Source organism: Primulina eburnea, chromosome 5, assembly GCF_022965805.1.
Source record: "Primulina eburnea isolate SZY01 chromosome 5, ASM2296580v1, whole genome shotgun sequence".
NCBI lineage: Eukaryota > Viridiplantae > Streptophyta > Magnoliopsida > Lamiales > Gesneriaceae > Primulina > Primulina eburnea.
Window position 1 is genome coordinate 7,199,518 of NC_133105.1, and position 72,089 is coordinate 7,271,606.

The window sequence follows — 72,089 nt, forward strand, 5'->3', positions numbered from 1 at the left end:
CAGACAGACAGCCCTTTCAAACAAGTGCAAGTGCAGTTGAGGCTAGATATTACAATGGGGATTTCGGGCCCATCAAAATCCGTAGCAATAGCAAGAAAGAAAATCCACTGTACATGCAAACACCAACTCCAAGCTCGGTGTTGGAAAGAATCCTCAAACCTACTGTTATCGTGCCGTCTAGGCCGATAATTCAGCCGCTGATTGAGGAGATTGATGATTGACTTGAACCAAAAAGAAAAGAAGGTAGCTGCAACCTCTATATGGAAAGCGCATGTGCAGCAAGTACTGGACAAATTAGGGGAAGAGGAAGCGTGGGACACCTATGGAACTGAGGTTGTCCAAGAAGAAAAATACGAAGAGGATGAACTCCAAGTTGATGAATTGTTGATGACACCATCTCAAATGGAAGATGGCCAACACGAAGTGCAAGACCCGTTGGAAGAGATCAACTAAGGAGAATTTGATGATTCTAAGCTGGTGGTATATGTGAGCACATTGTTGGAAGAAGGAATTAAGCAAGATTTGATCAGCTTGTTAAGGGAGTGAGTAAGAAAACAGAAAGGCTAATATCCAGCGGGGAATTCGCCTTTGAGGCCACTTTGGCATTAGCTTGAATAATGAAGATTTGAGTTCATAGTAGCTTCCGGGCAATTTGAAAGGAAATCACATAGGTCACTGAGACATGGCTGGAAAGAGTTCCAGAGAACGGGGAGTTAAAGCTCACCAAACCAGACTACAACGCAGAATGGAGAGATAGCATAGCAGAATGAGAACACTGTGCGAACTACAGAAGGGCGTGGAAGTTTGGTTTTGATATAAGAGTAAGCTTACTGGCCACTTTTGTATATGTTTAATTCTTTATTTTGAGACTTCATGTGATGTAGGCCTTAGGGTCACCGATATAAATATCAGTTGTTTATGGTCCAATAATGAGACTGATCAAATGAAGTGGGCCAATAGGCCACTTTCATCATTTTGGAGGTATCTTGTTTCATTAGGGAGTCAGATGAGGAAATAAAAGCAAGTAGAGAGGCTGATATCCAGCGGGGAGTTCACCTCTGGGGACACTTTGGTGTTGGCTTGAATAATGAAAATCTGAATCCATAATATCCTTCGAGCAACTCGAAAGGAAGCTACATGGGATGTGATTTTAGGCCACCGAGACATGGGTGGAAAAAGTTCAAAATGCATGGAAGTTTGGTTTTGATATTGGAGTTGGCCTTATGGCCATTTTAACATATGTTTCATTTTGGATATCCTTGCTTGAGTACTGAGAAATATGGTAGCGAAAGTGGCCTCCACAGCCACTTTGGTGAGTTAATTTATGGTTTGAATAGTACCATGTCGAGAGCTGGTTTTTTTCACTTCTTGAAAGAGATTTTGAACGTGGGGAGTTGATCAGGTAGCCATTTGTGCATACTTTTTGATTGATATTCTTGTTGAATGTTATGAGAAATCATGGATAAAGTGGGCTACAAAGCCACTTTTACAAATTTGTATCGATTAAAGGAATGATAAGGTGTGGGGAGTTGGGCAAGCCGGCTTATGTTACAAGCAATGTGAGAAGGAAGTTGATTGGATTAACTCAGAATAAACTCCCCAACAACATCCAACATCACATTCAACTCATCTCCACTCCCCTACAACATCCAACACCACATTCAACCCATCCCCAATCACCAACAACATCCAACAATCAGGAGGACAAATCAACAGTCAACAATTAGTGAGCGGAGCCACCACATGCAAGAACAATAAGTAGACGTGTATGCGGAAAAGAAGTCCAACTGAAGTGCAATGCATGCAAATGGCTGCTTGGGTAAGGGGAATGTGACCCAAGTGATAGTGCAACACACAAAGAAAATATTAGAATTACCTCTTGGCTGCCAGTTCATGGTCATATGCACGTTCATTGAACAAGGGAGCTAGTGATCTAGCGGGGAGTTATGCCAACACATGGCTTGAATCAGTTGTTTGTCGGTGGGGTACACAAAACCACCCAACTCCCCACACAAAATCGATAATAACAAAGAAACAAATGGCAGTGGTGAACCGGGGAACCACGACAGTTGGGGAGTCGGTCTAGCGAAAAATGACAACGACAAAATTTTAATGTATTCTGGTTTAGGCAAAGTCACAAACACCATGAAGGCACAATGGTGATCAAAATAACATGGGTTGGCACGACCGACGTAGTAGAAGAAACAAGGGACGAAGGTGAAGATAAGATGGTGACTTTCGTAGAAAATGCACCCGTGGACTTCGAACCAGGGTGCGTGCGATGAAGAAGTGCCTGCAGCTGTGATGTGGTCTAGAAAAAAAGAAACCGGTGAAGAGGGATGGTTGCCAGATTTTCAAACTTAGAAACTGAATGAAGAAAGTGATGGTGTAAGATTGTGTGAGATTATGCAAGATAAACAATGAGCAGTAGATGAACGTGGTGAAAGGGAGAAAGAAAGGAAGAATGAAAGGAGCTGGAAAGTCTGAGTTTTCATAGAAGAGGGAATTGCAAGGGCTGAAGCGCAAAGTTTAGCAGTGAATTGGGCTTGATTGGGCTTGAGTGTTTAACCCAATACTACGGGCTAAATTCAAGGGATAAATGCTTGTGGGCCGCTCAAGGTAAACAAGTTGGAACTTTTATATACAAGCATTTTGGCCCAATGGGCCAATGCTTGCGGGAGACATTTGTTTGTACCAAAAATTAAATTGGGCCCAATTCATTGTCTAAGCCCAAAAATTTAAATTAATAGAGAAAAACAAGAGGCTCATTAGTGTATTTAAATAAGAAGATAACGTCCAAGCAAGGAGATCGTGGAAAGAGAAGGAAATCTTGGGAGAAAATGGGAGAAGATCGTGGGTCATGGGGGAGTGGAGAGAACTTCTCACATTCAGAAAAAAATGATCGGCAAAGAACTCTAAACACACACAACTCAACTCTACAGATAAATCTGCAAATACTCTCTGCAAAAAAATTCAATCTTCAAGTTTTAGTTTTTCAAGCGTTTCAATATATTTCTAGCATTTTACGTCTTCTCATTCTAGATTTCAGCAAGAATTTATTATATTTTTTATGTCTTTGATGAATTCCTACAGTTTTGTAAATTCAAAATCATGTCAGGGGTTTATTTGCATCAATTTCCAATAGTTTTCTTTATTTTTGGCATTGCATTTGTTTTAGGAGACTATAACTGACGGTCGAATTTAGAATTCACGTCGTTTGAATTTTTAGAAGTTAGATTTTTTTTTTCATTTTCACACATCGGTGCATTTTCGCACCTGGCACGCCCGCAACACCAAATATTGTGCAAACACGATCACATGCAATTATTTTTAATACTATTCGAATAATCGAATATTTGTCGTTTTAAAAAATATTATAAACGACGATAATAATATATCTTAAATCCGATCTAATAAAGCAGATCCGTCGGGTCGTGGACGTTGGGATTAGTTGGTGGTTGCACTTTTTGTTGGGTTTGTTGCACACACCATCATCATAGAACCGTAATATGTAATCGATATTTGTGCCTTTTTCCTTTGAAAAAAATTTTCGTCTTAATAAATGTTGCCAAAAATTATATTAAAGTTAATAATTTTGAAGATGCATTTTGTTTTATAATCTTTGGTTCCTTTTTAAAATTGTGAATTATTTAATTATTTGATATATATATATATATATATATATATATATATATATATATATATTGTCCACTCATCACACCAACAAATGATGTGTAACTCACCTATTAGATGTACAGATGAACGACATTTCATTGGTAGGTATGGAGGTGAGCACGATGGGTGGTCAATATATCAAAACTGTATATTTATATATACGGAGATTGTTATTTGCATTCTGAAAAATATGAATCCCTTTTTTTAAAAAAATATATATAATTTATCTTTGTAAGTTTTACACAAAACATTATATCTTACATAAACTACAAGATACTTTTATATACAATAAATACATAAAAAATATGAGAAATTGGCCTTCAGTCCTCAGCCGTCGTTTTTTTTTTTGTGTTCAGTCTTTGGGTACTTTTTTAGTACCACATTTCCACATGAAGTGTACCATATTTTGTATGACATAGTACCACAATTTTGTGGGTAGGGAATGAATCCAAAAAAATGTTTTGATTGGGGGTTTTCACCAACTTCCCCTAAAAAATAATCAATTTTTAAAAGTAAAACTAATTTTCTAATTAGAAAACCTTTTATCTCAATCGTTTTAAAATATAATAATTGTAATAGTTTTTAAAAATTTATTTTTACAAAATTTTATGATGTTATATCAATTTATATAACTATATGTCTTAACAACCGAACTAATAGTTTAAAGATATTCTACTATTTTCAATTTTCAAAAGTGTAGTAATACTATATTATATTAATATTTGATTATTAATTTGATTTAATCAAAGCTTCTATACACTTCCCGTAAATTCGAGACATAGAAAAAATATTAAAGTTGTCGACTTAAAAGTTAAAATTTCATATTATATAATTTATTCGAAGCAATTTTTTTTTTAATATAATTTGATTACAGGTAAAACTAAAATTTTAAAATCTTTTTAATTTAATACTTCTGATAGTTATAGTTAATACAGAAAAGTAAAAGTTTAGCAATCAATTTCTTTTGTTTTGAAAATTATTCAATCAAAATTGTACATATAAAGAAGTAAAGAACGTTATAGTTACTAATATTATTTCGGAATATAAATAATATTATATATATAGATATATATATTAATTTTTATCTATTCTTCATCAATCATGTATACCTATCATTCTGTCATATAATAACACTCATCTACTGAATATAATGATATATCAAATTATATAATTATTAAATAAATGTCATTTCAATTGATGACACAGTTTTGAGTAACATAACAAAATTTATATATATATATATTAAAATAATCCATAAAATCCTCGGTAGACCGGAAGGAAGGTTGGCACTCCAATTTTCACCTACAGGGCTCCACTTGCCGGCCCTCATGCCTCAAAGTTGCCGATCAAGCTCCGGCCGATTTACGAAATCTCCTTCGCTCAATATAACCATCTTTCCCCTTGTTACATGTCAGAATTTGTCATTTCATTCATATTTTACTGTGCCGGAACGTTCCTTGCCATCACTGCTCCTGCATGGATGATTCTGTATTCCAATAGAAAGAAAAAAATAATCAAACCCATGAATAATCAGTTGATTCTAGAGTCTGGGGTCATCGGAGATTTGCCGGAGAGGCTGAGTTTGGTTGACATGTCCAAAGACGGTGAATGTTTTATCATTTTTCCTATTTCTTTTGATGAGTATGTGTTGCTATCTGCCGTTCTTTAGAGTAGAATGGATAATGCTCTTTGGCAGCTCTGTAATTGACTGAATTGTGAATCCTTTGCATGTTTTTTTGTTTTGTTTTCTTACTGCATGGTTGTCTGATATTCACATTTTGGTCCCTGAGTTTTCGTTTAAAATATGGGGATGATATTTTCGGCTGTTTCCAACTCTGGTTGAGTTAAAATTTGTCTTGTAAGTGTATTGATGTGCTAGTGGGATGTGAATTTACACGATGGATGAAGCATCCAGGCAGAAGATGAAGATGAGAATTCAATATTTTGTATTTAGGATCAAGCTCCAGCTGCGCTTGCGGGCAGCCATGACTGGTGATGACGTTGCTACTTGCTACTCGATTTTGTTTGAATATATAGTGAGCCAAGAGCTAAGTTTCAATTGCGGCCCATCTGGGTCGATTATTACTTATTTATTCGGTGTTTGTTGGATTAAAAGATATCAGGTCATCTTAGGTTTGCTTTCAGATTGATTCCAACCGACTAGGATTTTAAATCCATTGTTATAATTGACTCTTAAGCTCAATATTGTAATGGATGGATTTGAAATCAACATAAACACATGAATTTTTCTAAGCAATTCATTGAAATCATGGATTTGTAATACAAGCACACTCCTATGACGAACTTACAACTTTGAGTCAGTACCAGATTTGAGGTTGGGGTTAAGTATGGAAGATTCATATGTTGATGCTATATCACCCTGTTTGAGTGGGATATTGGGGAAGAAAAATTGATGTTGTAGAAAATGATTACTTAGGATCACCTGAAAGAAAAAAGATAAATCCGATGAGTGGCCGAAGCTACGTATTTTCTGTACTTTCTTGACTCGAGCAAGTCATCAGATAAACTTTCAAAGTGTATGTTGCCAATTTTTCTCGTTAGTGAAGTGTTTTGCTGGTGATTTGGAAAGATTAAGGACATATTGTATTGTGAACTATTGTGTTAGTGCAAGGATTGGGTAGATTTGCCTAGTAATCTCGTTTGCCATTGCTGTCATTCTTGCTTGCTTGGCTTAAGTGAGTTATATTCAGAAAATATAATCCAACACAATTTTGATCAAACGTGAGAGGGTGATAGGCTTGAGTGTGCAATTCTACCCGCACGAGGGTTGAAAAAGTTAGCAATAATCTGCTGCGTTGCTTAACCCCTTTTCATGATTCCATCATTGATAGATGCATAAGAGTCACTTGAATCCATTTTTATTATTCAGTCTTATTTTAGAAACATTCATCAGAGCCAGGTTCCATATTCTTGATTATGCTTTAGCACAACACTGATAAATGAGAGCTTCCCTGTATCCTGTTTTAGATTTTTATGCGTACTTAATTTTCTTAGAAGGAAACCATAAGCCTGTAACTGTCCCTGTATTGTGCAGGCTCGTCAAATATCACCTCGGCTAACAAACTGATATCTTTTTCTCACTGTTGTTACGAAATTTCTATTTGCAGTATGCTCTCAAATAATCAAAAGTAGCAGAATCACCACTGCAGATGCAGAATATGCAGAAGAATTGCAGTTTCACGAAGCATTATTGGTTTCTCTTGTCACAGCTGCCCCACCAAATGATGCATCTTCATCAGTGCAAGAACCTATTCCCAACCCTGAAATGCTAAATTATGAACAATTGCTCGAGGATTCACCTCTAAGCTTCTGTGAAATTTGTTTAGAGAACAAAGAAAGCTGGCAGATGTTCGAGAACGACAAATGCTCGCACTCCTTTTGTTATGAATGCACATCCAACCATATCATCTCCAAGATTCGAGAAAATCTGAAAATCATCCCTTGCCCTGCTTTATACTGCAAGACCATACTAAATTTTGAAGCTTGCCAGATGATGGTCCCGGATGACATACTCGTAAAATGGCACGAGTTGCTATGTCTATCGCTGATTCCCGACTCCCAGAAGCTATATTGCCCTTTTCTTGACTGTTCAGCCTTGCTCGTAAATGATTCAGGGGTAGTTTTGAAGAAGATAGAATGTATTTCGTGCAAGAGATCGTTTTGTGCGGAATGTCATGTCCCGTGGCATTCTGAGTTCACCTGCAAGGAATTCCAGAAGCTTTATGCAAGAAAGGGACGGGGGAAAGACGAGAAGATAGTGAAGAAACTTGCTGAGAAGAAGAACTGGATGAAATGCCCCAAATGCAAGATGTATATCGAAAAGGCCGAGGGGTGCGTGCATATGACTTGCAGGTGTGAGCATGAATTCTGCTACAGATGTGGATCAAAGTGGACTGAGAATCATGGTGGCTGCAAACAGAAGCGGTAGAGCCAGCAAGAAACGTATGTTGATTAAAACAGGGTTGGATTCTACTTCTTTTGAATGTGTTCACAAAAAAATGTTTCAGTTCAAAGAAACAAAAGTCTTTGTTTTTTAAAAAAAAATTGTTCCAGGTATTAGATTAATTGTAAATAAAAATATATTTTTTTATTATTATTAACTTGAAATATTTTAGGAAAAAGAACTTAAAGCAGTAAGTTGGATTGATCAGTATATGTACATAGAAGAGTTATACGTATAATTATAGATATATGATTATTTGTATGAATATAGATTATCTTGCAAATCTATATTGATATAGATTCATATTATATTACTTGACTTTATTTGTAAATAAAACTCGACCACATGGACCATAAGTCATCCTCTACGTCTATTTTCACATCAAACGTCAACTTAAAATATTGTATCAAACACAATCTCAAAATTGGATTTTAATATTTTCTCAAAGTAAATTGAACTGAATGCATCATAACTCAACATTTGAGTTTCCTCCCCTCAAAAATAATTCACTTAAGTTGGTTAAATCTCGACCTTAATCAACTGTTACTTTTTCTAAATATTTGAGTTTGAGAAGATTTACAAACCGGATTTAAGAGTAGTTAACTGTGAAAGTCATTTTCTCGACTGGACAGATGCGACTGGACCACTTAAAAATAATTTTCAAAGCACAGAAAGGTCCGGCAAGATCTAGGTAATGATATAATCAAAAGACTGTGTTTTTAACAAAGTAAACCGGAGAAATGGGGTAAAGAAAGTAACACAACGAATTTTTATGGAAGTTTGTAGATTTAATTCTTTTACTACTCATCTTCTTCCTCTGGTCATGGTGCATGGGTCGTTAGGATGATCTAGCATGAGCCGTAGTCCATGCTCATACACCGTCACTCATAGAATATCTCACCCCTATATAGTAAGTAGCTTCTTTCGTCCTTCCTCAATACTTAAACCCAGGAATCTAGGTACTTAAGCTTGGAGGTCCTGGATTCAAGTGTTAGGCAAGGCGAAAGAAATCATTTTCCAAGGGTGAGATATTTTATGAGTGACGGTGTATGGCTTGGGCTACGGCACATGCTGGATCATCCTAACGACTCATGACCATTGTTGTGCATGAGTGCTAAGGCTCATGTTGGTTCAACCTAATAGCTCATGATCGTTAGACAACCAATTCGATTGAACCGACGGTCGGACTTGCGCTTCAACTGTATCAACTGTACTTAAACTATTAGATAATCATAGTCGACGCTAACGTCACTGCTCATGTCTCTATTACATAACCGTATATGAGATTTTCACTTCGCTCCTCATAGGTCACAAATAAGGACCGAAAAGTTATTATATAAAATAACAGTAATATAATACAATAGATAATATATTTTAAATATCTTAAATGTGTATTTATAAATAATAATAAAATATTTATGCAAGTTTAAAATCTAACAATATAAATATAATCAAATATATATTTTTAAAAAACTAATTAATAAATCAAAATAAGGTCTAATATTTCTAAATAATATTTTTAATAAAGTTCACAATCAAAATAACAATATATAACAAATAAATAATAAATTTTAAATATAAAAATAATTTTTTTTGTATAAAAATAAAAATGATTTTTAAAAAAAATTAAAATTTTTGAACATTAGACTTATTCTTGATTGGTTTTGATCGGTTGTGACCGGTCCAACCGGTTCTTATCAGTCTGACATGTCTAATGGTTTTTCAGTATTTTCTGGACCGAATCCGTGACCGATTTATGATACAACTAATCGAACGAAAAGTGCGATCCGATTTTAAAAACACTAATTATACGTCCATGCATGAAAAGGTACGATTATTGTTTTAGGATAACTTATCTGGATTATTCTAAAGCTTTAAATAAAGGCTACGTCGTCTTTATGTCACATAAACCAAAAGCATCTTATTTTATTTTTTAAAAAGATAAATAAATTTTTACAGTCATGCACCAATATGCCGTGGGCATGCCATTTAAGTCAAGGGAAAATTAGTTTTTTTAAAAAAAAAAATTATTTTGACTTTTAATTTTTAAATATTCTTAATTCAATTGTTGATGTTGTAGAACTAAAAATGGTAATATGATGTCAAAAATTGCTGATTTGTCAGATGTATATAAAATTGAACCAAAATAGCCGAAAATATAAAATTAGTGATAAAATTAGTGTCAAAACTAAACTTGGAAAATTTAATGAACCAAAACCCAAAATTAAACAAGATAATAGACAAATAAAATCATTTTCCTTTAATTCAATTTTTTTAAGTTTAATTAAAGAATCGGGAAAAAATGGTTTATATTAAATACAACCTCGATATTTTATTAAGTTTCATCTAAAAAAACATATTGTTTAGATGTCGTTTGCCAAGTGATTATTTGGTGGAACATCAATATATGAATAGAGTTGGTTTTCCATAAGACAGTGTTATGAGACAATATTAATGAGATGATCGAGTCGATCAAATATATATTAAGAGTAAAATTAATATTTTTTGTATAAAAAATAATATCTCTCATTAATCTGATTAGGTAGAAATATGTCTTACAAGATTAATATGTGAGATAGTCTTTGATGTAAAAATGACGACTTATACAAGAAAAACTGAAAGAGAAATTTTATTTATTAATTAAATAGAGATTTTTTTTCCATTCGATAACTTTTTCCACCTCAACTAGAGAGGAAGATGATTAGGAAAATTAAGACATATAATTAGGGATGTAAACGAACCAAACTGTTTGTGAGCATTCGAAACTCGATTCGATAAAAGCTCGTTTGAGCTCTTTTAAGGAGGCTCGTTAAGATAAACAAACCAAACTCAAGCTTTACAGTATTCGGCCCGTTAGCTCGTGAACATGTTCGTGTAGTTCATGAGTAATCTTTTAGATGAAAAAATAATAGTTTTGATATTTGATTTATTGATTTTGCATATTATTGAAATATATAGAAAAATATATTAAATTTATTTATTATAATAAATTTACGATTTTTAATAAGAATAATATATTTTTCTTTAAATATATAATTTAATTTTTAATTAATTTAATGAAAATTTAAATGTATAATTCATATTTATTAAGCTTGTTTAGGCTCGATAAAGTCTTGAATAAGCTCATGAGCCATGCATATATTCGTTAAATAAAGCCCGAGCTCCGCTCGATTATAAACGAACAAAGCTCAAACATTCCAGAATTCGGCTCGGCTCGACTCGACTCGATTACATCCCTACATATAATTGTCGTTGAAGCATTTAGACTGCACGGGAGTGATTTTTTAATTTATTTTTTCATTTTGTGACCTTCATGGGTCAACTATAAATATTATATTATCCGATCGATTATGTATATAATTTGTTTTATTTTTCTTCAATTTAAAGACAATTAATTTTGGTATAATTATAAATTTCACCATCAAATTATAAGATGGATGGCTCTCCTTTTGGGTCCACCATTAAATAATAATAAGATGGATGGCTATGTGAAAACAAGTATAAAAATTAGGCTGTACAGAAATAGACCAAATTTGGTATACATAAATGTTTGAAATAATATTTATGTGAATTTCTCCTAAGTTGGTTAATGCAATACAAATAGAAATCTACTATTTGTTTGATATATACTAATATAATAATTATACACACTCACTTTGTGTGTGTTTCTATTCTATGAGTGAGTCTTATGTGAGACCGTCTCACGGGTCATAATCCGTGAGACGGGTCAACCCTACCCATATTCACAATAAAAAGTAATACTCTTAGCATAAAAAGTAATACTTTTTCATGGGTGACCCAAATAAGAGATCCGTCTCACAAATACGACCCGTGAGACCGTCTCACACAAATTTTTGCCCTATTCTATATATACAAAAAATAAATGTTGACCTGTAATAGATTAAACAATTTAATGTCATGATATATGTAGGTGATTTAGGCATGCTAAACGGTTTCGGGGTTCCGCTTTTGACGGATTCCAGATTCACCGGCGCCAGAACTGGTTCCAGATCCAAGCAATCCGACCCACTACCCAAACCGGTAGTTGATGGACCAGTTCTAGGTCTGTTCCAACTGATATTGAGTGGACTACTTGAAGGCAATTTTTTTTTCTTCTTTTAATTTTTTTTAACTTGTTTCTGTTTTGGATCGGATCCGGACTTACCGGTTCCATAATGATTAAACTCCCCTGATCCTTTCACTAATGGATTCGGGGCACTTTCCGAACCAGTTACGTCGAACCGGTTTCAGTTTTGGGTTGATCGACATGTTAAAATATCATAATTTTACTTGTCTATCCATGCTATGCCATATATATTTTTAAATTTCTTATTATATTTAATTTTTAAATATTCAGCTTATAAATTTTCACACTTTTTAAAACAATTTTATTTTTTAAATATATTATAAATTAAATTTTTATATGCACGTGTACACGAAAACATTAGTTACAATAAATGATGAGTATGGAGTGACTATATTAATATCATAGTGTGTTCATGAATGACCATATTATTTCTAATAGAAAAAAAAAATCAATAAATTATTATAAACTACAATAAATTTTAGAAGTAACGAAAAAAATTAGCCAACTTAAATAATTAAGTCATTCATTATCAAATAAGAAACACCAACTTATGCACACAAAACATGTATTTTCAAAACCGTACCGACCGGGAATCGATCGTGACTCCGGTCCAAAAAGTGCTACAAAACCATTTGATCGATCAAATCGGTTAAGAATCGGTCCGATAGATTCGCACATTTTAATTTTAAAAAAAATCAAATTTTTTTATTTTTATTTTCAAATAATTATTTTTTATATTTAAAATTTAATTTTTAGTTATATATAATTATTTTGATTTTGAACTTTACTAAAAATAGTATTTTAGTAATATTAGACTTTATTTTGATTTATTTATTTTTAAATATATATATATATATAATTATATGTATATTGTTATTTTTAACTTGCATAAAAAAAATTATTTATATATACTTATTTAACATATTTAGAATTTAAATATCATTTACTATATTAATTATTATTGTACAAATTATAACTGTTTTGGGTCCAACCAATAAGACTCGTTGAACTATTTTTTAAGATAAATCGGTCAATCATCGGTCCGATTGAAAACATTGCATAGAATTACTAACGCAGATTTAAATATTTTGGGAACAAAATTACCGAATATACCAAGATGTGGACACAATGAGGACTCGTAACTCTAAATTTTACCAATTAAGAAAGCAAGTGTAAATGAATCGAAACGGAATTATCGAATTTGAGTCGAACTTGAATATGTTCAAACTTTTTTTAACCGAACTCGAGCTCAAATTTTTTTGTTCATAGTTTGCAAACGTTGGGCGAGCTTTAATATTTTATTAATATAATATAGCTATATATTTCGAACATTTATTTCAAGCAGGTCCCGAACATGTTCAGAATATAACTAATTTGAGCCTAAAAATTTTTCTTCTCTCAATTCGGTTCATTTCACCACAAAATGAGACTGCTTCCCGCGCTGACCATATGATAGCATTGAGTAGTCTTGATAACCAACAAGCTCACAAGCCAAATCTCACCCTCAAGTGTTATCAGACTTTTAATTTTCCCCATCTCTTATGTTTTGTGGTTGGGTAAGAACGAATGATGAGACATTAATTGATTAAAGTCGCGAAAATATACGTCTTTCCATGATCTTAGCCCTGAGTTCCAACGAGCTAGGTGACTCTGGTACCTTTAAGGCCTTGCCAAGGTGACAAAGAACACGCTATATGTATAGTAAACAAGATACAAGATGCACACAGAATCGAATGATTCAGAAATAAGTGGCCATGATCAACGTCCTCCGTGCGAAAATATCGAACAAACTGCGAGCTAGCAAACATCTATTTGATATAAAGCTATCGATCATGCTTGATGTTATTATTCTGTAGTGGGAGAGTATAGGCATAAAGCTTCTTTATGCAAATATATGCGCCTCTTTAAATTTATCTCAATCAATACAACAATGCAAGAACCTCCTTTTTCTTCTTTTCTTTAGATTTTTTTGATCTTATTGCTTTATATGTCTCTTGTCTTCCTCTCCTCATCCTTTGCAGCAACAAAAATAGCTAAAACTTGGGCCTCGATCATGTGTAGTATGGTTTTGGCACGTTCATTTTTCCTTTTTCTGATCGTGTTCCCGTCTTTTCGTTCTTGCCTTGCTACCATTGAGATTCAGTCTCGGTTCTTTGATATTGCAAAGAGTACACTCTTGGGGAATTATTCAGCCAAATGGGACGACGGCGGTTATTGCAACTATACCGGGATATCTTGTGATGATCAAGAAAATGTTGTGCAGATTGATATCTCTGGATGGTCTCTGTCTGGGAAATTTCCTGTTGATCAAGTCTGCTCCTTTCTTCCGAAACTACGGGTTCTTCGTGCAGGAAACAACAACTTTAATGAAACCTTCCCTCGTGGCATCGTGGCGTGTATTTTGTTGGAAGAACTAAACATGAGTTCTACACGTTCCACAGGTTCATTACCAGATTTCTCTCCCTTGAAAGCTTTAAAGATTCTTGATCTTTCTTACAACCGTTTTTCTGGTGACTTCCCTTTATCAATCGTAAATCTCACAAATCTTGAGGTGCTGAATTTTAACGAAAACGAAGGGTTCAGCTTGTGGAAACTGCCACACAACATATCAAGTTTGATCAAACTTCAGTCCATGGTGCTGACAACTTGTATGTTGTTTGGCGAAATCCCGGGCACTATAGGAGACATGAGTTCCTTGATTGATCTTGAATTGAGTGGCAATTATCTGACGGGACGAATTCCTAAAGAACTTGGAAAGCTAGAGAATTTGAAGCAGCTGGAACTTTACTACAACCAACTCGATGGGGAAATACCTGAGGAGCTTGGAAATCTGACAGAACTAGAAGACTTAGACATGTCTGTAAACAAATTCAGTGGCAGTATACCAGAATCCATATGTCGGCTCCCAAATCTGAAAGTTTTTCAACTTTACAACAATAGTCTGACAGGGGAAATCCCAGCTATTATTGCGAATTTGACAACATTAAACACGTTGTCCCTTTACGACAACTTCTTGACTGGTGAAGTCCCAAAAAATCTTGGAAAATCATCAGCCATGGTTGCCTTGGATTTGTCTGAGAATCGTCTTTCTGGGAAACTTCCGGAAGGGTTGTGCAGCGGAGGGAAACTGAACTACCTGCTCATGCTTCAGAACTCGATCTCTGGTGAACTGCCGGGAAGTTACGCAAAATGTGAGTCTTTAATCCGTTTTCGTGTTAGCGGTAATGATTTGGAAGGAAATATACCAGAAGGGATTTTTAGTCTTGCTCATGTTTCGATAATCGATTTGGCATATAATCATTTGAGTGGTTATATTCCAAGATCCATTGAAAATGCCAAGAACTTATCAGAACTTTTCATGCAAGGAAACAAGATTTCAGGTGTTATCCCATCTGAAATCTCTCTTGCTGTGAACTTGGTTAAAATTGATCTTAGTAACAATATTTTGTCCGGTCCCATACCTTCGGAAATTGGAGACTTGAGATTGCTCAATCTTCTTCTTCTACAAAGTAACAACCTGAGTTCTTTGATCCCCGAATCGCTTTCTTCACTGAAATCTCTCAATGTTCTTGATCTGTCAAGTAATATGTTTACCGGAGAAGTCCCAGAAAGGCTGAGTGAACTGCTTCCCAATTCTTTAAACTTATCGAACAATCATCTTTCAGGACCGATTCCTATGTCATTCATAAAGAGTGGATTGTTGAAGTTTTTTTCGGGCAATCCAAGCTTATGTATGCCTTCTAACCGTTACTCTTCTGATCATAACTTTCCCGTATGTTCCCAAGTTTATAACCGGAAGAAAATAAACCATGCTTGGCTTATCGGGTGGGTCTCTTTAGGAATAGTAGTTCTTGGAACCATCCTGTTTCTAAAAAGATGTCTAAGCAAAGACGAGAAAATGTTTGAAAAAGATGATACAGTTTCATCGTCAGTTTTTTCATATGATTTCAAGTGTTTCCACCTGTTAACCTTTGATCAACATGAGATCATGGTGGCCATGATTGAGAAAAACATTGTGGGATATGGAGGATCTGGGACCGTTTACAAGGTTCATCTGAAACATGGGGAATTTGTCGCTGTCAAGAAACTCTGGACCAGTCGAAAAGCTAAAGATTCACCTCCTGAGGACCAGTTGATTCTTGATGAAGGACTCAAAACTGAGGTTGAGACTCTAGGTAGCATTAGGCACAAGAATATTGTAAAATTGTACTGCTATCTTTCCAGTCCAGAATGCAGCTTACTTGTATATGAATACATGACAAATGGGAACCTCTGGAATGCACTTCACAAAGAAAAAAACTTCATCTTGGATTGGCCTAAAAGACACCAGATAGCGCTAGGGATTGCTCAGGGATTGGCGTATCTTCACCACGATTTGTTGTTTCCCATTATCCATCGAGATATCAAATCTACGAACATACTTTTGGACGCTGATTACCAGCCGAAAGTCGCAGATTTTGGGATAGCTAAGGTTTTGCAGGCTGGGGAATCAAAGGATTCTACTACAACTGTTATTGCAGGAACTTATGGCTACTTGGCACCAGGTTACATTCTTGATCATCTGAGCTTTGCGATTCTTCAATGTCATTTTAAGGGCGAGTTTGAATTCATAAACAGTACTGAGTCCAAAAAAAATCGTTTATTAGGCTTTCAAATAAAGTGTTATCTAAACAACTTTCTTATCTAAAAATGCACTCTAAGTCTCTTTATTTTTGTGCCAGAATATGCCTTTTCCTCCAAGGCGACGACTAAGTGTGACGTGTACAGTTTTGGGGTGGTGCTAATGGAACTACTAACTGGTAGAAAGCCTGTTGCAGCAGAGTTTGGTGAGAACAAGAACATCATATATTGGGTTGCCACTAAGGTGGAGACTAAGGAAGGGGCGTTGGAGGTACTCGACAGACGAGTATCGGGGTTTTTCAAAGAAGAGATGATCAAAGTTCTTCTAATCGCCATACGTTGCACCTGTAGGACCCCTGCTTTACGTCCCACAATGAATGAGGTCGTTCAGTTGTTGATCGAGGCAGGTCCGTGCCGATTTGAATGTTGCATGGCATCAAACAAGCTGAAGAAAACTGCGGACACCACCACCAAGCCTAAAAATAGCTTTGATCTGTGATGTTTTTAAGTCAGACATGGGGTATGGCTTATTGAAACTTGAAAGCGTTGCATAAAAGGATAAGCTATAGTATTTATCGGGCAGTCTTTAATTTTCTAACATAAGTGGGAGTACACATGATACTACTCTCTGGTCTTTGCAGTTGCTTATTGTAAATATTTTGAACATTTTTGACCAGGCTAGCAAAGTGTGTGTGTGTGAACATTTTTTGACTAGAGAGAACAGATACAAAACAAGAGTGATCAGATCGATCAAAGTACGACCTCTTGATAAAAATAAAACCACCAAGATCGAATATGAAACTGCATTAAACTCGTTTCATCTACTCTAGCAAGTCCTTGATCTTGTTTTGGTGCATGAAAATAATAATAGATTTGTGAATTTGTTCGAATGTGTTTCATGTTCTAGATCACAGCAACATATGAAAATGCCCCTTCATGATAGTCAGTCCATAATAAGTTAACACATTCAACATCAACGTATTGGACGTACAATTTTATCACATCCAAAAGATAGACGTCACGTCGGTGCGATGCTAGATATGTGTGATAATATATATAATGAAATTTATGTAAGCAACACCAATAAATTGGAGACGCTTGGACCATGATGATCATCATTATTGGACCAAAAAAAAGGAAATAATTCTCTAGATTTTATTTTATTGCAACTTATTTCCCCATTCTTTTTTTTAAAGGTGAAAGAAGTCCAATCAAATGAAAGTGATTATAAAGAAAAAGAATGTGCTGATTCGGAGGGACTCCTTTTAACTTGCATGAAAATGGGGTTTATGATTCCGCCCTTTACGATTTGCTTATAATATTTGGAGGGTCCTATTTTATCCCATCTTTTTTTTAAAATAATTTATTGGAAAAGAAGTTTGTACATAGCTGATTGATTATATAGGTTTTTTTTTTTTTTTTTTTTTTGTCTCAAGTTAAAAAGAGCAAAAAATAAAGAGTATGTCTCTTGTTAGACGGTCTCATGAATCTTTATGTGTAAGACAGGTCAACCATACCTATATTCACAATAAAAAGTAATACTTTTAGTATAAAAATAATATTTTTTCATAGATGACCCGAATAAGAAATATGTCTCACAAAAGACGACATATAAAACCGTCTCACACAAATTTTTACCAAGCATTAGCCCTAATAATTTTTTTTAATAAAATATTGATATATTATTTAATCGAGTCTTGAATAATAACATCCAAAGCAACATCACATCACACATGACCAAACGAAGAAGCAGTGGTTCTTGTTAGAACATACACTGCCTGATTAGTTGATCTCTTAACAAACGTACCGCTTTAACGGACGAACAGTCCAAAAACGACACTAGTAAATCCCAAAAATAATTTTTTGCAATATTCAATCATTAATCCAAAACTTGAATATTCCACTCTTAGAGCCGCGACAATTCTGGGATGTGTTTGCTCATCTAATACCCATGACCCGGACATCCGCAGGGATATCACCACTCATGCATAGCGATTAACTCTGAGAATTAAATTTCATAATTATGCTCAATTATAGAGCAAAGGTCAACAACATTTTTAATTGAATTCGACCGTTCATACACATTCCATTATTAATCAATTAGCGACAAGTTTTGAGAAACCGTCGCAATATTTAGCGACGATGGCTTTAGCTACGTTGACGGAAAAACTCGTCGCTAAAAAAAAAAATTTGTAGTGCACACACACACATGCCAACAATTTCTCATCGTTGAACATAGAAATATACCATTCCTTTCATGAGTTAGGTACGTCGCAACGTGGTGCTCATACTTAACTGAGCGTGTCTCATGTGAGACCGTCTCACGTATCTTAATCTGTGAGACGAGTCAACCCTACCCATATTCACAATAAAAAGTAATACTCTTAGCATAAAAAAATAATATTTTTTCATAGATGACCCAAATAAGATATCTGTATCACAAATACGACCCGTGAGACCGTCTCACACAAGTTTTTTCCTACTTAATTTAGTTTATGGCCGGCGATGTTAAGTAATTGTCATATGAATTTGATAAATGATATTTTCTAATGTTTTATTACTTCGTTTCGTAAATAATTTCTTCGTGTACATACAGAACGATTGGGAGAAAAATCTGAATCTAATCCGGTTCAATTTGATTCCAGCTTTGAATTGAGTCACACTCTCAAACCGGTTATCTAATCCGGCCCAAGTGGTATCTTTCACAATCGTCCCTCGATTACTCCACAATTCAAAACCAGATTAATCAAATCAGGAATCGGTCCGACCCGGTCGAACAACATATCATATTCACACGTTTTTAGAATGTATATATATATGTGCATAAATCAACGGCCAATAACTGGATTTGGCTAATCTTACATCCGTTTGTGTCTAAACAGATCAAATGGACAAAAGAAGCTGGCCCGGTAAGAAACCCGTGAGTCCAGTTCTAAAATTAGTAGTTGGGCTAGCCCGAAGCAACATATTACTGGGCCTTCCAGCCCAGCCTGTTATCTAGAATATTTGATTATATTGAAATATGGGACCATTGATGGTTTAGTTGTGATATGTGCAACAAAGATTGCATTGATCATATGGATGAGAATTTTGAGGATACATTCAAATTGCTTTTGTGCTAATTAATGTATTAAACATTTGGTATGGACATGATCGACCCGTCTCACGTATATATTGTGGGATTTATTTTACTTATCAATTTTGTAAGACAAATATTCAACCTGATTCGACCATGAAAAATCATTAATTTTATATCAAATTATTATATTTTTCATTGTTGGTATGGACATGATCGACCTGTCTCACGTATATATTGTGAGACCGTTTTACAAAAAAAACTTACTCTTACTTAAAATACTCTTAATTATAATTCGTTTTTGGGGTGAAAAATACTCAAAAAACTTATTAGAAACATTTTTATGCACAAAAGTCCTAATAATGTAGATTAATCTTTCAAATTTCTTTCCACAGTTCTAAATGCCAAAACTAATACTTTGAAATGTATAATTTTGCTTTGAAAACAACCCTATATTATATGTCAAATCAATTATCAATTAATGTTACTCGCTGAAAATTCTAAATTTTAAATTGATTAATTAATCTATCAATTGTAACTTTTCTTCTGGTCATTTAATTAGTTCAATTTTATTGGCTTGTTGAAACTTGAAACACATGATTAATTTTTTTAAAAAAAAAATACAGGTTAGAAACTTAAATTAATTAGAATTAATAATATCAAATTAAATTATCATAAATTGATATCAACAAACCAAATTCTTAGAAATTGATTATATATAGACACACACACACACATAAACTTAAAACACATAATTGATTTTTTAAAAATAAATGTTATAAGAATTAATAATATCAAACTAAATTATTATAAAATGATATCAACAAACCAAATTCTTAGGAAAAAATCAATGATATTTTTATATTTGATGATGTTGGAATATGCGGTCGCTATATTTCGATACACTCATGTGCGATAGGCTCCATGAAGAGGTGTCGATAAGAGTAATTAATGAGTATATTTTAATCTAACTAGATAAATCGGTTTATATAAAATAATTGTAAAAATATTTTATTAATTATAATCCTAATTATCTAAAAATATGCTATCTTCCAACATTTTAAATTTGAAATCTAATTTATTGGAAATCAAATTGATAAAGACATTCCGATGAATATGATATATTTTGGATTTTTTGGCAATGAAAAATGGGAAAATAAAAATTTTAAGATAAAATAAAAATTACTACCTTTTTATAAAATATATTTTAATGGTTTTATTATGACTTTTTTTTCTAATTTCTTATATAAATATGTAGCTTGCATATTTTGTAGTCGATAATAAATGGATTAAAAAAAAATTTATTTTTTTGGGCAAAAACTTGTGTGAGACGGTCACACGGATCATATTTGTGAGACGGATCTCTTATTTGGGTCATACATGAAAATATATTACTTTTTATGCTAAGAGTATTATTTTTTATCGTGAATATTGGTAAGTTTGACTCGTCTCATATATTAAGATCTGTGAGACTGTCTCACATGAGACCCACTCTATTTTTTAAATACCTTTTAGTTTAATGAGTGGTTTAATTATTTATATTGAAAAAAAGAATAAGATAATTTACTAGTTCACCAGCATATTTAATATTTACAGCAAACAGTCAGGTAATAAAATCGATATATTTAAAAATATAACCTCCATTTGATTCTCACTTAGATATATGACTTTATTTTTTTAATTAGGTAGTTGTTACTTCTTTACCCTTTCACATAAATCCAATAAAAGATATATGATTTTATTTTTTTAATTAAGTTATTACTTTTTCTTTAAATGCAATAAGAAAATCATTTTGACATAAATCTAATAAGAAATGAATGCTTTTGTTTAAAATTTGAAAAAAATTACAAATGTCAGCTGATATGTTTTGAAAAGAAACGGACTAGAATCACAAATGATGTTGTGTTCTTTTGTTTACGATATACCATACAAAACATATAAGATAATCATTTTCAAGTTTTCATTTAAATAGAGAAAAAAAGAAAAAAAATTAAGATGCAATGAAGTATTTGGTTGGCTTATTTAATAAAGATGCCAAAAATACCAAAGAAATTGAAAAAAATAACAATTTCCAGCATGTATGTTCTTCCCCATTAGCTCAAATGTCAAAGGAACATGTCATTGAAACAAAGGAAAAATATGGACGTGTAAGTTCCAAAATACCAACTTAACAATAATTAAAAAATTAAATACATATATTAAACTATTGATTTCATCTTTCTACTTTTAAATTAACCAACGGAAGGAATCACCTTTTTCTTTGTTCTCCCTTTGTTAACTCTAACCTTAGGAGGTAGTACAATCAGAGAATCAATGCCAGCAGGTATGTTCCATTCTTCAGAGGGGGGAATAAAATAAATAGTATCCGTATATGCCAAAACCCATACATTCGTGGTATAATAATGTGAGCACAATTCATATATGTCTATACCATGGTGACCAGCAGCAGCAATATCATGTGCACACGGAAGTCTATCAATATCGAAAACTCGACAACGACATGTTCTTCTATTTAACTCTACGACTGCATCATTACTTACTATAAAGACGCCATCAAAGTGGTCATCTCTATAAAGTTCTTCACCATTAGCATAATCACCGAGATCATCACAAATATTACCACCACGATCATTATCTCGACGTATACTGAATTCAGAATCAACAAAATCATCACGACAATTGTTATCGATGTGTATATGAAATTTAGAACCACCAGAATCATCATGACCATGTGAATATTCATTATCAACATTATTGTCACAAATAACTTGAACTTTCTTCTCAATTTCCACGTGAAGTAAAGGCCTATGATGTGTATCACCAAGCAATAGATAGGTCAACAGACACTTTTCACTTCTTAAATATATCGGACCAAGAATATGATCACAAATATGTGTTGAGTAACTGAATTTTAATTCAACCTCACTTTTGTTCAAGCCACAATTCACGTATACTTGATCTTTCAGCATTGACATGGTTACTTCAGCGTCATCAAAATATATGGCTTCATATCCACCATTCAACCCCGAGCACCATTCAGGTTCTTCTCGCTCATTATTTTTCCATTTTCCATCATATCGGAACAACACAACGACCTGCGTCATTTTCTTGTAGAAAAAAAGAAAGAAGTATATTATTAAGTAAAAAAATGCATCACTCAAAATAAAAAAAAATTGAAAATCAAAATTAAAATTATCTATGCATTTCATGTATGAACTTTTTTTTCTACAAAATTTATTTTATTATTTGATAATTCTGAAAAAAATATCTTAAAAAATTTTACGATAACAAGGACTACTGTACGGCTTGCAGCTATTAATGTAGTTTGTGAAGCAATTTTGCTGAGAACAATTCTTGAAAATTCATCACAAAATTCGACTGGCACTTCAATTTTTCTCACAGCATGTCTATAATAGATATGACTAAAAATACAGACTTCCATAGAAAAATGAGGCACATAGAACTCCAGGATCATTTTATAAAAACTCTAGTATATGATAGAAAAATTTAGCTGAATTATGTTATAACCAAAGAGAATATTGCGTATCCACGTCCAAAATCTGTTTCGTTAGAAAGTAATTCTCAAATAAGCCATGAAAATAAAAGAGGGCGTCAAAAAATCAATAATTTGTCTTAAATCAATAAAATATTAAAATTCAAGAACCTTCATCACTATAACATCAGTACTTATCTTATTCTTTAAAAAAATAAATAAATATAAAAGCAATTCACTTCTTCTACTTTTTTTTCACTTTTTTACATAGTTTACAGACAAATGAACAAAAATAACATAAATGATCAAAAGTAAACAAATAACAGAAATTATACATATAATCGTTACCTGGGATAAGCAAATGATATCGGACTATTTTCTTTTTCGTTATGAAAGATATGTAGAAGAAAGCATAAGAAAGAAAATAATCTAGAATATGAGAAAAGAGATAATGATAGAGAATAGGAGGGAAGGTGCCTAAAAAAAGATTCGTAGAAGAGGGAAAATCAATATTTTAGTGGGGTATATTCAATATAGAGATTTAATGACTTTCAATGACTTTTTTAAAATTATAGATTTTCGTAGATTTGATAGATTTTTATTTACTTTTATAGACTTTCAAAGATTTGTAAAAAGAATTCCATGGATTTTTGTGGACTTTTTGCAAGATTTTTGTAGACATTTGTAAACTTTGAACTAGTAATTATTTGACATAAATAATATCTTCACTTATAAAATAAATTTTTTAGTGTAAATAAATTTTACTTATTTAAAATGTAAATATGTTCAATTTATGAAAAATGAATCATAATTCAATTTATAAAAATCAAAATCACAATTCAATTATTGTGTAATAGTCTTTTCACATCCAAGTTTTTCGTTTAGAGCATGAAGTATTTTTTCTCCACATTTTTTTTGTTAAATACTCCATTCTTATCACGCCATCCTCGCATTGCGGCATCAACCATGAGTTTTAGCAATTCATTACTCTCTTCAGTCGTCCACACATTATATTTTGCTTGTGAATCTCCCATTGTAAGTATTACTTGAGTATGCATAAGATATAAAATATACGGTAATAAGAAGCTAACAAGCACAAGCACGTACATTTTACTAGATATTGTCCAAAAGAAGTAAAAAGATCTAAAGACAATGATAATGTGTGATACAAACAATCAAACAAGGACTAACAAGAATTTTAAGAAAGAAGCTCCTAAGCTTATCACAACTACATGATATACATTGATTTTAAGTCAATGTATTAGTTCATAAAATATACATTGTTTCTTTTCCTACAGTTTCCTCATATATATATATATATATATATATATATATATATATATATAAGTTGTGCTCAAATCGTATATTTTAATAGACTTTCCCTCTAAATTTATATACATGAATTAGAATACAGAAAATCATTAACATAAATACATCTCTATCGCAAGCAACTTGTACCACTGAGCGAGGACTGGCCAATATTTTATCTTTGATTGGGTTGGTTTGATTAGATTATTTTAATAATTTACTGAATCAGGTTACAATTTTATTTATTGATTGTAAAAGTCTATATTCAATACCCCTAAATTTTTAAACTCTACAAAACTTCATAAAAGTAATTAAATTTCCATGATTGAATACACGCCCTTTAGATTAGAGTAAATGAGTAATTAGGTTAGAATAATTATGTTTGAGCATGTAAGGGTAATTTTGATTAAATTCATATAAAAATTTTAAATGAAGGTTAGTTTACAAATTAAAATGGTTAGAAGGTCAAAAATCTAAAAAATTATTGTGTGAAGGTTATATTTCAAATTATCCCGTAATAAAATACATCACTTAATAAAAAAATGGGAAGAGGGACAAACCAGAGAGTTTTTAGAAGGGAATAAGAACAAAGAGAAAGTTGAAAATGGCCTTTCACCGGCCTACCCCTACTCCCAAATCCCCCAATTGAATATATTTTCTCCATTAATCTTTCACTCTCCCACAATAGCAAATACCATACGCCATTTGACATTTTTCTTGGAGTTTCTCCAGAGACAAAGGTTGAATCTTTTTTGTTTTTTTTTTGGGTGCTAAAAACTGAGAAGAAGGTGATAAAAACAGCAATGTGAGGTGATACTGCAATGGCTTTCTCTGAATCTGGAGCTTGGAGCTGGAGGTTGGTGGTGTGGAATGACGGGGTTAACCTTCTCAAGAAATATGTAGCATCTGGCTGTTGCGATGTAAATCCGAGGTCTTTTTTGGGTTTTGACAGATGAAGAGGGGAGCAAATGCAGTAGTTGTTGTTTCTTCCTCGGGCCCCTTTTTTTCTCTTTCGCTGGTTGAAGGCAGACAGGATGAAGCCAGGCATAAACTTTTTACAAATTTTCTCTTGAATATGAAGAGCCCTCTTCAAAAATAGGCTTTTTTAGTATCTTATTTTACTTTTTATCCTAACACATATGAGAAAAAAGGATCTTTATTTCATAGCATGTCTATCTGAAACGTTTTAACATTTTCCAGTGGTGAAACAGTGAATGATTGTTCGTCTAGCTAGTCATGCCAATGCAGAGTGGAGGAAGTGGAAATGGAGCTTATGAAATTTTTCGTTACATGTAGTTTCTGTATGTATGTTATTCAAAAAGTATTGCACTTGAGATGGCAAATTATGACTAATTGATTATGCGTTTTGCTTCTCCCCAAATCTCTATAGATATAAGGTAACGGCACATGCCATTTTCGTTGGTCTTTTAGTTATGTTTCTCCATTGCTTTTTTAGCTTTTCCCACAATTTTGGGCACTTGGTAGATGGTAGTGATATTCTGTTGTTTGTCGAGGAAAGATCTTTTCGCACCATTGTTTTAATCTCCTTGGTTATTGCTTTCGACGTCCTTAAACTCGAGGTTTGTTTCATGGAAACTTATGAAGAATTGTCGGTTGATGTCATGATTGTCACATTTGGTTCTTACATCCTTTTTTAGTGAAATTGAATGTGACAGACAGAATGGATCAATGGGAAATAATAATTCATGAATGCTGAGTTTCATAGGTACATTTTGGTAGGTAAATATCCTTGTAATTGGCACTTAATGGTGTTCTCAAGGCATTAATGACAGTACAGCACCAGATATTTTCTTCTCAGAGCAAATGGATCTTTTCGTTCAAACAGTGATTATCAGTGTTAGACAATGGCTTATGGAAATTATACATATTAGCCCTCTATTCAAATGGGTATTGCTATGTATGAAATGAAGATCTTTAAGGCATCCTTCATTCGGTTTACTGGGAAATATGCTAGATCAATTTATCCGTGCTGGTCGGTTCGAAGCCGTTATTTTTGTTCGGATTTGCGAATTCTTACCTTCTTAATGGGGGCAAAACCTCCATGTTTCCCATCACCTATACTTTGTGCAGGTTCTTTCATTGACTGCAAATAAATTTAAATAGCATGGCTGATTGTTTTCGTTAAAGGACTGAAGATGATTCAACTGTTGAGGTATTGGACTCGTTGTTTTCATGTAGATCAATTTGCTTTTGTTACCCTTTTTAGTTTGCATCTTCTTGGTAGATGATAAGTAATTGCCTGTGTAATTGTGAATGAAATTGTATGACATTTGCATTTTGTTAAGATTGGAACTTAGACCTAACTCAACCCCAAAAGCTAGCTCAATTTCAACGGATCGCTCACCTTATCCGATGTAGTGGTAGCCAATGGATTGGTGCGGACCCATATCTGCTATCCGAATTCCCAAATAAAAGGTGGATTGTCCATGATTTCTTCTACAATATCAAATTACTTTTCCAACAGGATTTTCGATTTGTCCTAAGGCAGTGTTGAACTATTTATAACAGTTATAAACTATGTTTTTATTAAATGCTTAGATTCACTTATTTTGTATTAGACATTATAAAATGTCTTAATTGGATATTTAGCTATATGACCTCCTGACACCAAATTTTTTAAAATTGTCCACTTCTTTTAAATTGGTATGAAATACCAAAATTGACCTCATATATACGATATCTCCAAAATTAAACTATTATATTTAAATATAAATATATTATCCTTGATATATAAGCGATCGATGTTTATAGAAATTTGATTGTTGTGAACAGTATATCGATTACCCAATAAATTTGACTCGATTTTCAAATATAATTGGGCTTCGTATGCTTGTTGCATGGTTAAATAGCATAACATGATCATTCTTATAAGAGTAAGTCTAATACAATAAATTTTGATATGCTCATTTCCAAAATTAGCTTCAACATAAAAATGGTTTCCATGAACATTATAAATGGAAGCCTGTTACTTTGCGTCAGTAGCCATGAACATGGAAACAAGTAGCCATAAAATAGCTCTTTAGATGATCATAAAAGTGAACATTCTGAAAGTCATCGTCAAATAACATCATTGTTGCACTACACATGTAAAAAAAGTTGAAATGTATGTTGGAAGCCAAAACTAACCTAACATATAACATGTCACCTCCAAACATCAAACTAGTAGTCAATTTTAATGTTTCCCAAACTCACCAATATATGGATTTCTGATCACTTTTCTCCTTCCACGCTTTCTTTGCACATTAGGTGGTAGCAACTTTCGTTCCAATGGACCGGTTGTCATCGTCCATTGGCTACATTGAGGCACATGATATCTAGTACAAGAGTAAGCAAGCGTCCGTGTACGAGTAGTATAGTATTCTGAGCATAAGTAAAAAAATTCTCAATTTTGCTGCATAGCTAGCTGCAATGGCATGCGAACATGGAATTATATCGAAATCATAAACTCTACAACTAAATGAATTAGTTGCAAAATCAACAGTTTTATGGTCATCTTGGGTGTAAACATGATAGTGCAAGCTATTTAATTCATAGACATGATTTTTTTTAGAAGCATTGAACCTTTCACGAAGAATTGACTCAACGGCCGGAGTTTCTATAGTCGTAGATGCTGCCGCGGCATTACGATATCGGCTAAACCAACATGAAGTCAGTTTTTGAAGTGCATTTAACAATGAAACAATTGGAAAATCCCTTTCAGCACGCAATCTAGAATTTATTGACTTCACTCCATTGATTGTCATTATATTGTGTCGTGTTATTGGGCAACGAGATCTAGACCATTTGTCTGGAGAAGTATGCTCTTCCAAATATTTCGCAACTTGTGGATACATGTTTCTCATAGCACTATACAATGGATCAAACTCACTTTGTTCTTATGCATATGCTATATGCATGAATGATAAGGCCAAATCTGACAAAGATTTTAGATATTTGATTTTATAATATCTGTATTTATCTAGAATTTTTGTCCTTAATTATGTGGTTATTTGAATTAATAATTGTAGATTTGAATAAAAGTAAAAAGTGTTTAAATTGGGCGATAAGATAAATTTACTAGATTTCAAATGAAACAAAATAACAAAAGAAGAGAAATAAAATATTATTATATTTTATTCCTTGATAATATTGAAATTTTGAAAAAATCAATGTAAATTTTGATAAAGATTTTATCTACACTTTTTTACTTGACATGTGCTTAAAAAGATTTGAAAGATGAGGCCCATTTAGGAGGATAAAAAGAGGCATGAAGGAAAGGCACAAGTACGTATAAAGGGAGGAGAGCAGAAGAAAAAGAAAAGAAGACAGAAGTGCAGAAAAGAAGGAGGAAGTAAACTACAGAGAAGGGGAAAAGAGGAAGGAAGCGCAAAACAGAAGGCTGTAGTGAAGCAGCAACAATGAGGAAGTGCAGAAGGGAGGAAGACGGAAGGCAAAGGCTGGAGGATTTCTTCAACACACGCCAAATCACTGAGAATTATTTGCATTCTCTCTTAATTATGTTGTCTTCATTGAATTTACATGGATTTGCACTTTGGTTTTGAATTTATGGAGTAAACTTTTATAGACTAAAGCCACTATAGAGCTGAGACAAATTATTTTTTGATGTTTTGAGTTTAATTCAATTCTAATATTTATTTAATTCATTGATTGATTTTATTTATCATGTGTTCTCTTAATCTAGCCAATTAAATAGAATATTTGTTAGCTAATCTAAAACTGAAAGACGATAGATTAATATTTGCTTCATACATCAATCAACGCATGGTTAAATCAACTAGAAATATAATTCGATTTCAGTGTGCGACTTTAGGTTGAAAAACTGTAATTTCACAGCGACTTAATGCAGTTGAATCTAGTTAAATTCAATTAGGAATAATTGGACTTTTATATTTAACTAGATTTATTAATTCGAGAAATCATTTCATAGATAATTTTGGGAATTTCGTCGTTACTGAAATAATTAATTTATTGAGTTTAAATTTGACGCGTGAAGTATAAATTTGTTTCGATACCTTTGTGCGCCTTAGTCGTTTTTAAATAATTTGAATTTTCATCTAAATTAATAATTTGGATAATTTTTTCTTTATTTAAATTGTTGTATTTAATTTCGATTAATTTATCTCATCTCATTTAAATTTGATTAGCCTAAAACAGGAAAAATAATCTATATTCTAGTATTTAAAAATCGATCTCTGTGGGTACGATACATGGACTCATCATTCAATTATTATTACTTGACCTAGTCCATTTGCTAGATTTATTTCCAACCGAAATCATCGGTTAATGAACAACTATGTAGCATCTTTTTGTTTACTCCTAGTTTTTATATTTTGTGACAAGTGCCGCACACAATAACCATGATGTGCTTGTTTGTACACATTTGTTATAGTAGAAATTATAACCTGTTATCCGTCTGAAATTATTGCTAGTTCTTTATCATCTGATACCACTTCCTATTGTTTACTTCATTACACTTCATCATTCTAGATAACAGGCTGGGCTGGAAAACCAGTAATATGGTGCTTCATGCCAGCCCAACTACTAATTTTTAACATCACTATTTTTCGATAATTCCACATGAAACACATGCATATTATGTGAATCCTCAAAACAAAATATGCCTTCACACATGTTGCATTGTTAATGTAAATAGGAGGAGGATTGCAATCCCGTACACATTCAATTCCAATACTTTTCTTATCAAATTCCCACTTCTTCACATGAACAACTATCCTTATCCAAAGTGATTGCTGCCCATTTAGAATTAGAGTCGTGACGCCACGTACAAATGCCTTGTTCATCTATTCTCCACTCACCATTATATTTAAATAGAAATTAGTTAATGCCATTACCTGTAAAAACCAAATAAAATAATTAGAAACATATTGCTGGAATCAATCAACAAAAAAAAAACTATATAGTTGGGAAAAAGTTTTTAAAAGAAATATGGCATGAACAGCAATCGATAATACGTAAGAGACGAAAGATGTTAAGTTTTCGGCAACAAAAATTATGTTCACAGCGATTCATACAAGATTTAGATAAAATACAGATTCCAAAATATTTTCTTGAAACCCGAAAATAGTGTGGCAAACCAGATGATTAAACTAAATAAACTCACATGCAAACATAATATTGGGTGAAATCCGCTTCTTGATATCCAATGTAGGTAGAAAAAGAGCAAAAAAAAAATTTCAGGATTAGTTGGTTACTCCGCAAAGTAAAAATGAGTTGAAAAAGCGCGAGGAAGAGTGATTGTAAAAGAAAATTAAATAAAAATCGGAGTGGTACGATGATTTGATTCTATATCCGACGAGATGATCGGACCAAATTTTTCTGAATTAATGGATTATAATTTGGTCTTTTAAGGAAATTAATTAACTAAAAATATAGAAGGAAGGTTATTTACCTAAATAAAAAATATTTAAAGTCATTAACCAAATTAACTTTCCAACGGAGGTTATAAAACTAAATGCCCCATGTTTTAATTGTCATAATTACCAAAACAGAGAACACATATATGTAAATTGTTTTTTAGAATTTTATCAAAAAATGAATGAATTTAATATAATCTTCTACCAATTACATTTCTTCTAAGCCTAAAACATAAGCATAACTCAAACTAAAGTGGAACATTTGGAAGTGGAAGGATCGTATATGGCCGGAAGAAGGTATTTCCGACCACTCGAACCATGAGCGTTGTAGCTACCACCGGTGGTCGGATCCAACAGCAAGTCTCCGGCGTAACCCGGGTAGGCCCCTTTCCCGTACACGCCAGGGCAAGCCGAAGCAGCTTCCAGTGGAGCAGTAGCCGGGCCTTGGTAGAACCCGTCTCCGAACGGGTTCGTGGTGGTTCCGGCCAAAAGCCCGGATAGAACAGTCACCACTCCGTCCATGCCCACATCATTGTTGGGGGATCCCAGTGGCGGGTTCTGCGGGCCGTAAATGGGCTGATGGAAGGGCCAAGCACAGTAGCCGGGGCACTGTGCCTCCGAATTTCCCACCCAAATGTATGCGAATTTCTGATTCTTCCCTTTCACGACGGAGCTCTTGGATCCGTGGGTTCCGCACCTGTTCACGCAGAACCCAGCGACGGTGACATCGGAAGCCGTCAACACGACGTTGATGGCGTTCTTCTGGTCACCCTTCGACGCCAGCTGCACGATCTGTTTCTGCGAGAGAGATTTCCCGAGAGAGCATTCCTCGTCGAGGATCTGTTTGCCCAAACGGAGAGACAGTGAGGATGGATTCTTGGAGTTGGCGAGGTGGTAGTATTTCTCCAAGCCCTTCCACCAAGTGGCCACGGATGGGTTGGTTGGGGTGGAGGCGGAATCTGACAAGGAGGAGATGAAATCTGAGATGATAGCCGTTTGGGATGGCTTGAAGTGGCCGTACCATATGAGATTGATAGAGATGGTTCCTTGCAAGAGTGCACCATTGTGGTAACGAAGAAGCTGGTCTTGAGCAGAAGACGAATTGAATGCAGAAAACAGAACCAAAAGCAGAGATATAATAACATGGTTAGAAGCCATTGTAATGAAGGAGAATCTGAGTGAGGGGGAGATTGAATTCAACTTTGGATTTGGTATGAAATCTTGCAAGGAAAGAGTGTGGTATTTATAGTATTCATTTTGTTCAAGGAAAGTGAGGAGAAGGAGACTGACAGACAGGACAGTACGCGCTTCTTCAATTATATCACAAAAAAGTCTTGTTAAACGGATTTTCAAAATATATTTTATTTCCATGAGGTGCTGGAATTCAATCTGATAGATGCCGTTCGAGGTACAACGTTTGATGATGTCAACTTTTTATACGAGATGATCATGTTATTTTATACAATATTATATCATATGAGATAAATTTAAATAATTATTAGATTAAATAAGACGATAAAATGATCATCTCCTATAAAAAGTATACAATATAACAGATGATCTTAAATCTCTGTTCGAGTTGCAATGAATGCTCCAAAAGCGCAAAAGAACGTAAAGCATTAGAGTTTACCCACAGCGAAGATTTGCTGATGTATCTCCCGAAATGCCCTTCTCTTTTCTTGAATTATAAGTTCATATTACAAATAAAATTGACTTTAATTTTGTTACTAATTGCCTATTTTCCATCGCATTATCATATGTCAACTTTACTGCTTGGTACAAAGGAAAGATATTCACATTCTAGCCTTCCTAATAACTTGGCTTGACTTCTAAAATAATCAAAGTTAAAACACACAAACTCATTTGAAATGATCACATTAATCAATTTTATAAGATAGATCTCCGATATGACCGATTTATGAAAATTACTATTATTTTAATGTAAATTTATCATATTTTTTAGTTGTATGATGAAAAAATATTGTGTTTGATTTCAGCGAAAAATATTATTTTTTATATATAAAAAATATATTATATAAAATTTTCATAAATAAAAAAATAGACCGACTCGATTTATATAATGTAAAAAATATATTATATAAAATTATCATAAATAATAAAATTGACCGACTCGATTTATATAATGTGTATCAGATACAGGGCCTGGTGGGGATATAAAGTGATCCTAGGGAAGCGAAAAATTGAAAAAGGAAATGCTCCAGCTGGCACTTGGGATGTGCCACGTTCAATAATCAATATTCAATTTCCGTTAAGATTGTGAAATTGTTGATGGACAACAAGAAATCTCATGTTATACAGTCTCACGTAGAGATGACAACGGGCAGAAACGGGGGCGGGTTTGTCATTTCCATCCACATCCCCGAATTCCATTCTCACCCTCATACCTGACCCAATCTCCATTTTTTCGGATTCGAGAAATCCCCAACCCGAACCCGAAACTTCGGGGATCAACTTCACATCCTCGCTCCCATTCTCATTTCAAATATATTTATATGACAAAACGATAACGAATTCGGAGATATTCTCGAACCAAAAATTATTATTATCTATTATTATTAGATATAATATTAATATTAATATTCATACCAATATCAATACCAATATCAATATTAATAATAATAATATTAATATTTTTAAAAAATATTATTATTATATTATTAATATTAATAATACTATTATTTTATTATTGATATTACTTTCGGGATGGGTTCCGGATTTCGGGGATGGGGATAGTAATATCATACTCGTCCCGAACTACATCGAGGATTTAAAAAAATTCTCGAACCCGAACCCGAACATGAAAAAATCAAGGATCCTCATCCCCGTTTCAGGTTTTCCCTGCGGGACCCCAAACCCGTGGGGAAAGTTGACATCCCTAGTCTCACGGATCTTTATTTGTGAGACATGTCAATTCTACCGTTATTTATAATAAAAAATAATATTTTTTCATGGAGGCCTCAAATAAAAAAATCGTGAAACAAATTATGACTTGTGAGACCGTCTCACACAAGTTTTTGTCTGAGGAAAATTATGGTAAACTTGGTATCTAAACACAAATTGTCTTTGTTTTTGTAGAAAAATTATTTGTTTACCTTCTTTGATCTATAACAAGTGTTTATATTTCTATATATATATATTAATTTTATTCGATGAAATTCGGTTCAAATTATTAAAAATATTATATTGATATATGATATTTGAGTACTAATTATTCAGATATGATATTAATAAATGATTTTTGAATAGTCAAACATGTATATCAAATATTGGTGTTAATTCACATTTATCTTTTCGGGAAAAAAAATCGATATAAAATATTGAATATATGATATTTGAGTACCAACTATTTCAGATCTGATACTAATATATGATTTTGAGTACTTAAATATGTGTAACAAATGTTGGTATTCATAAAGTTCTAAATTTATTTTCAATTTTTTTTTATCATATCTAAAACAATTGGTACTCAAATATCATATATTGATATATTATTTCACAAAAACTCTTGTGAGACGGTCTCACAGATTAATTTCGTGGGTCGAATATCTTATTTGGGTCATCCATGAAAATGTATTACTTTTTATGCTAAGAGTATTACTTTTATTGTGAATATCAGTATGGTTGATTCGTCTCACAAATAAAAATTAATGAGATCATCTCACATGAGACTTAATTATCATATTTGCAATGTTTTAAACATATTTTCATCCGAAAATACATGTGTAATTGATATTAATATTTGCTGCATATGTTTTGGTACTCAGAAGTCATATATTAATATCATATTTGAAACAATTGTTATTCTAAAATATCATATACTAATATCATATTTAAAATATTTTGTACTAAATTTCATCCAAAACAAACGAAGCTTTGAGAGTGCAAACACATTTTTTTTGTGGATCAAAAAGTGCAAAGAAATAATTTTTTTGACAAAACTGACAGATAATTTTTCTTTGGATTTAGAGAGAGAATAACAGCTTATCCAAAAATTCTCTCCGAATTTCAATTTTTAATTAAATCTGTAATTAAAAATTAAATTATTTGTAACTTTGACTTAATAACTGGAAACTAGATTTGGCACTATCGGATTTTCAAGCAGTTTGACTCAAACACCATATTTCGAATACAAATCAAATAATCTATCAATCAGTTTGGAAGAAAAAAAATTCGCTTGATTCGAACCCTTAATTGGAATCTAGCTTGTGGATTTGTCTTCCCTCGCACCAATCTAATATTTTTTTTGTTTCACATATATGTCTAAGTTGATAGAATAAATTGACGTACGATCAATGATCCGATTTTTTCAGTAAGCTCCCTTGATATTGTTTATTTAGTTATTATATTTTGCAAACAACATGCATCAAGTATAACAGTATCAATATTTCAAGTTATAAAAATTAAAATAAGAGAAGATATTTTATAAAAAAACAAAATCACTAATATTTTTTAGTCAAAAACTTGTGTGAGATGGTATCAGAGATCGTATTTTATGAGACAGATATCTTATTTGAGTCATTCATGAAAAAATACTACTTTTTTATGCTAAAAGTATTACTTTTTATTGTGAATATCGATAACTCATCTCATATATAAAAATTCGCGAGACTGTCTCACAAAAAAGCTACCTATACCGTTGATCTATTTATTGATAAATATTGGGCGGCGCTTTAATAAATAAAAACAATTTATTAATTAGAGATGCAGCAACAATATAGTCGTGACTTTGCTCGAGCAAGCTGGATGGACTTACTGGCAGTACATTACAGCTATCATCTGCTGCTATTTCTCCTCTGTCCTTTTTTGATTCCCACACGTTTATTATTATGGTATTAATATAATTTGATAATAACACATAATCTTGAACATCCAGACATGTATTAAAAAAAATGGTTTGTTTGCCCAATAAATTATCATATTTTTAAAAATAATGGAAATAACTAAGTCTGTTGGTCCAATAAATTATGGTAGACCCTCCGAGTCGCATAGAGATACAATTCTCGTATCTTCTCGTCTCGTGAATTAGAGAAAACAGCGAGACAGGGCATACACTGTATTCACTTTATTTATTATATGAGAAAATAAAGTCAGATCTGGTACTTGTTTTGTCCAAAAATAAGAACAATTTGTTGATTTATTAACGTATATCGTACATCTACTTGTACTCGTGGAATTGTCAAAATATTTTTTTAAAAAAAAAATTTATTATTTATTTATCTTATATACTAATTAACCATCACACATGGTTTGTAACTCTAACACGAAGCCGTCTTGAGCGAATTAAGATCATTATTGGCGTGGTTCGAGCTCAAGTGAATTTCATTTTCTAGTAATTGTTGATATCACTCGTTTTTAGTTATATGATTGAAACTCTTGTTTTATATCGAATTTATTGAGGAAAAATATACATTCCAAATTAAATTTTGTGTTATATCATAACAACAAAAGCTAGTTATAGCTCGAGTTCGAGCTCGAGTTTGATAGTAGATTGAAACGAGCTAAAACTCAAATGGATCGATTTGATCCGAGTGAGGACTTTTCGAATGGAATGCAATAGGTGCTACTACACTTCTGGACTTGTTATTGACATCTTTAGTCATGGCCGCCTGGTTATCACATTACATATGGATAAAATTGAAAATTTAAGTAATTTTATAATGAGATACAATGAGTTTTTATAGAATCTTTGACTAGTCATTTTCGTGAAGGAAAGACGGATACGTGTCGAGTCATCTCTTGAATTTGTGTGGCAAAATGCTACATTCACGAGAGTCATCTCTTGACTATGTAGGAGCCACATTTAAATTATCAACAATAGTAAAACAATGGATTAAATCACGACGAATAAGTCACGTTTTGAAATAGAGTTGATTGTATGTACATTTCTCCAAACATGATCCTATATTTTTAAAATTAGGAAATATTTTATATATAAAAAAGTGATATCATGTAATTTTTTTTAAGGGAACGATATTTACAGTCTATTATTTTACAAATACACTCCATTTTTCCCTTTTTTGTTGTATAAGTTGACAATATAAAACTTTGTTGTTTCCAAGTAAATGACTTTGGATTCCTAAATTAAATTGCAAAAACTACATATTTTCAAAAATTACTAAGAAATTATCATTAAATTTGTTCATATACATAAAAATAAATAAAATACAGATAAAAATTTAAAATATTTTAAAATAGATTGATTGCTAATTTTATTTCATCTTAATATATGTATCATTTCTAGTTTTTTTTTTTTCAAATCAAAAGATGTTCCACGTTTATTTTGATAATTTATCACACATTTTCTTAATTTGTATAAGATGGAAAACTTAATTTCTTCCAATTAATCATAACGTCAAATAAAAAAAATGGAGAATAAAAATCTTAGTATCCTAAAATAAATTAACAAATATATAATTTAAATATTTTTATTCATTTAAAAACGAGCTTACATTAATTAAATTTTAATATATAGTGGAATAAACATAAAATAAAAAGAGTCAAAATAACAACTTTAATTTATAAAAAAAAATATGAATTTAATCACTAGATGTTATATTAAAAATGATTTCAATCCAATCTCAACCCGGTTCAAATTATTTCTAATTCGGTTAAGAGTCCTGTCAGTAAATGCATAATTTATTTAATCCGATATACTTATCATATTTGTTTGATTAAATCTGGTCCCGAACAAGTCCGATCCGAATGGACCGATTTAGGTAGGGTCATTATTATCATCATCTGCCTATTATTGTTATTAGTAAACGACCTCGTTTGAATGGACCGATTTTGTATTTTAACTTGATCTTTCGTATCAGACTCAAAACTTATCCATTAAATGCAAAAAATTGAAGAATTACGACAATCCATAATATATTTGGTTAAATTTTTTTTTTTTTTTGAATAATTATTGTTTTATCAAACTTAATATTTGGTTTGATAAAAATAAAAAAGGAAAAAACAAAATGGGATTGAATCTAAGTCTGAAGGGAATAAATAGCTAAAAAAGGCTGGCAAATGCATATCGAAGAAGCGCGTACTGTCCTGTCTGTCAGTCTCCTTCTCCTCACTTTCCTTGAACAAAATGAATACTATAAATACCACACTCTTTCCTTGCAAGATTTCATACCAAATCCAAAGTTGAATTCAATCTCCCCCTCACTCAGATTCTCCTTCATTACAATGGCTTCTAACCATGTTATTATATCTCTGCTTTTGGTTCTGTTTTCTGCATTCAATTCGTCTTCTGCTCAAGACCAGCTTCTTCGTTACCACAATGGTGCACTCTTGCAAGGAACCATCTCTATCAATCTCATATGGTACGGCCACTTCAAGCCATCCCAAACGGCTATCATCTCAGATTTCATCTCCTCCTTGTCAGATTCCGCCTCCACCCCAACCAACCCATCCGTGGCCACTTGGTGGAAGGGCTTGGAGAAATACTACCACCTCGCCAACTCCAAGAATCCATCCTCACTGTCTCTCCGTTTGGGCAAACAGATCTTCGACGAGGAATGCTCTCTCGGGAAATCACTCTCGCAGAAACAGATCGTGCAGCTGGCGTCGAAGGGGGACCAGAAGAACGCCATCAACGTCGTGTTGACGGCTTCCGATGTCACCGTCGCTGGGTTCTGCGTGAACAGGTGCGGAACCCACGGATCCAAGAGCTCCGTCGTGAAAGGGAAGAATCAGAAATTCGCATACATTTGGGTGGGAAATTCGGAGACACAGTGCCCCGGCTACTGTGCTTGGCCCTTCCATCAGCCCATTTACGGCCCGCAGAACCCGCCACTGGGATCCCCCAACAATGATGTGGGCATGGACGGAGTGGTGACTGTTCTATCCGGGCTTTTAGCCGGAACCGCCACGAACCCGTTCGGAGACGGGTTCTACCAAGGCCCGGCTACTGCTCCACTGGAAGCTGCTTCGGCTTGCCCTGGCGTGTACGGGAAAGGGGCCTACCCGGGTCACGCCGGAGACTTGCTGTTGGATCCGACCACCGGTGGTAGCTACAACGCTCATGGTTCGAGTGGTCGGAAATACCTTCTTCCGGCCATATACGATCCTTCCACTTCCAAATGTTCCACTTTAGTTTGAGTTTTGCTTATGTTTTAGGCTTAGAAGAAATGTAATTGGTAGAAGATTATATTAAATTCATTCATTTTTTAAATAAATGGTAAAGTGATCGTTATCTATATATAATAATTTTTTTTATTTCTCAAACCCTTTTTCTTAAGAGTGAGTCTCATATAAGACCATCTCACGGATTATAATCTGTGAGACGGGTCAACCCTACCCATATTCACTATAAAAAGTAATACTCTTAGCATAAAAAGTGATATTTTTTCATGAGTGACCCAAATAAGAGATCCGTCTCACAAATAATACCCGTGAGACCGTCTCACACAAATTTTTGCCATTTCTTTTGTTTGATTTACTCCTAATGTGAGAAGTTTTAAATCATTTAAAAAAAATCAAAAACTTTAAATATTTTTGTTGTTTTTTTTTAAAAAAACAAGATTTTTCAAATGCCTTTCAAATGTCATATATCTTAGTTCAACCTCAAATCAAATATTTCCGTCCAAACTCAGACGGTGTCAAATATTTGAATCTATTAGAAGAGTTGTCCGAACATGTATTATCAATATATTAAAGAAAATTTTGGAAATTGAAGAGATAGATCAGAGGAATGCTTTGTAAAGTTCAACTCTTGCCTATTTCTATAAAAATCGGTAGTGACTTTTTAAAGTAATTTTTATCCAAATATAATATCTTCTCTCTTTTTAAAAAATCAATGTTTTTTTTTTTTGGTGTTGAACAAGTTTTAATTTTTAATGGACCGGGTACCTTGATTTTGGGCCAAAGTTCTCAGTAGGATCCAATGCATCAAATCCAATAGCCACTGTCTCATGGCCCGGCTCAATAAGGGGTCCAAATTGTAATTGATAGGATTTTTTTTATTTAAAATGGGCTAATTTTTTTTTTTTTTTTAATATGGTTAGCCCTCTTAGTATGTTTCTTTTCTTTATGTTCTTTCTGTTTCACATATGCAACAGCTCTTTTCCACCGTTGGTCAGTTGTAAGCCATCCAGAGTCGTACTTGTGTCCAATAGAGTCTGAAGCGAAAATTTAAAAATAAATTATCTTTTTACTACAAAAAAGGCTAAAATTCAGTTAGCAAATAATTAATACAATAAATAATACATCCACACACAAAAAAACAATATATTACATAAAAAAAACAAGTCAATAAATATTTGAAATATTTAAATAAATAATAACTGTCTAGCTAGTTTAGAGGAAAAAATGTGTATAATCTAGTTTTCGGATTATTTCTTTATTAATCAACAACAGAGCTAGCTCATATAGTCTATTTTGTGATATTATTGATCGAAGATAAGTGTTTATTAACTTCAACTTCGATAAACTTTTTTAAGGATTGTTAACAAAATCTTATAGGTAGTATAAATATTTTAGAATAAATCATTCGGTTTTATCAAACATTGTAGCATCTCAAAAATTGTTGAAAGCTTTATACAATACTTCATCAAGTTAGTTAAATACTAAATCGTTAACTTCTCCAAACTCAACAAATGTCATGAACTCTCTTGATATTGTTTTAATTGTTCAACCTGAACTTGAAAGAAGACCGAGTTTGATCAATTATAAACAAAAAATATTCAAATTACTCTTCTTTTCATTTAATATTGGGCCAAAAAAATTATTCAGTAGGTAATCAATTCAAAATATATATGTTAGACCTCCTAAAAGACCGAGCCCCTGAGACAATGACCTCCTTAGCCTCATAAAAGGTCCGGTCCTGCGGCCATCACCTCGTCCGCCAACTCATTTTTTTTATTTTTTGCATCAGGACTAGTCCAACACTACTATGCTTTTTTTAAAGTCTCGTCCTACTAGTTGCAGTGTGTAGTCCAAAAACTTGTGTGAGACTGTTTCACGTGTCGTATTTTGTGAGACATATATCTTATTTGAGTCATTCATTGAAAAAAATATTACTTTTTATGCTAAGAATATTACTTTTTCGAGTAGGCCTCTTGTGAGACGGTCTCACGAATATTTATCTGCGAGATGAGTCAATCCTACCGATATTCACAATAAAAAGTAATACCTTTAGCATAAAAAAAGTAATACCTTTAGCATAAAAAAAGTAATAATATTTAAATGATGATCCAAATAAGATATATATCTCACAAAATACGACATGTGAGACCGTCTCACACAAATTTTTGCCTATTTTTTATTGTGAATATATGTAAGGTTAACCTGTCTCACAAGAAACCTACTTTATTTTTTTTAAAATTTTTATCAATTCAATCTTAACAAAATATCTCGGTTTGAGAAATTCCACTTTGAGAATGGTTCGTTTCAAGAATAAATTTGTAAAAACTAATAGTTTTTTAGATGAAGTAATAAAAAAAGATTAAATTCCAGCTCATTGAACTGCTGCGGTGACACGACCCCATGTGGGAGAGGACACCCACTAGACTCGTACATTTACATTTACATCTTCTAAACAACGCTATTTTAACTCTACACTACTATTTTATATATATATATATATATATATATATATATATATATATATATATATTATAAAAGAGTTCTATATTTCTGCTAACAATGTCTTCGAAAGATATGAGATAATTGGAGAAGATTTTAGATATAAAAAGATAATTGGAGAAGATTTTTATTTTGATGGTTGAAGATAATATGAAGATAAAAAAATATTATCCTGCTTGATATGAAAATTTTGGAGATAAAGGAGATAATTTGATAAGAAACTTATCTTTCAGATATTTATTGTTTTTATACACTATATTCATTCAGAAATTTTTCGGAATAAAATAATTGGTTATCGGAGATAGAAATATTGCTTGCATGGATCATATTCTATGTAGCGAACTTGTCAAGTTGGTTGGATGCGAAATTAACGAGCCAAAATGAGGCAGTTCATTCCGTATTGCATCATGTATCACGACAACTACTACAAAAATATTCAAACATCACCTTTTTTATCATTCTGTTGTAAGAGTTTTTCTGTTGCTGGTGGTGCACAAAGCGTTCAACAATTGATGATTCATTTCTCCGGATAGGAAAGTGACGTTCTTTGGAGATAGCAATCCGCATGTTATCGAAGAGAGTTCGAGTTGAAGGATAATGAAAACGAGTGGTGCTCGCCAAATGAAGTCTATTTAAGGTGTTCGTCGTAGAGACATAATAAGAAAATGAGTCTTTTATTTGAATAAGTTCTTGTATGATTGTAACTACTTATATTTAGTGAATTAGCTTGATAGCTGAGCGTGACTCCGTGGATACAGGTCGATTAGATCAAACCACACGTTAAAATTGCATGTATTCTTATTTTTTATTTAAGTTTTATTAATTTTTAATTAAGTTAATCATGAAAACTAAGATGATAAAATTAGATCAACAATATACATTTAATTTTATTCATATTAAGCACAAAAACATGTAAAACACACAATTCTTTAAAACATATATTCTTTCTCAATCAAATGTTAACAGACGTCCGTTTCACGAGATACAACGACGAAAACAGATGAAAATCAAGCACGATCAACCGTTACAAATAAACACATGTAACAAATACCTAACGAGAAAACTAACTAAAGGAAATAAAAACAGTAAGTTTAGAGTCGTGTTCCCGATCAGGCCTTCAATTTGGATGCGAAGTCAATTTAAACCACAATTTTTGTCCAATAGTTTGATATATGTTTAGAAGTGGAATAAATTCTGATTAATGAATTTTATAGAAAAATTTAATTCCTTTGTGCAGTGACAAAAGTGCGCAGCTCGTCCAAATTGTGGGAGAATTCTTGGAGGTCAGCTACTTGTTCGGTCAAACTTGTAGGAATCTTAGAATGTGGTCACCACAAACAATCACACAAATATAGTATATAATAATAAATAAAAATAAACTAATATAATATAATGTTACATCCGAGCACATCGAAAATTTTGTCCAATCAATTACACTTTTATAATATATGTATGTATGTATGTATATATATATAATAGATTCAAACAATATGTAAAAAAATTTAAAAAAAAAACCATTTTTTTTAACCCATTGTTCTTTGGTATAATAAGGTAAACTCTCGGAAGAACACACTAGTATACAAATTATGTTAGTCAGGTAAATCACATTGGACAAATCATGTGAGATCGGCTCGTTTGATAAAATATCGAAACATTTCCCAATCTCATATATATAGTTAGAGTAGGTCTCTTGTGAGACGGTCTCCCAAATTTTTATCTATGAAACGGGTCAACTCTGTCGATATTCACAATAAAAAGTAATACTCTTAGCATAAAAACTAATATTTTTCATTGATGACTCAAATAAGATATATGTACGATCCATGAGATCGTCTCACATAAATTTTTAACATATAGTCATGCTTTTTCAAACCCGCACCATATATACTTTTTTTCTGTAATTGATGCACGTGATCTAGCAACTGACGCCCTTGATAATTTTTTTTCCCAATGTTTATCTACTTTTAATAATCAAAATTAAGTGAAAAACATAAGACTACTAAAAAATATATTTTAAAATAAAGACAATAATAATTATATTTTAAATTAACCCAAAATATATAGATATAGGCAATTGTCAGCGGTCACGTCGTTTTTTTTTTGTTCACAAATCAAATGATGGAATCATACGATTATCTATCTGTATGGCAAGTGGGATTTTATATTTAGTACTTTTTATAATATTAAATTTAAAGCAATGGTAGTTTTTGATGTTGATTGTTATCATTTGTTCTAAGAACCAGTCTGGAATCGATTCGTTTGGGCAGAAGAATTTTTTGGACGACGGTCGTGCTAAAAAGGCAAGAATCTGAGAAAAAGAGCGATCATAATTTACACAGTGAGAAATTATATTTGATTAATTTACATAGAGAGTATGTCCATGTGCTAGCTTTATCATCGTTTATTTTGTGATACGGTTTCACGAGTCAATTTTGTGAAATAGATTGAGTTGCTCATTAAAAAAATAAGAACATTATTGATCGGTCTCACAAGAAACATATTACATTTACAATGAGATGGTACAACCATAAATAACCATCACAAAGAACATAATAGCTCTCAAGATAAAAATCCTACTAGTTATTATTTTTTTCCTTTAAAAGATTTATGGCAAAAACTTGTGTGAGATGGTCTGACGAGTCGTATTCTGTGAGACGAATCTCTTATTTGAGTCATCTATGAAAAAAATATTACTTTTTATGCTAAGAATATTACTTTTTATTGTGAATATCTATAGGGTTGACCCGTTTCACAGATAAAGATTCGTGAGACCGTCTCACAAGGTACCTACTCAAGATTTATTGTATTATTTTTTATTCTGAAAACCCAATTTATAAAATCTTAGAATAATTTTCCAATATTAGTTCAAAACATTGATTTCACAAATAACAAGTAATGAAAACTTGGTTGTTAAGAAATAGCATGTCACATAGAATGCTTCCAATCGCTACACGTAAAGTAATCATGCAATTGTTTCAATTAGAAAAACACATCTTACTCAATCAATATTCCTATGGTTCTTTATTCATTAGAACATATAAACCAATGTATGCGAGCGATGAATATCCGACTCTAATCACGACAACTCCGAAATCGTCACATGTTTACTCTCATGGAGTCTGAAAACTAAATACCATGTAGTGCTCGTCGAATAGAACTCCACCGGTGTCTTGGTTCATAAGGATTAATGGTAAAAAAAACCGTAACTTAAATTGTCTACTCGAATAGAGAGAACTGTTAATCAGAAAATTCAGCATAAGGTTGGTTGAAATAGTTCATCTCATAGCACTGCTCGCAAAAAACGAAGGTACATAACATGAATACTGGTCTTGCGAGCATTGTGAATTTTCATCTTCTTGAATTGCTCGTCAATCAAGAACTAAGCCGAGACACTGCATCCACTGTAAGAATAAATCTCATCCTTATCATCATCCGATGCACAACCGCATCGGCATCGACCGAGCGATTTTAAACCCCCTTTTTTTTATCTTAGTTTGAACGAACATATGTATAATGTATAAAATTTGGCAATGTGATCAACCAGATGAAATATATTTGTAGAAACTTGTTTCGAATCCAAAACCAATAGTTAGTTAATTTATTGATCTAGCACATATATATATATATATATATTCTAAGATGGAGCATATAATATATATGATTGGTTGATATATATTAATGCAGAAAGAAGAGACGACAGGGAGGACAGAGTCAAGTGCCTTTTAGTCACGCAGCTGTCATTGGAGCACACAAAGCCACAAATCCATAACCTTTGGCCCTTCACTTCTCATATACAGCAAATTCGAGTTTGCAACTGTCGGATCCCTCTTCTCTCCTCAAATCATTTCATCTCAACAAACTATATCTGTCAAACGAAACCCATCATATTCTCCACTCCACCACCACCACCACACGGCGGCAGCCACCAGCGCAGGCTGCCGTGTACGTAGACGGTACACCTGCTGTAGGGAGCTGGGAGCCTGTAGATGGACAGAAGAAATTGAAGCAGAACACAGAATCCCGCATTGGGTCTTGGATTCTTGATGAAGATATGAGAAAGGGTTCGTGATTTTTGGTAGATCAAAATTACAGTATTTTTAATCGTTTCAGATATCATGTCGTATCAGCATTATCGATCACCGTTCGGGGACACGACGTTTACGAAGGTGTTCGTCGGGGGGCTCGCCTGGGAGACCCCGACTGAGGTAATGCAGAGTTATTTCGAGCAATTTGGTGAGATTCTTGAAGCTGTGATCATCACCGATAAGCACACTGGAAAATCCAAAGGCTACGGATTCGTAAGCATTATATTTATTTATAAAAATCCTTACTAATAAATATCATTTCATTTTTCAAATTTTTATCTTATTTTGACAGGTGACATTTAAGGATCCGGAGTCAGCAAAAAGAGCTTGTGCTGATCCCAATCCTACAATCGATGGAAGAAGAGCCAACTGTAACATTGCTTCATTGGGCCGACCAAGACCTTCTCCACCTAGAGGTGCACCCCCCCTCCCCCCCATATATATTTATTATAAAAGTATATCAAAAGGGTTGATAGATGTGAGATATCGATGTCAAATGAGCTATAAGTCTTCGACGATCGATCACTCTGTTGATGAATGATTGGATAATGAAATTAAACGTGAGATATCGATGTCAAATGAGCTATAACATTAGTTGGTTGTGTTGAATAATTTATATAGGCGCTAATCAAGGAGGGAATTTATATCAAAGAGTTGGTGGAATAGCACAAGCTGGGGGGTCATCATCCTACCCTTTGCTTCCCCCACCACCTCCTCCGCCTCCGCAGTTGCCGTCGCCGGTCATGTATCCGCCGTATGGGTACGCTTTCTTCTTCTTCTTCTCACTGATCTGTGTTGTAATCATAAGTACAGAAGCATAGCCCCTATTCACTAAATTTTTTCTAAAAAAAAATTGTTGGAGAGTAGATTAAATAAAGGTGAATTAATTAAGCATCATAAATACAGCAGAAAATATATATATATATATATATATATATATATATATATATATATATATATATATTATATATAAACAAATAAAAATAGTGAATTGTATTGAATGTAGTCGTTATTGGCAGATTACCAAAAAATAATGGATGACGTAACATAAATGAATAAACGTTAAATGCTTTGTTGACCACCTATATTAAATAACAATAATAATTGTGAGAGGAAAAAATTTAACGTTCGACATATTTAGTAATATGTTCATGTACCAGAATACAACCCATAAAAATACAAAATGGATATATATATATATATATAATTATGAAAATAAATTTTTTATAATTAAAAAAAGTTATGATTTTATAGTATGATTCGTGTAAATTTTGAATAGTCCAGACCAGACTATATCTGGCCAGCCACGCAGTAATAACATGCCCATGTCAAAACAACATATATGCCATTCACATGCAACTTGTCTGAATATCATGTGATATTTGACTCACATTATAAAAAAGAGTGAGTCTCATATAAGACCGTCTCACGGGTCATAATCCGTGAGACGGGTCAACCCTACCCATATTCACAATAAAAAGTAATACTCGTAGGATAAAAAGTTATAATTTTTCATGGATGACCCAAATAAGAGACCCGTCTCACAAATACGACTCGTGAGACCGTCTCACACAAGTTTTTGTCTATAAAAAAATTTGAACCAGAATTTTATAAATTTCAATTTTCAAAATATAGAGCCATCCCTAATTTTAAAACCTTGTCCCATCCATTAGACTAGATGTTTTTAGTTTTTTTGAAGCTTAATTGGAAGGTAATATAAGATTGTAAATCCAAAAATAAAAAAAAAATAAATAAAATTGACCGATGTTATTTTATAAATTGTCCTGAAATTTGAAATATTAGATAATTTTACAAGTAATTAAAATATTTTTAAAAATTGGAAGTCGACGACCATGGCGAGTTTAAAACACTTATAATTGGACTTTTTTATTTAAAAAAAAAATTGAAAAAAAAATGTGCGAGTGGAGTGGGTTGTTTAAAATACAGTTGTAATCCGTAGTTGGAAACTCAATGCTCTTTAATTTGCCACAAAATTTAGTGCTCTTTATATTGCAACCAACCTCCACTAGTCACCCAGTACAGATATTAATCGTCACAATCATTGCTATATATTGGTAGATTTACAAATTAATTGACAAATATATATTTTGTTCATAAATTTATTTATTTATTTTAATTTAAAATAAAGTAAGACAACGATATTTAACTTAATTTTATGCATGCATACATACATGATTTTGATATGTTGTTCACCTACCGTATTCATCTATGTGTCTGTTGTTGATGTTATACTCACCTATCGGATGTATAATTTTGATACGCTTTACCTTACACTCACACACACACACAGATATATATATATATATATAATACTAATTTAACTAATGTGCCTTTATATTTCAGGTATGCACCATACCCACCTGATTATGGTTTCAACCAGGTATTGTTTATTTCCCCCCAAAAAAAAAATCTAAACCATCTTGTCTCTCAAATTTCTCTAATTTGTTCCAAAATTGGCACTTGTCTACGACTATGTAACATACATATTGTCTTAAACGTGAAAAAACATTTAAAATTAATCAATAGGTCGTATAAACACATAGTCGACACCGATACAACCGATATCGAGTATTGTTTCATAGATCGTCTTTTTAAAATTCTATCGTCCGTGATATAAACTATATAACGATATTCATAGCGCGCGACCAGATTTCGAGATTTTAAAAATTCAAAAAATATAGATGATAATAAAATACGATTGTTTATTTATTTTATTTTTAATTTGACAGACAATGTATAATCCACAACGTATCCCGCAAACGCATTATTATAATCAATTATATGGGGCTTCTTCATCAGCCATGGGCAATCCATATTACTATGGATATTCTGTACAAGCGGCACCAAGGGGATCATATCCTGTACCCCCGGCGCAACGTTTCCAAGGACCGTCTTATGTATACTATCCTACGCTGACGCAGATGGAAGGCCCTTCTTCAGCTTATTCTGCACCCACTCCACACCCTTTACTGCAACCCCCTAGGCTTTCATTTTCATCCACCACTGGTAAAATTCTTGCCTGATTAATTATATTCTTTATTCAGTTGCATGCATCAAATGTTACATAATTATAGGATCATGGTGAGAATAGAATAAATCTAATTCATATGACGAGTTTGTCTGTTTAGGGTTTTAGTCGTTTACGTAGTCGGGATTTACTTATGATTCATGCATTAAGTTGGACTTTTCACTTTTAGTGTTATATTTATGGAATGCTGACGTCAGTAACGTCCAACAGCATGTTAGTGATATTTTGATCTAGGTAAACACTTGATCGAAATTTGACTATAAGCTAGAGAAAAATTCAACTTAGTGTACTAAAACCAAAATCTTAACTAACTGAAAGACCTAAACCTAAAATATGATTTTGATAATTTTTCCTGACTATTTATTATGACCATGCAAGCTTAATATGACAACATTAGATTAGAATAATGGTGAATATCATATAACATGGAAATTAGTTTTGTTCACATCAAATAAAAGATAGGGAGAATTGATTTTGTATTCCTGTATTTTTACATCTTTGTGATTTTGATCTTTTGTGGTCCTGTATATTTACATCGTTGTGATTTTGTTAACCTATATTGTTAAATTTCAGTCTTAGTATATTATCTTTGTTTGAAAATTTTAGTCTTTTTTTTCAACAAAACACTTACATGGCATCAATGCATCAGCGGTGATATGATGCTGAAAAAATATTAAAATTGTCAAAAATCGATTAAAATTACTAAAAATCGGAATATACAATACTACAACTGAAATTTGATAAAATAAATTACAAAAATCACAAAATGTCAAACTTACATAACCAAAAATATACTTTTTCTTCAAAATATATTTGTAATATGTTGATAAATTTACTAAAAAAAATCAATAAATCATTGATCCCAAATAAATTAAAGAATTTTAATCGAAAATCTTGAATTTTCTGCTAGTCGGATTGAGGGTTTGTGTTAGGTAGACCTTAAATTTGTCTCCCACATGGCCATCTAGTGTGGATAGGTTATAAAAATAAAGGAAGCAAAGCTAATGTATTCTTTTTTTAGATCGATACCCCAAATTTAGAGCTATATTGACAAAAAAATGTTAGGCTTCGTTTGGTTTATGTTTTGGATTTTTTTTTTAAAAAAATATTCATGCAATTAATAACTAATGATGATCATAATGGTTTGGGGAAAAGAGAATTCTACTATAGCAGCCAGATTGTATAATTTTTGTTTTTGCTTAAATTTATTAAATAATAATTATAAAATTTAAGGTCTAGTATATAGAAAAAAAATTGGATTTCCAAAATTTTAACTAAATACTAATTATAAAACCTAATAAACAAACAAAGTCTTTACTTCTCCGCTCTCTTTTTCGTTATAGCAGGTCTCTTGTGAGAGGGTCTCAAGAATCTTTATCTGTGAGACGGGTCAACCTTACCGATATTCACAATAAAAATTAATGTTTTTTTTTCATGATTGACCCAAATAAGATATCCGTCTCACAAAATAAATCACGTGAAACCGTCTCACACAACTTTTTTCATTTTCGTTATTATTTATATGGTCAAATATTCAGCTTATTTATTTTTTACAAGTGTTATCATAAGTAATTGAATTAGTGATAAAATAATTTATGACTTGAGCAAATAGTGTATCAAATTAGTTCTCTCTATATGAATATATTTTGACAAGTTAGTATTTTCGCGGGAGAAATACACATTTTCGTCCCGATTGTTTTAGTCTCTTTAATTTTTTTTTTTTTGGTGAACTAAACTAGTCACTAATGTTCGACAAATTTCTAAAATAAGATATCCAAAAAATTATCATTGATTTTTTTAGGTCAATTTGTCGAAAAAATATCTTAATATCAATAATTATAAGATACCTGACTATCTACTTGTGTGATAGAAAAAAAACATGATATGTATCATAATTTATTGGATATGATGGGAAATTTATGAAATATAATTGAAAATGTGATATAAAAAAATATATGTGGAAAAAGAATTATAAAATAGGTTGTAATATTTATACGGGCAATGTGAAACTCGAAGCACGTGAGATGAGCTGTAGGATTTCTGTTGTCATGGGTCAAAGGGGAGACAGTGAGGCATGACTGTGAACTCTTAGTGGCACCATGTGCGTTTCACACAATTTTAGGTAACATTTTTTGGGGCTTTATCATTTGTTTTTATCCATCAAAATATTATATATATTTGCCTTAAAATTTATTTTTTGTCTGCAATTCAGTGCATGTAACGTTTTTTCCTCATTAACAAGAATTATATATCTCACATATATTCAGTACTTTATTTCATATAACGTTGTTTCTATTCTACCGACAATCGTCTCTGGTGCCAATCCTGTCATGTTGACTGCTCAAGTTCAACTAACAACTCTAAATTCATCTTTACTCTTTAAAAGTGGTTAACAAAACTTGTTATGAAAATCTACTATAACATCTTACAAATAAATTCCAGAATAGGTCTCTTGTGAGACGGTCTCACGAATCTTTATATGTCAGACGGGTCAGTCCTACCGATATTCACAATAAAAACTAATAATCTTAGCATAAAAAGTAATATTTTTTCATGGATGACCCAAATAAGATATATGTCTCACAAAATACGACCCATGAGACCGTCACATACAAGTTTTTGCCTCAATTCCAATACTCATAGTAAACTAGTGAGTGAGTGAAATATTGCAGTTTCTTTTCTATTTTCTTTTTTTTTCAAGTAAACATTTTTCCGATGTAATAGTATAGTCATATTGCAATGCATGATAAAATAGATTTTTTGGTTCATTAATTTATCTAGTTTTTTTTTTAGTCTGTTAAATTTTAAAATTTTGATTTTGATACATTAACTTTTAATTTCGACTATTTTGATAAACCCGTACTGCACAATGGGAGGTAGAACCTAAACTTTTATTTAGTCAAAATTCTAATGACAACCTATAATTTTATTTGGAAGTTTATTTAAAATGCAGTGTACGTTTATTATTATTGTTATTATTATTCTATTGGTGTAGATTCTGCGGCTGCTCCACAAGAAACCGAAGCCGGCGCCGCTACTTCGACGAGCTCGACTGCTTAATATTGACCATATTATTCAAACATTGCCAATTGTACAATCTTTTGCAAATTAATCCATTTTTAATTATTTTTCCGATTCCTAGATAGAATTTCAATGTAACCATTCAATTTGTTCTCCGATCACCCCTTTGTGGGATTCAATTTTCTTGTGTTTATTTTTTAATTTAAACAAAAACAATAATTTCTTTCATAAAATTATGGTAACTAATAGTAACGGAACAAAATATTTTAGCTCTCTTAAAGGTGATTTCTTTTAAAAAAAGATTAAACTCTTCCCGCTTTATTAAAAATATATATCCAATGATAATTGTTTAACTCGTATATTCTAAACTGTCCAACGATCAATAGTCACGTGTCTAAGAACATAGACATGGATTTAAAATCTAGTGGGAAAAATTTATTAGATTCACACACAAATAGCTTGTCAAGAAAATCAGTTGGGATTTACTGAATAGTATTTAAGGGTTATGACAAAAACTTGTATGAGACGATCTCACGGGTCGTATTTTGTGAGACGGGTCTCTTATTTGGGTCATCCGTGAAAAAATATTACTTTTTATTGTGAATATCGGTAGGATTGACCCGTCCCACAGATTAAGATTCGTGAGACCGTATCGCGAGAGACATACTCTTAAGTTAGATAAACCGACAAGTAAATATACACAAAATTGTTTTGGGATATCCGGATATTTCAATACTCGACCCGGGGCTAAGAGCTAGTGCCTAGTGGACAATAGCCCACCACTGTCTTCACATAGTTACGTCCCTTCACGTATCGATTGTTTCCTCCTAACTAGCAATACAACATTCTAGTAATAAATGGAAGTCAGACCACCACGGGCGAACCTCGATCCTTACGATGCCACCCGACATAAACAACAGGTGTCAAACCATAGATCAAGTATGCATGAAACAACATCGTTAGCTAGGGTCACTGCGTCTATGTCTGGTCTATTACCATCTCCTACACTTCTTTCTGATTTAATTATTCTTTATTTAAATTAATAATATTTTCAGTTTTTTCTATTAAAAAAAACATTTTTAAAGTAGTTTTGCAATGGTACCTAAAACTTTAGGGTCCTCAATTCCTCATGCCTCTATCTTTGCTAGGTATCTCTCAATTTATTTTCTTCATTTCGAAAACCGAGAGTTTTAAGTTATGTTTGTTCTGGAAAATTTTGGTACTTGAGCTTACACGAATTCGAAATTCAAATCCAAAATATGACTACATTTTAAAGATATTGAGCTAAACTTAGAATTCTGTGTTTATGTAGTTTTAATATGTTGAGCACGTACCGTACCTCACATCCGTGTCCACCAATGATATGTCGCTCGTCTAAACATATATCCAATATATAAGTAACACTTCATTGATGGACGCATAGATATACAGAATATGAAAACTGTATGTATATGAATTTTTTAGGCAGTTTTTTTTCTTCTCTCACAACAAAAGAAAAGTTTTTTTTTAACATGTGAAAGTACTGGGCTCAGTTGCCCTCCTACAAGGCTAATACTAGGGCCAAGGCCCAGGACAAAGCAGCTCCATGTCACCCTGGGCCCGTTTTCCAACTTAAAAATATTTCCCCCCTCCCCCACCCATACACCAAGGGCGACGGCGAACCAAAAATAGAGTGACGATCACCTTCCTCGATCGAAATTTTTTAGATTTTTCTATATAAATTTGAAATGTACATACAAGTTTCGCCAGTCGAAATTAAATATATCGAATCTTCCCTGATTTCGAATCTCGGATCCGCCCCTACTCGTGCATATATTGAAGTGGTGTAGTCGTGTAGGTAAGTGCAGGGGCGGAGGCCTGTGCTTGGCCTGAGTGACCCAATTTTTTTTAAAAAAAATGTATATGTAAATTTTGTATAATTTTGGAATAATATGATATTAGTCCGGGTAGATCAATTTAAAATATTAAAAGATTCTAGATTTTAAAATTCTAGTCCGAACAGAGCCATATTTCTGGCTCCCCCATTGAGTAATTTTAGAAGTTCATAAGTAGGCTATGATCGAGGGCCGATGAATGCCAGCCAAAAAAATATTGATTGGATAGGTGGGGATGCCCTCTCCTTGGGGAATAAAGAAAACAAATTGTCCCCTATTTAAACATTTCACATGCATTTTAGGGACCCTACCCACCCTCGCTAGTTCCATCATTTTTTAGTGTGATGGGTCTCTTGCATGTTCCGTAACTTTCGATGACATTTCGCAACTTTTAGGCTAATATTTCCCATGTCGTATGCTGGATGTTCAGTATACGCAATTATATCTTGTGCCGTATATTTGTTTTTATCGATCGAATTCTCGTGCCTATAATTTTCAGTCTTATATCAATTTATTAAACGAGAAAAAATACGAAATAATTATGACACACAAAAAGCATGAATGGAATCTTATTTAATAGAAGATCGAACACGCGATAAAATACAATTACAATGGTAGACTACGTGCAACTTATGAAAATACCCCATCATCGTTAAAAGTGATCAAAGCAAGTCAAGATACTCCTGAATAGCTCATGAGTGTTCGATCAAAACTCGATTTGAACTTGATTTGATCAAACTCGAGTTTAGGTTTTAGTTGTTTCTACTTAGTGACTCACGAACTAATCGATTACTTGAAAAAAAATTATCATTAAGGTTTTTTATTTACATAAATACAAAATGTAAACCCTAACATCATGATACAAATATTTTCGAGTTTTTCAAATATGAACTCGAGTAAGTCTATTTCTTTATAAGTCGACCTCGAGCTTCAAATTATATACGGACGAAGTTTTGGCAGGTTACGACGAGACTTGTGTTTCTGAATTTCGTTTATTTGTATGAAAATGTCACTTTCACAACCAAATACCTAAATTGTATTACATGAAATTGAAATTTAGATTAAATATGTGAGGAGGAGGCATATCCATGTGAAAGCGCGTGGAAAGCAACCTATCTTTCTGGACAATGAAAGCAACTTTCATGTGGATATGCAATCTTAATTAAATTCAACTTCTATATCATATGATCTTTATCTGTGAGACTGATCAACACTTACTGATATTCACAAAATAAAAAGTAATACTCTTATCATAAAAAGTAATATTTTTTCATGGATGACCCAAATAAGATATCAGTCTCACAAAATACGATCCGCGAGACCGTCTCACACAAGTTTTTGCCATATCTTAATCATTTTCTTAACATAATAATTAAATTAAATATTTCCAAATATAATTACTATATTGTATAATTGATAGAGTGTCTTACCTTTTCTATTATTGCAATTATTGTATGGCACAGATTAAGCGAATTTAAACTACATTATACGACGGTTGTAGAGTTTAACTTTTTTCTCCAAAAAAAAAAAAGAAGCCTACTTATTAATGACAAATTCGTAACATTAAATTTTATACGGCTCATAATACTAAGTTGACGTTTGAATCGGAAGGGATATTTGAAAAAATGATTCGAAATGACTTCATGTTGAATGAATATGAATCTCGAGTCGAGTTGGTTTATTTAAACAAATCTATTAATTTGTCTCGATAACAAAAAAATCTGATTTGAATGATCCTGTATTAAGAGCTAAATTTCGAAGGGCTATTTTATTTTATAAAATAAATTCATTTTCAAATATAAATAAACTAATAGAATGCAATATTGACAAAACTTAGAAAATAAGGGTCCATCTCCGTTGTTTTATTATAAAAAAATAATTAAGGCAAGATATGGCCATATGGAGTCAAAAACAGTGGCCAGAACACGTACAAATTTTCATAGGTTGGAACATTTGACTCTGTGGTTTTCTTACACGTTAGGATTTTAATAATTTTTTTCACGTGAAAATGATTTGACGATGACGTGACATTAACATAATACTAAAATATACAACATCGTCACTACTCATATCAAAAAGATATTAAAATTATCAAAAATTGAAATATATGAGATTAAAATTAAAATTTATCAACATAAATTATCATGATAGTAAATAAAACAAATATTTAGAACTAAATTTGCAATTTTTCATAATATAAAATATGGCTAAGTGATGTAGCCACACATTTATGTTGGAATATCAAAACCATTGTTTTCATAATCATATCAGTGATCGTGGTTTAGTTTTAAAAAATAATCCAACCGGAACAACTGTTTTAACCGGATAATCGGACATTAAACCGATTCATAGTCAATTCAATCGGTTTTTGAACGGATTTGACCGATTTGACCGTTAAGATAGGTTTTTAAGGTGTTTCAGACCAGACAAATGACTTGTTCTTGATCGACCAGTCTGACTTTGAAAACACCGATCAAAACATACTAACATAGATAAGAAAAGTAAGTAAAAATGAGTAAACTTTCTCAGAATTTGGTAGTGAAACTAAATGTTTTTAAAAATACTTTTTCTACCAGGGGAAGTCCATCCTCACATATATATTTAAGATAGTGTTCCGAGAATATCATGAAATTTCGTTGTCGACAAAGTTGCAATAGTTATTCCCTTTAAAGTTCGTTGTCGATTTCAGAACCTAGCATAAAGAACAAAATTTGCCAATTTAAATGTCCAAGTGTTAATAAAATGGTCGTTGATTTTACACTTGCGTGCGACTTTAGGATACATTTCACATCGTAACTCGATATCTGTTTTTCTTTTTTCTAATTTTACTCATTTTTCAGACTAAAACTCAATTTAAAAAACATAATAGTCAAAATTGTAATATAAATACCATTTTCTCATATATTTATTCTCCGGTGATGAATTTTTGTCTTGGTTGAATTTTATGTGTTAGTTATCCCACATCGGTTGGATAAAATACCTGTGAGTTGCATATATGGTATTGGGCAATCCTCCTCCTTGAGCTAGCTTTTAGGGTTGAGTTAGGTCCAAGTTCCAATCTTAACTTTACATATCATTTATATGTATTGTCAATTATTTAATGCATGGATGGTAGTTGGTCTACTTCTTGCAAAGGGAATATAAACCAGATATTTGCAGGCAACTAGCCAGCCATTCATCTAGAGAAGATGATTCATTCTCACATGTTTTCAATCCCCAATTTGACATAATAAGTCAATTTCTCCCATGTCTTCAACATTCTTTGAAAATTAGATTTAATAATAAATTCCTTCTTTTCATAATGATACAACATTTTATTCTATTTATGTATATACCCACCTACATTACCATCAAAATTAATCTGACCTCTATGAATTTCAATTTAAGATTCGATATAATCACACAGTGGTTAAAACTGTTAATCTGCGTCAGGTCCGTCAAGTTGATCCGCCGCACCAAATTATGGAGTGTAACGAGTTGCACGCCAACCCATCAAATACAGCCAAAAATTGATGGGTTGGTCAGCCTAGTCCCGTCAAATAAATGAGTTGTGTTGACAATATCTTAATCCGCTCAAATAGTGACTTGGCTCGTCTTGCTGCTTGGTTTTGACCACTCTAGTGATGTTCGACGAAAACAACCTAAAGTACATCAGAATCTCGAATATCTCGATCTCATATCCACTTTTTTTCCACACAAAAGCAAAGAATAAAATTGGGAAAATTTCATAATTGTGGTGATAAATATATAAAATTTGATTAATCAAATACTAAAATTTGACCATCTAAGTATAATAATATTATATATGGTGGAGTCCACACACATTTAAGTCATACCACCCACGAGCTAAGTTTACTCAATTGACCCCTTAGCCACATGTGACCAATTCTTACTATTTTTATTTAGTTATTTAATTATTAGATTTAATAATATTATAATAATTTAGCTTAGATTCTTAACAGGATACCTGTTTTAGCATCGTTGTTAGATTCTTGACTAATATACATATCAATAATTATATTGTTCTGTTTTAAATATTCGATTCTATTTTCCCCCTTAAAATCTTCTCAAAACAAAATCATCTGATGAAAAAATTAATTAGCAAATATCTATTTCTTTTTATTAAAAAAAATGATAGCGGGAATATACATGTTCTTTATTTCTCGTGTTATTTGTCTTGAGATGTGATAATTCTCCGTATCGAGAGCATGATATAAATGTGGCGATCCTAAGTGGCGGAGCCATCTAAAGCCCGGATGGTCAAATTTTTTTAAAAAATGTAAATTTTGTATAATTTTGAAATAATATGATATTAGCCCGGATAGATCAATTTAAAAAATTAAAAGATTTTATAGTTTAAAATTTTAGTTCGGATAGAGTCATATTTCTGACTCTATCACTGACGATGCTTAAGATGTTATATAATTCTAATATTATATTCGATTCTGTTTCCTCCCCTTAAAATCTTCTAAAAACAAAATCATCTAATGAAAAAATTAATTAGCAAATATATACTTTTTTATATAAAAAAATTGATAGTGGAAATGCACATGTTCTTTGTTTCTCGTTTTATTTGTCTTGAGATGTGATAATTCTCCGTATCCTAAGCATGATATAAATGTGGCGATATTTTAAGCTGTTATATAATCTAAAAGATTAGCATTATATTGTTACCGTAAAATATAATTTTTTTTTATAAAAATGCATCCACTGGACTAATGTAAACAAATCAAGTCAGCTTACGAACTTTCCGAACTGGCTCAAAAAATATTTAATTCGCATTCGAAATTATCGAGCTCAAGCCAAACTTGAACTAAAATTATGTTTTTTTGATAGATAATTTCGATAGTTGCGAGCTACTCAAAATATTTAATATTTTATTGATATAATATAATTATACATAAATAAATATTTCATTTTCAAGTTTTTCATTATTTTTCGTATTTGAATCGAATCCTTTCGTCTGCACGCGTAAATATATATTAAATTATTCCAAAGTTATCAAACGAGTGTACCCAATCGATCGATGGTGTTGGTTTGAGGTTTCTGCTGTTAATTTAAAAATATAATACAAGTATACCTCGAGCACATATGCAAGACTTTATTAATTAATTGCTTCCTAATTTTATAACATCTATAAAATTAATTTAAAAAGTCAAACGTAGATTACCTCGTAAATGGTAATTCCGCTTTAAAGCTTGATAACACCTATTAACACAAATTCCGATTGATTAAAAAAATTAGCAATTAATTTTCGTAATCAATTCAGTACTTGGACATAGCTCAAATGTCACGTACAATTAATTTTTGGGCGTACTTATCGCTTGATAGTTGCTTTCAAAAACAAACATAAAAGTTCACGTGACACGATTTCAGAGGTCAATTTTGTGAAACATATATTCTATTTGAGTCACTCGTGAAAAAATATTATGTTAAAAAGTATTACTTTTTAGTTTTTATTATAAATATATACATGTTTGACTCGTCTCACTAATAAAGATACGTGATATTGTCGCACAAGAAACTTACTAATTTTTTTTTAAAAAAAATATCAATTGTAAGAAATAATAAATGTATATATGAAATAATATAACTAAAGTCGCCATTAACTGAACTTATTTATTACTGAAAATTTGATTTTGAAGTTTCCATAAAGAATTAATTAACTGGTAATAGTTGCTTTGTAAACTTAAATATTTTAAAACTAGTGAATCTTAGAATGCAATGCACGTAAATTAAATTCTAATATAAATATAAAATTTTTATATGTTAAAAATAACGTTGTTAGAGTAATTATTGTCCTTCAAAAATTATTTTTCAGTTTTTAGTTTTTTTTGTGTTTTTTTTTAAATAGAAATAAATGTGTTATAGGGTATGGTATTTTGGGAAAATATTGATGTGTTTTACAGAGAAGTAATAATAGTTACTACATGCATCTCATATCAATAATAAATATAATATAAATTTATGTATTATTTTATCAATTTTATATTCTTTACTAACAATGTAAGCATTTACAACTACTTTGGAGGATCTTGGTTATGTTGACGTATGTGCTACTGAAGTTGGAATGCATATGAGAATATCAGTAATTTCAGAAATTGCACATGTTAGTAACTCGACTAATATAGTAGCCCATAAAAGTGCTTGTTTTGTTTTTTCCACCCATCCATTGTTTATTTGGATGAATGGTGAGTTTTTTTATTGATTAATCAGTTTTGTAATGACGATTATTCTTGATACAATTACAAGTTTTTATATATAAATAAATATATTCCATTATCTGTCTAGGTACTAATTGTTTAAGTTCTTGAGCCTGTATTTCGTAGCTGATACTCAAAATAAGCAAAGCTGTCCTACTTTCAAGATCTAATAAAATGCTAACTTGGACCAAATAAATATCATCAACAATTATATAAAAGTATGTTTATATCTTATAATTATTTTGGGAGCTGTTAAGGTATTATGTTATGGTTGATAATCGAATCCAAAATCTCGTCTCAAACTTGAGATCTTGATATCAGAAATATTTATATGTCATCTACATATCATATAGTTGATATACAATTTATGCAGATAAAATATACTTTGGATTTAGATTTGAATTTGGATGGAAACATTGACATGAAACAAATGAGAACAAGGGTGAAATGGGCTTTTAAGAAGTACTAAAATAGACTTCATTCATCGTATTTCTATGGTAATGTTAAGGTTAGTATCTTAAATTTTCTCTATTTTCATAATTTATTTGATTTTCTGACACCAATTATATACAAGAAAGAATATAATTTTTTTAGTGAAACAGTATCATATATCAATTTTATGTGACAGATCTTCTATTGACCACTCATAAAAATATTATTTTTTATTGTAATTCGTCTCACAATAAAATAATGGAGAACTCAAAATTATAACTAATCGTTGAAGAAATATCCAATTTTTTTTTTAAAGAAAAAAAAAGAGAAGAGAAGGAAATAAATGATGAAAAGTGAAGTAAATATTTACCTGTGGCGAAAAATTTTAAAATAAAAAGTTGGGAGTGGAGACGGATGGACACGCAAGAGTAAAGACACCGAAGACACCCTCTGGCTCCTTTCCATTTCGGAATTCATAACTAAATGTGAACGGAATTGCATTAAATAGAGTTACCATACAGTTTTACTTTTAAAAACCCGTTTATTTTATGATACAAGGAAATAAGCCCATCGCACGTAATAAACAAAAACTTATCTGAGACGGTCTCACAGATCATATTTTGCGAAACAGATATCTTAATTGGGTCATTCATGAATATTATTTTTTATGCTAAAAGTATTACGTTTTATTGTGAATATCGGTAATGTTGACTTACGAGATACCTACTCTACATAGTATATAACATTGGATTCATGATCTTATGATGTAATAATTGTTCTTACTGAGATAACGATCGGATCATGACGTTTTGACTGTTATACGATTTAAAATATTATATTTGCATAATTATCATCATCTATAACTTTTGGTCAAATATCAAAATTTTGATCTTATAATTGATAAGATTTAAGATCACTTATTCGATTCTCATCGATTGTTAGAAGTGCGATTGTTGGAAAGATAATAGATCTTTGAGAGAACCGTCTAACCGTGATGTTTGAGCTTTTGTTTCATGATAAATAAAAGAGTCAAATCGTTATCACAAATTATATTTTTTGATAAAATAGATATGATGTCTTAATCTCATTTTAATAAAATATTTGCATTATATAAAATTATTTATCCAACAAACGTATCTAGGAGATAACGTAATTTAATAAAAGAATTTTAGAAAACTAAACTTTACATTCTCATTAATTGATAAAATACAAAAAAAAATTCTTAATAAAAAAGATGGAGATATATGAAGAGATAATATTATACCGATATATATATTATACTATATAATAATGCACTAATCCCTTAGAAAATTTAATTTTATTATTTTAATAAATGGACAAAACAAAACTATCCCTTCTTATATTCAATAAAAATTATTATAAAAAATTATTAAATTAAATTATAAAATAAATTTACTTAAATAATTAATTATTTGCTAAAAATTTTGCTGTGTTAAAATTATTGTGCACGCGAATTATCGCGTGAGCTGATATTTATGACTACCACCAACTACCAAAAACAAAAAAGTTGTTCAGAAGTAACATTTATAATCCACATTTTGGGGAAAGAATCAAATTGATCGATTTGAAACTTTCCATGAAATTTGCTAAGGCTTAACCATTTTGTTTAAATTACATATTAATTTAAGAAAATAAATATTTTTTTTTATTTCCTATGATCACAAGTAGAAAGTATTAAGAAAGCTCAGTAAGACGAGTCAATTTTATCTATATTTACAATAATAAGTAATTTTTTGATATAAAAAATAATATTTTTCATGAGATATATAAATAAGAGATCCATCTTATAAAATTGATTAATGAAACCATCTCATAAAAATTTCTGAGTGAAAAAAATGTTATATTAACTTGAAGTTATCCTAAAATCTAAAATACACCATTAAGTTAGCAAAATTCACAATCAAACGATCACATCATATCACATAAATTTCTTTTATAAATTGAAAGATAAAAAAAACCAAGACATGAACATAGTGATGTAAACTGCAAGAAACAATAAGCAAATTATTTGGCAATTTACTAAAAATTATATAATATACAGAAACATATACACAAACATATACACATAGGAGTACGTTTTTTGTGAGACGGTCACACGAATTTTTATATGTGAGACATGTCAATCTTACCGATGTTCACAATAGCATAAAAAATAATTTTTTTTCCTGTATGACCCAAATAAGAGATCCGTCTCACAAAATACGATCCGTGTGACCGTCACACACAAGTTTTTACCTACACACAGATCAAATATTCGACACTTTTCGCCGTACAAAAAAACAAATCGATTTACACACACACAACACACACACGGGATTATCACACAATAAATTTTTTTTGCATGAAATTCACATTGTTAAGATATATTAGATGAGAAAATATTGCTAAAAAAAGGATGAACATACAGTTCTTTTGTCAACATGATATGTTTCCCATAGATTAATGCTCACTCCTCCCACATCCACTTTTATTCTCTCTCTAATTAAATGTCGCAATTAATTAAATGGTTCAATAAGGTAAAATAAAAGTAAATGTTTGATTGAACTCAATTCATTAGTAGCTTGCGTCCTATTCGGGTCCAGTTATACTTCATTATATATATAGAAAAAAATTTATGTGAGACGGTCTCACGGGCAGTATTTGTGAGACGGATATCTTATTTGGGTAATCTATGAAAAATTATTACTTTTTATACTAAGAGTATTACTTTTTATTGTGAATATCGGTAGGGTTGACCTGTCTCACAAATTAAGATCCGTACGACGGTCTCACATGAGACTCACTCATATATATATATATATATATATATATATATATAGATATATATATAATGTTTTATTGTATTATTCGTTGTCTATCTATGTGTCCACGGATAAGGTGACACCCACCAGTTAGATATGATGATAAACATCAAATTGTATATTCAATAATTGAGTAACATCTTATTGATAGATAGAAAACATATCAAATTATATATCAAATAGTTGAATATGAACTTATTGATATATATATATATATATATATATATATATATATATATATATATTATTTGTAAAAGAAAGTGTTTCATTGAACTCCGCGTATGTTATCTTAATATTTGATCAATAATCACATATTTGATTTTTCTAACCAATATTTTTTTGGATAAGTTTATCAAAGATAGTGATTATGGGTTTTCATTTCATTAAAAAATTTACTTTATAATATTAGTTTTTATTAAAAAGCTTGAAATATATACCTTTTAAATTATTATAATTAAAAATATTAAAAAATTAATATCTAACAGTTGCATGAGATTAAATTTGTGCGAGAACAATTTGAAATCTACACGGGTCTATAAAGTATTCAAAATAATATATTTACATATTTAAATTAGTATATATATATATATATATATATTTTTTTTTTTTCTGAATATGAAAGCTTATAGTTGAACTATAGAGTCCCATATTATTTATTAACGACGAAAAGAAATTAAAAATACAAATTGGTAGTTGGCGCGATATTAATGTTGCATAATATATTTACGACTCTATAATAAATTATTTCACGGTATTATTTTGTAACAATAAACCTTACTATTATAATATATTAGTTAAATGTAATATTAAAATAATATTTATTATATAAATATTAAATAATTTTTATATCAACACTAATTAATTGTGGGATCAAATAATTAATTAATTAATCGATTAAAAAATTGTCTTTTCACGCGCGACCCCGGCTGAGATTGGATCCACCGTGGTACAAATAGACACATTTTACTGTGTGTATATGTATGTGTGGACGTGTGAGCTTGGCAGATGATATTCTCCTTCCCATTTTCTCTGATTGTAGCTGTTTTCTCACTCGGATTCTCTCCAAAAACTAGTCCCAACTGGCGTGAGGGAGATTGTGCAGCTGTGAGGGGGATTTGGGAGCTCGGGGAGTGGGTGATTGTGTGTGTAAGAGAGATCAAACAATGAGGTGAGGTGAGGTGAGGTGAGGTGAGGAGGTGGGGCAAGGCCAAATCTTTGGGTTGTGTGGATTCATGAAAAACCGCATTAGGATAGGCTGAAATCGAGGAGGGTTTTTTGTTTAAGCGTCAGCAGAATTTGCATCTTTCAAGGTGAATGAATGCTCGGAAAGAAAAAAAAACTGTTGTTTTTTTCTGGAACCGCTCTCTTTTGTTGTTTTTCGATTTTGAATCGTAGGTGGAAAGATGACGTATTTAATGGTTTTTTTTATTTATTTATATTGATCTAAATTTGTTTTTGTGGGTTGTTATCATCTCTGGTGTTTGTTTTGGTTGCCTTGAGCGATTGAGCTCAGCTGAATTCTGCTTCCATCCAGCTTGATTTTTTTATTCTCTCTGTTCCTTGGTGGGTAAGGCGAATCCTGGGCATTTTAGTTATGTTTTGGAGTGAATCTAGTAAATTTATTGTTAAATGGTGTGTTTCTTTGACGGATACTGAGTATATTTTATTTCTGCTTTTCAGTTCACGTTACATGTACAGTGAAAATCTCCTTCTCTTGGGTTAATATAGTATTGCTTTTTTAAAGATCACGGATTGTGGCTTTTTACGACGTCGAGGATCTAAAAATGCAATTAGGAAGAGATATATCAATTGCCTTTTCATCTCGGCTTAGCTGTTTTTTTTAAAATAAGTGATTAAAAAAGATGTTTTTATGTTCTGTGGTTGGCCCATATGGTGCTTCTGTTCTTTAACGATTCCTTCTTTTGTGTGGTCTCTTAGGTTGTAAAATGTCACGTCCTCTCCATCGAGGTGTGTCAGGTGGAGGTGGGAGATTCTCAGGGAACAGTCATGATCTGTGGGAAGATTCTCAGATGAAAGAAAGGGCCGAGAAGGAAGATATGGACCGGACTCGAACCAACGGTGGTGATCATGCATATTTATCTATCAAATCCCCTCTTCGAATTCTTTTTCCGAATAAATTATTTTCGAAACACGGCTTGAGCGAGAATGGATTCGTTTCTGATCCATTTAGCCCTGGGACTCTGAGGAGTAGGCATAAAGTGACAATCTCTCTGCTCAAATTCAGTTTAGTGGTGATTGTAATTCTTGCTCTTACTGGTTCCTTCTGGTGGACGCTTTCTATAACCTCTATGACTAGAGGGAAAATATTTCATGGATATAGGCGACTTCAAGAGCAATTGTACTCGGAGTTTCATGAGATTGGGGAGCTGTCTCTTGGTTCTTCAAGAATGAGAGAATTGGATTATTGTTCGGAGGAATCGGAAAACTATGTCCCTTGCTTCAATGTATCGGAAAATCTTGCTTTGGGATTTTCCAATGGTGAAGAATACAACCGTCATTGTGAAGGCGGCTTCAAGCAAAACTGTTTGGTTCTTACACCTGTCAATTATAAGATTCCACTCAGATGGCCTGCTGGAAAGGATGTCATCTGGTTTGCAAATGTTAATATCACAGCACAAGAGGTGCTATCTTCGGGAAGTTTAACCAAAAGGTGAGTAAAAGAGTTGATTTTGTAATCTTGGTAAAAACTGGTATTTGTCATTCAGGTCCTTCATTGGAATTTCTTCTCCATCTTTAACTGCAGGATGATGATGTTAGATGAAGACCAGATTTCCTTCCGTTCAGTATCCTCTACATTTGATGTTGAAGACTATGCACATCAAATTGCAGAAATTATTGGACTAAAAAATGATAATTACTTACAAGCTGGAGTAAGTTGACAGTGCCATGCTTTATTTGCGTGATTTACCTTCTACATCATTTGACTACTTTATGGCGTTGTGTGTTTTGCTTCTTTGAATTGCACCTGTTGCAGTTGATCCCCCAGCATTTTTGGTTTAGATAACACTCTGTTGTTGGTTCAACACTACCAAAAACATTATCTTGCTCCCCTGTCTGAAAGCTTTGCATCAGAAGTTCCGAACAAGCACAGTTTTTTGCGGAGTACTTTGTTGCAAGATCACTAAAATTATCAATAGGCATGCCAGGAATTATAAATGAAAATTTCTAGATTTCCATTCTACACTTATTTAGTAGCCCTGCTAAAGATTGGCAGTTTGATTTATGTAGGATATAATTTAAAAGCTTCCGGAGAGTGCTTTTTTAAGTTTCTTACCAAGTGATACCTTCGTTGTGAATTTACTTGGATCCATAATGCTAACTTAATTGTCTTATGAGCCATGCACCCTTGAAGTGATAACTTGAAATGTGATTTTTTTTGAGCCGCTACATCAGCTTTATCTTGACGACACCATATTTTGAGTGCTGGATATTATTTTATGTAGTAATTTGGAAATCATGTATCGTATGTTCAAGAATATAACTATTTTATCTCTTTAATTTTAGGTTCGGACGATCCTGGACATAGAATGTGGTTATGGTAGTTTTGGGGCGCATCTATCTTCCAACCAACTATTGACCATGTGTATAGCAAATTATGAGGCTTCAGGCAGTCAAGTTCAATTAACACTAGAAAGAGGTCTTCCAGCAATGATTGGCTCATTCACGTCAAAGCAGTTACCATATCCGTCCCTTTCGTTTGATATGATACATTGTGCAAGATGTCGTGTTGATTGGGATGCAAAAGGTACTCTATTATGGTAATTTTGATTTTTTTTAAAAAATACTTTTCTTTCTTCTGTTATCTCAGTTGTTCCTTATTTGTGGAAGAAGTGCTGCTAACAAGCAAAAGTTAATATTAAATCTGCATGGATTATTTTTTTGTTAGTATTCTCCATCTAAACTATACATATCAGAATAGTTCTTGGTAACAGCTATGCATGAAAGAATTTGTAGGATTCAAAATGATTACTACCGTGTGGGCACCTGTATGGGTTTTCTAACAATGAGAATATTGCATTTATTATGATATAATAAGTAAAAAATTTCAAGCACGCAGTAAGTTTGGGTTTTAAAGAGCAAATATATTGTGAACTTTTGCAGCTATGTGAGGTAAACGAAGGATTTTTATCATTGAAGAAAATGAAACTGCAACAACCTAAGCTTTTATTTTTATTTTGTTTTTAATTTCATAGAAGCCCTAGTTCCTTTGGAAGCTGTAGCATAAACACGGAAGTTCAACTAAAAAGTTGGACTTGTGTATATTGATATCAAGAGTTAATCATGAAGTTCAAGGCACATATCTACCTCAGATTCTACCTTAGAGGGAAATGGAAGTCGTAAAAGAATAGGTTAAATAATTAAGGAGTTCCATAATCAACCTGGCCAAATTCCTGGTTTGCTCAAGGGCCAGCTGAAAGAAAAATAAGAAAGGCGTATAACAGAGTGGTCAAATCGGATGCCAAAATCTTCCGTTTCATTTTTGTCTATGATCATCTTATATTCTTATCACAGAAAGAGAAACATATCTTAGTTTGACTACATTTTTAATTCATTTAATTGCCTTTTTTATATTGTCAAACTTGAAACTAGCTTTTGATTTGTAATTAGCACACCCTCTTGGATTTGAAAATTAGAGGTCCATATAGGATTGATTTTTTTTAGTAAAATGAATGTGATCTATCTTAAAAATTTGAAGCACTGAACTTAAAGCTCTCTTATGTTAGAGAACAATAATCGGCGAAGTTCATATTGTACTCCCCCTTGAAATCACTCTTCGTTGAGACCTGGCTGTCTTTTATTTGTTATTCAAGTAGCTAAGCCTTAGAGAATTAGTATTCTGCTCTTTCAACAAGTAATTAAAGGGCCCGCCATTTTAGATATCTATGCTAATCATATGAGTCTGTGTCTTTGAGGTGGGATCTGTTGTTGCTACGTGCCTGTAGAATAGGAATATCTTACTCCACAACTTTGTGGAATTTAATTTAAATTGCAGCTACTGGTCTTGATAGAACTTTCCCTTATCAGCATGGATAGGATCTCCCTCTGGAACTTGCTGTTTGCTGTTAAGCTCAGAAACATGGATGTGTAGTCAACGGTTGGAAACCTCTTTTGGGCTCACTGTACGCTCTTGATAGGAGAAGAGTATACGCCTAAAATATTTCTAATTCTGGACCCTGCTGCCTTGCCATCAAGCATCACTGCCCATGTCCGAACATAAAAGCATATGCTTTATCTATTCAAATTTGTGTCAAATACAGTGTAGTACCCTGTATCCATGTTTGATTTGAAATTCATATATCATAGCTCTATTTTAAGTTTAGTGATAATATCATAATTGAGAATAATCCTTTTTTGTTTAGTAATTCTCATCTTTTGGTGCAGATGGTATATTTTTGCTTGAGGTCAATCGTTTGTTACGGCCCGGTGGATATTTTGTCTGGACTAGTCCACTCATAAATTCCCAGCGATCCCTTCGCAATAAGGTTAATCTGAAACAGTGGAATGCAGTGCGGTCATTAGCAGAAAATCTATGCTGGGAGATGTTGCCGCAGCAAGACGAGACTGTTGTATGGAAGAAGACTAGTGAGAAGAAATGTTATTCAGCAAGGCAAGGCTACAGATGAATCACCTACTTTTTCGTGTCTTTAGAATTTATATAAATCTCACCTGTCCCTGATGAACAGCGTTATTTGTATGTTTAACTTATGTTGAAAACATGCTACTTGTTGCGGAACTATTTTGGTGATCGTGGATTAGATAAATTAAAGGAACAAAATTAAGATGTCGAGAATAAATATAAGTGGTGCATCACACCATCACACCTAAGAAAGAACCATTTGATTGTATTTCCAGGAAAACTGCTTCTCCTTCTCTCTGTAGCAAGGTCCATGACATCGAGTCTCCTTATTACCGGCCACTCCAGTCATGCATTAGTGGAACACAGAGCCGTCGTTGGATCTCTATCGAAGAAAGAAGAAAATGGCCTTCCCAGGCTACGCTGAGCTCTGCTGAACTTCAAATTCATGGTAATATATGTTTAACGTATTGAGTAAATTGCAATCCCTTGAGGCTGGGCATAATACAAAAACTACCCCCTAGTTTTTATGGCAGACTCTAAGGTTGGGCTAACTTTACTTATTGTAAGATTATATTTTACTTAAGGACCTGTACCAGGTGGACATATTGTTTTCCATGCCTTAAAGTTTTTCACTGTAATTCTCAATCTTCATTGAGGTTTGTAGTATTTGTGACCTCAGACGGTGTCAATCAATTACCCTAAGATTTTACTTTGTTGTATCTTCTTGAAAGTGTTGATCCGCACACTAGCAGATATTTTACTGCATCATAAATATCCAAAGGCTTAAGAACTCATCGCTTCATGTTTGTGCTTTGTAATTGAGCAAAACAATGATGACTTTCTTTACTTTTCATGTTAGGTTTGCAGAGTGTCAATCAGTTACCCTAAGATTTTACCTTGTTTATTGTATCATCTTGAAAGAGTTGATCCGCACACTAGATATTTTACTGCATCATAAATATCCAAAGGCTTAAGAAATCCTCGCCTCATGCTTGTGCTTTTTAATTGAGCAAAACAATGATGACTTTCTTTGCTTTTCATGTTAGGTTTGCAGTCAGAAGAGGTTGCCCAAGATGCTATTAACTGGAAATCAGCAGTCAAAAATTATTGGTCTCTGCTGTCACCACTAATATTTTCTGATCACCCGAAGAGACCTGGAGATGAGGATCCTTCGCCACCTTTTAACATGCTGAGAAATGTGCTAGACATGAATGCTCGTCTTGGTGGTTTCAATGCTGCCTTGTTAGAAACTGGAAAATCTGTGTGGGTGATGAATGTTGTCCCTACAAGAGGACCTAACAGTCTGCCTCTAATAGTTGACAGGGGTTTTATTGGAGTGCAACATGACTGGTAAGTTTTACATTCTATTTTATGGCACTATAATTGTTTTTTATTTTCTGATTACTACTTATCAATCCTATTTCAAGTTATATATGATCCTGTGTTATAACATGTTTGATTTTCTGAATTTGTTGCTGTTGAAAATTTAGAAAATGTGTTTTCTTTTGCCACTTTCTACCAGAGGATAGCTGCGTTCCTCCTTGCAGAGATATATATCTTTTTTAAAATCAAATCTTCATGAAACTTTTCCCGGTTCGTCTGATGAACCTTGGTGTTATATTTCCTTGTGCAACTAGATAACATTGGAAATTGTGAATTTGATCGCAACATTAATTATCGAACATGCATTCTGCGCCTGTCTTTCATTCTCCTTTCAGCCGTTGCCATTCTTCAAAGGGTGCTTTAAGAATATAGAGTAATCTAAGAAATTATATCTTGGTTTGCACTATAAATGCAAATGTAAATTTTTTTTCTTCTTTGTGATGGTTATTTTTCTGTTCTTTCCCTCAACAAAACAGAAGAAGGTGTTCCAGAGAGAGAAGTATCGCCCTTGCCCTTGAGCATCCTGAAATATATTTGTGATTAAATGATTATTGATAAACAACCCCCACATATAATAGGAGTGAACTGAACTAAGTGCAGTCATTTGCTTATTTTTTTCTCGTTGACATTTTGTAATTAATTTTTATTTTTTTACCACTTTCTTTCTTTACCGTGACATATTTCCCACATGCCCAGGTGTGAACCATTTCCAACATATCCAAGAACATATGATTTGGTCCATGCTCAAGGGCTAATCTCCCTTCAATTTACCGAGCATCCCAAATGCCAGGCGCTTGATCTGCTCACTGAGATAGATCGTTTGCTTCGTCCAGAGGTATTTGATTAAAAAAAAATTAATCTAGGCTAGAGTTCATTCTCTTGCGATATGAAGGAGTTAATTTGCATATACAGATGCATTTATAATGTACAGGAAAGAAGACTGGTAAAAATAATGGCTATGCTTTTGTTAAGTTTATTTTCACCTCACCCAACAAACTATTTATATTTGAACTCTCATAGTTGACATCATTATAGATGAATGTGTGTAATAAATTTGATTTTAGCCACACAATCGATCTGGTTTTAGATCTGTCCCTGATATTGAAGCATGCAAATGGAAAGCTAACCTCTTCTGGATCAATCTGAAGACCACATATTATATCAGAAGTCCTGATTCAATTTTTTTGATACGTCTCAAGTTTAAGTGAGAATTAATGAATGGTTTTTTGCACATGTTGATTCATTCCGCCTAGCTGCTTATGAATTATGGCATACATGCAAATTGATTCTAATTATTAATCAAGGGTATCTCCAGCTAAATCCTTCAATGATCATGAAATCTGTCTGGTTATTTGCGATTACCATTTGCATTTATTCATATTCTTCAGTCTTTTGTTGTGCTAATCAACAATCAAATGCAGGGATGGGTGATTTTAAGGGACGCTGCTCATCTAATTGAGTTTGCTAGATCTCTCACAACACATCTGAAATGGGAGGCACGAGTTGTCGAGATTGAAAGCAACAGTGATGAGAAACTCTTAATCTGCCAGAAGCCTTTCTCCAAAAGGCAAGCTAGCTTGTCCTGAAAGATGCTGGTTAGCTAAAGATATTTGTAGATGATAATATTCACATTCATTTTTGGATAAAAATTTATCACCATAAGTTCCACATAAAGTTTGGAATGAAAGTTTTGAAGGCAAAAGTCGAAAATGCGGTGTGACAACCAACAACTCCTATGAAGCCGTAAGGACATAGGGGTGCGCCATGTAGTTACAGGGAAAGTGAAAATGATATAGTGCTATACACTTGTTTTCCTTGTGATGTCTCATTGTAAGAGAACAATTATAGGATGAAATTTATTTGTGAAGAATGTTACACAATAAACAAAGAATTATCTATTATTATTGTATAGAAGTGCTTTAATCTTAGATGCCGTTTCTTGTCCCCTCCAAGTGTTCCTATCCTCGCGCTCTCTTCGCCGTGCGTTTGTCAGGCCTCGGAAGAGAGGCGTACATCCCTTTCTCACATTTCTTGGAATCTTGCGATTTCATCCTCTATGTCCTGTTGAATTATCACTTCAACTATTATAGTGTTTGTATTTACTTCAGTTGTGCAAGAGTAGTGTGGCGATTACACCCCTCGTTGTTTTTGGGTCCGTCTCGGGTCAAAATGATGATCATGAGCTTGCTTTTCCCATGCTCGGAGATGCATGCAGGGGGTTACTTTGTTTTTCTCCAGTCAGACGAAGAAATTGAACTGAAATTTATTTACAAGTTTATTTCCGATTATTACTCGGTTGATATTTCTAAATTACATTTGGTCAGTAAAAAGCTTACAAATTCATGTTCCGACAGACATCTCATGCAAATGTTTTGCTCCACATGAAGATTTTTTTTATTTTATT

General features: G+C 32.5%; 6 protein-coding genes across 8 annotated transcripts; 5 read left to right on the forward strand and 1 right to left on the reverse strand.

Moving 5' to 3' along the window:
• The first annotated feature begins 4,923 nt into the window (after positions 1-4,923).
• Positions 4,924-7,811, forward strand: LOC140832804 (E3 ubiquitin-protein ligase RSL1-like). 3 transcript variants are annotated; one of them, XM_073197006.1, is made up of 2 exons: positions 4,924-5,279; positions 6,804-7,804. In XM_073197006.1, exons 1-2 carry the CDS (start codon positions 5,084-5,086, stop codon positions 7,622-7,624), a joined length of 1,017 nt encoding a protein of 338 aa, XP_073053107.1. In that variant the 5' UTR covers positions 4,924-5,083; the 3' UTR covers positions 7,625-7,804. The 3 variants fall into 3 exon arrangements, with proteins under 3 accessions (XP_073053107.1, XP_073053108.1, XP_073053109.1); XM_073197007.1 differs by having other exon boundaries at positions 5,112-5,667; positions 6,804-7,811; XM_073197008.1 differs by having other exon boundaries at positions 5,137-5,316; positions 6,804-7,809.
• Positions 7,812-13,588: 5,777 nt separating this feature from the next.
• LOC140832803 (receptor protein-tyrosine kinase CEPR1-like) lies at positions 13,589-16,921 on the forward strand. Its single transcript, XM_073197005.1, has 2 exons — positions 13,589-16,270; positions 16,448-16,921. Exons 1-2 carry the CDS (start codon positions 13,714-13,716, stop codon positions 16,843-16,845), a joined length of 2,955 nt encoding a protein of 984 aa, XP_073053106.1. The 5' UTR covers positions 13,589-13,713; the 3' UTR covers positions 16,846-16,921.
• A 13,842-nt stretch (positions 16,922-30,763) lies between these two features.
• LOC140832805 (protein PHOSPHATE-INDUCED 1-like) lies at positions 30,764-31,839 on the reverse strand. Its single transcript, XM_073197009.1, has one exon. It carries the CDS (start codon positions 31,774-31,776, stop codon positions 30,862-30,864), a length of 915 nt encoding a protein of 304 aa, XP_073053110.1. The 5' UTR covers positions 31,777-31,839; the 3' UTR covers positions 30,764-30,861.
• A 5,905-nt stretch (positions 31,840-37,744) lies between these two features.
• LOC140832806 (protein PHOSPHATE-INDUCED 1-like) lies at positions 37,745-38,850 on the forward strand. Its single transcript, XM_073197010.1, has one exon. It carries the CDS (start codon positions 37,819-37,821, stop codon positions 38,731-38,733), a length of 915 nt encoding a protein of 304 aa, XP_073053111.1. The 5' UTR covers positions 37,745-37,818; the 3' UTR covers positions 38,734-38,850.
• A 6,482-nt stretch (positions 38,851-45,332) lies between these two features.
• On the forward strand, positions 45,333-51,557 carry LOC140832807 (uncharacterized). Its single transcript, XM_073197012.1, has 6 exons — positions 45,333-45,515; positions 45,595-45,718; positions 45,924-46,062; positions 47,667-47,703; positions 48,053-48,329; positions 51,347-51,557. The coding sequence occupies exons 1-6, from the start codon at positions 45,333-45,335 to the stop codon at positions 51,409-51,411; spliced, it is 825 nt and encodes a 274-aa protein (XP_073053113.1). The 3' UTR covers positions 51,412-51,557.
• A 12,134-nt stretch (positions 51,558-63,691) lies between these two features.
• Positions 63,692-71,613, forward strand: LOC140832809 (probable pectin methyltransferase QUA2). The gene is made up of 9 exons (XM_073197014.1): positions 63,692-64,013; positions 64,642-65,374; positions 65,468-65,594; positions 66,229-66,469; positions 68,107-68,332; positions 68,578-68,750; positions 69,349-69,652; positions 70,382-70,520; positions 71,107-71,613. The coding sequence occupies exons 2-9, from the start codon at positions 64,650-64,652 to the stop codon at positions 71,269-71,271; spliced, it is 2,100 nt and encodes a 699-aa protein (XP_073053115.1). The 5' UTR covers positions 63,692-64,013; positions 64,642-64,649; the 3' UTR covers positions 71,272-71,613.
• Positions 71,614-72,089: the final 476 nt, after the last annotated feature.

Coding starts and splice junctions, on each gene's coding strand:
- LOC140832805 (XM_073197009.1), bottom strand. CDS start 31,776: ATGGCTTCTAACCATGTTATTATATCTCTGCTTTTGGTTCTGTTTTCT.
- LOC140832809 (XM_073197014.1), top strand. CDS start 64,650: ATGTCACGTCCTCTCCATCGAGGTGTGTCAGGTGGAGGTGGGAGATTC. Junction 65,595..66,228: donor ATAATTACTTACAAGCTGGA/GTAAGTTGACAG, acceptor CTTTAATTTTAG/GTTCGGACGATCCTGGACAT. Junction 68,751..69,348: donor TGCTGAACTTCAAATTCATG/GTAATATATGTT, acceptor TTTTCATGTTAG/GTTTGCAGTCAGAAGAGGTT.
- LOC140832806 (XM_073197010.1), top strand. CDS start 37,819: ATGGCTTCTAACCATGTTATTATATCTCTGCTTTTGGTTCTGTTTTCT.
- LOC140832807 (XM_073197012.1), top strand. CDS start 45,333: ATGTCGTATCAGCATTATCGATCACCGTTCGGGGACACGACGTTTACG. Junction 45,516..45,594: donor AATCCAAAGGCTACGGATTC/GTAAGCATTATA, acceptor TTATTTTGACAG/GTGACATTTAAGGATCCGGA. Junction 46,063..47,666: donor GTCATGTATCCGCCGTATGG/GTACGCTTTCTT, acceptor TTTATATTTCAG/GTATGCACCATACCCACCTG.
- LOC140832803 (XM_073197005.1), top strand. CDS start 13,714: ATGTCTCTTGTCTTCCTCTCCTCATCCTTTGCAGCAACAAAAATAGCT. Junction 16,271..16,447: donor TTATGGCTACTTGGCACCAG/GTTACATTCTTG, acceptor TTTTTGTGCCAG/AATATGCCTTTTCCTCCAAG.
- LOC140832804 (XM_073197006.1), top strand. CDS start 5,084: ATGTCAGAATTTGTCATTTCATTCATATTTTACTGTGCCGGAACGTTC. Junction 5,280..6,803: donor GGTTGACATGTCCAAAGACG/GTGAATGTTTTA, acceptor TTCTATTTGCAG/TATGCTCTCAAATAATCAAA.